Genomic DNA, 60,766 nt, shown 5'->3' with positions numbered 1-60,766 from the left:
AGAGCAAAGAAAAATGCTTTTCACATCATTTACTGGCCTGCCTGATGAAAGTAAAAAGACAGAAGAAAGCAAACAGCAGCTGACAGTCCTTTGTGCAACAGATTTGACATAGTGTTAAGCTTTCAAAAATACGGCTGTGACTGGAATAAAAAAGGCTCAATAGCTTGCAAAAGGGAAAACAAAAATTCCAGCGCTGAATTATTCCATCCCAGCACCGCGGCAAGTCCGAGAGTAAATGGCCACACAATGGAAACAATTAATTTAGCATTAGACTCCTGTGGGGTGGGGTGGCTCACGCTGACTGCTTTGCCCTGCCGTTGGAGGGGCGCAGAGGAGGAAACAGACTTCCAAGAGCAGGCACGGGTTGGGAGGAAAATATCATACTAAAGCATAGAAAATATTTTTCTTTTTTTTTTTTTTTTACTAGAAAAATCTCAGTTTCCCGAATTAAAAGCACTTTGTGTTCAGTTATGTGTGAATTTTTCATGCAAACTTCTTCATTAGGGTTGGATGGGGCTTTGGGCAGCCTGGTCTAGTGGAGGGTGTCCCTGCCCATGGCAGGGGGGGTTGGAATTAGATGGGCTTTGAGGTCCCTTCCAACCCAAACCAGTCTGTGATTCTCTGAAGGCAGCCTACAGGAAAACATCACAACAAGCAATTCCCTTCTCTTTCCACAAGCAATAACTACGCTCTGACTGCGCAACGAAGGTTGAAGTGCTCAGTGATGCACTCATCACCTTGGACAATGAATTCTGTGCAACTTCAGATACTTCATTAGCAATATCAGCACCGTGTATGCAACCCAAAAGCCATGCTTTCAGGAGTTGGTACTGTTTCTCAGCCCCTCAATGTAAGGAAGGGCAGGAGGACACCATCGCTAATGATGCTGTGTGTAACTAAAACAGCTTGCTGACACACTGACCACCAGCACTCAGATGACAATTGGTCATGCTTGTCAACTGTCAAGGGGACTATAGGCATCCCCTTCCAACATCCTGGATGAATTCCAATGACAGAAAGGTCTGACACTCCCACACACTATCATGACAACAGGTTATGAATGGGAAATCTCAGGCTCTTTGGACAAAGCCTGCACCAAGACTGGTGAGCTGTTCTAGGACAGAATTGCCTTTCTTGATGCCTGCCACCAGGTTCAGGTCTACTAGCTACTCCTTTTTAAGGCATCAGTAAGCAGACTCCCACAATCAGAGGACACTGAGTAAGCCCAGCAATCCCGTGTCATAGCGCCAGGCGGGAGTCACTACACTCTTGCTAAGGAGTTGGCACAGAGTGGGTTTCTCCCCACACCAGCACATGCTCCTTCCACAGCAGTAGCACCTGCAGCAGCCAGTGCAGCAAGTAATCACCAGGTATTCCAGTACACAGCCCGGCTACCACTGTGCATCTGCAGGATCATTCCACAGCCTGAAGCTCTGGAGAAGAGATGCAACAACCTGACGGTAAAACATATGGCCAAATGCTATCCCCATGCAGGAATCTCAAGCACAGTGTGACACACACACTTCAAAGCCAGGGAAACCATTCTGCTTATTGCCATTCCATTTATTTCAGAATCCCTTGCAGCGACACAGGAGAAGCCTAACCCTATAAAGTTTGCTCCAAAGGCATCCCACGCATGCGAGCAAGGAGCGAGGGCCTGTCACTGCAGCTTGGTCTGCAGCACACAACCCCCCCTGCAATGGCACTTGTGCTACAAGAATTCACAGAGGGGGGTTGTTTGGTTTGGTTTATCTATGTATCTAAGACTGAAGCCCAAGATATGTCTCTGGCATAAAACAGAACATAAAAACCTGCTGCTGGTGGAGCTAGATGGCTGAGAGGGCTTGTGGCAATTTATTTATTAGTTCTTACTTTTTTTCCACCTTCACTCAGAATACTAAACTAGCACACATATTAAAAATTCTTCCATGATATTTGGGCTCTCCTCAAGCTGGAATGAAGTTAGAAGACTTAACTGTGGTCTCATTCTAGGTGTGTTGAGATCTGGTTTGCTACACTTATTTGCTGCACCCCTTTAACACTCCCCCAGCACATTTTTGAGTTGCATCAACCACAACTTACGTTTTGATTGTCCTTCAGCTTCCAGTTCTTTCTTTTTATTGCCTCTTGACTAACTCCCTCTCCTTCTCCTTTTCGTGTTCTTTCCCTCTCACCCAGTTCCCTTCTCCCCTCCTCTGCTGTTTAATCTTCTCTCCTTGTTTTGCTGCTTTGGCTGTTTTGCAGTGCTGCTTCTGTTATCTCCTGCAGCTGTCCCCAGCACACATTTCTTCCATACTTCTGGTTCTGACTCTTCCTGCGGTTGCAGGGGTGTGTTAGGAAGCAGCGCAGCAGAGTCCCATTGCTTCGGACAAGATTGAAGTTCAGCTCTGAAGCACAGCACTTACAGCATGTTCATCGGGTACAAAAAGCTCTCTTGTTTCTTGGCAACTTAAGAATTCCCAATTTAAGGAAGTCTGCAAAGAACAAAGAAGCAGCAAGAGCAGTAACTACCCTGGAAAGAAGAGGAGACAGCGCAAATGGATTGGGTTAACCTGGTGCTGCTCAGACACAGCACCATTCCTCCTGCAGAAGGACTGCTGTCTCAGCTGGCTCATGCCTGTTCAACATGGGTTTGGTTGGTTGTCCCTTGAATTCGGGTGGGAGGACTGCTGTTACTTTAACCAAAGGGTGCAGCTGTGTGCCTATGCTGAAAGGAGTAGTGCACGTGGGCTGCTCACTTTACCTGTGAGGGAGATGGAGATCGAGAGCAAGACACTAGTTTGGAGGGGTTAGATTTCAGTCTAAGCTGTAACACAGGCCCTCAGCCTAAGTGTCAACTTAAGCACGTGAGTTCCTGGACTGTACTTGCATTTCACAAGAGTGGGGAGAAATAAAGAAAGAAGAAAATGTTTGCTCAGGGGAGGGGAGGACAGCACTCTCTTCCCCATCCCATTCCCTGACACTGTTGCCCCAGGGCCAGCCTCACTGCTTCTCCCTGGAGCTCACCCAGCAGCAGCCCCAACCTACAAGGAGGCTGCCAGCCACAGAGGTGCCCGGGTAGGGGCAGCCCCCCAAATCTCCCTTCCACAGCACCTCCCGCATATGGCCCTGATGGCACAACAGACATTAATTACATACAGCCAGTTCTTTCAATGCCAACCCGCCGTCGAAGCTCAGCACCAGCTTAGTTTAAGCTTAAAAAGTGAACAAAGGCTTCAAATAAAATGATTCTTCACAAGAGAGGCTGTGCGGTGTCACTCCCCCTCCTTCCCTCTACCCAAAAGGATTTAATCAATTCTGCAGTACAACTCCCTTGCCTTTCATTGAAGGGGGGGGATGTGGGGGGAAAGTGCGCCTTTTTATTGAAAAAATAACTTGGGAGATATTTAGGCAAATTATAGCACTATATTACAAAGTCATGTATAATTCTGGAAAAAAAAAAAGGTGGTTAGGAAGCTTCAAAGACTGTATTTTGTGGAGGAGTGGGAGAATCAGACAAGCAAGTTATAATGAAATAGTTCTCTTAAAATTAAGGAAACACTGCGGGGCAGGGTGGATGAGAAAACGGAAATAAGTAAATCGCTTTTAGTGTGTTAAGCTTTTCTTTCCTCTAAATGAGCTCATCATCTGTAACATTCTATACTTTCATTTTTATACAGTACATGAAAATATGTGTACTTAGTGAAAATTCCAAGCTTTACTTCTGATATCACCTGATAAGCATCCACATCTTGAGCAATGTGTCGTGCCAGTTTACCCGAGATTTACATTCAGAATGTGTAATTAAGCACATTCTCCTCAGTGATTTAATATACGTCAACAAATCCACTTAAAATAATTAGAGCTACACTGCAAAAAGACCAGAAACATGAAACGTGTTAGGTTGGAAGGGGCCTTTAAAGGCCATCTAGTCCAACCCCTCTGTAGTAAGCAGGGACACCTTCAATAGCTCAGGTTGCTCAGTGCTTCATCAAGCCTGACGTTGAATGTCTCCAGGGAAGGGGCCTCCACCACCTCTCTGGGTAACCTATTCCCATGTCTCACCACCCTCATAGTGAAGAACTTCTTCCTCGAGTATAATCTAAACCTACCTTGCTTGAGTCTAAAACCATTGCCCCTCGTCCTGTCACTACATGCCCTTACAAACTGTCCCTCCCCAGCTTTCCTGTAGGTGCCCTTCAGGTACTGTCAGGCTGCTATAAGGTCTCCCTGGAGCCTTCTCTTCTCCAGGCTGAACAAGTCCAACTCTCAGCCTGTCTTCATAGGAGAGGTGCTCCAGCCTTCTGATCATCTTCATGGCCCTCCTCTGGACACACTCCAGCAGGTCCATGTCCTCCTTGTGCAGAGGGCTCCAGAGCTGGACACAGTACTCCAGCTGGGGTCTCACACGAGCAGAGAACAGGGCAGAATCACCTCTTGATCTGCTGGCCACAGTTCTTGTGATGCAGCCCAGGATGCTGTTGGCCTTCTGGGCTGCAAGTGCACATTGTCAGCTCATGTCCAGCTTCTCATCCATCTGTAGCCCCAAGTCCTTTTCCTCAGGGCTGCTCTCTATCACGTCATCCCTCTGTCTGTATTCATAATGAGGATTGTCCCAAGTGCAGGACTTTGCACTTGTCCTCGTTGAACTTCATGAAGTTGATGAGGTTCAAGTTCAAATCTATAGCATTTTTATTTCCTTCCAACAAAGTGTTCATGTCCTATCAGAATTAAGGTATTTTAAAGAAATAACATATTTTTTACCTAGACCCTGGAAACAAACCTCTTGCATACCTATAAGTGCATAAAGGTAAGCATCTCTGAAAGCCCCTTGTACCATTTACACAGCTGGTGTCACTGCCAACTTGAGATCTGTGGCCTAACATAAAGCCACAGCACTGGTTTTGAAATCTGAATATTTTCTTCTAAACCCCAAAACATATTTTATTTTTTTTTTCCTTTTGCTTAATGTTGTATTCATTTATAGGAACATTACTGAGACTAAACCCTCCTAATCATTTGCAGGGAACGTCACGTAGTAAAAGCATATGCCTACCCACTGTCTTAAGATGTCTTTTGGTGAAGGAAGGGGAAGAGGAATGGCATTTTTTGCTCTAAATGAGACATCCCTGGCTTCAATAAGATGCTTGGTCATTCTACTACCCCCAACCAGCATTACTGAAAAGCATACCTGCAGAAACAAGCCCTGTGAGAGACTGGCTGACACACACACATCATTAAACTGAGAAAACCTCCCAAGCAAAATCTCTGGTCCAAGCACAGAGAAATCACCCAATTTCAGTGCACGAGTAACTGCTTTGTAAGGCAGGAAAAGGGGGCACCACAGCCTGCTGCCCTGGCATTTACCTCGGATGAAAACATGCAGAGGAGCATACAAGCTCCTCACATGTTAGTCCTACCCAGTTACTTGAAAGGATAAAAGCTTTATTAAAGCTAATAGATAGAAAGTCCCCTCCTGGGAAGGCCATTCACTGTAAATTGTGCCTGTGATGTCAGGACACCTGTCCCAACAGCACACACAGCAAGCACCCAACTGAAGGACCACCACATTCAACTGCACTTCTCTCAGGTTATTGAAGTATTTAACAGGGCCCTCGCTACGTGACTCGGAGGGTCGCAAATCCACACCTGGCAGACCACAGCCAGGTAAGTGCCGTCCAGGGAGCACCCACCAAGCAGTTTGTTTGGCTGCCAAGGTTTTTCCACCCCGAGTACCTTCCCTGAGCTCAGTGCCTCAACAGGCCGTGAGACTGATGCCCCATTTGGGTCCCTGACAGCAGCAGCAGAGGTCTGGCAGGATGAAATAGCTACGGATGTGGAGAAGGGATATGGCAGCACAGCACAAGTGCTGCTCCTAGCCACCTCCCAGCCTGGGAGGCTCAGAGACTGGGCTCCCTCATCATCATCCTCCGCCAGATCTGCTCTCAACTCTTCAGCTCACAGCCTTCAGTCACCTCCCCTACAACCATCTTTCCCTAGAAAGGCTGCACAGCTATAAACTCCCTTGCTGTCCTGCTGACAGTGAGCCTGAGGGGATGGGGGTTTCTACAGAGGGGTTTCTACAGAGGTGGCAAATCCCTATGAATTATATGTGCTGTGCCCACTTTTACCACCACCCTACTAGAAGTCTGAGACTGATGCATTTGCAAAAAAAAACCCACTTAACTGTCTGAAGACAAGATTTTCTCCACAACACACACACTTTTATGAATGCACATATATTCACAGACGTAATACAGGTAGAGAGCAAATATTACACACTGACAGAGAAAATATTTTAAGGCCTATAGAGAAAACAAGCTTTGGGGTTTTTGCCAGTGTGTTTATGAGAGCTAAAGAACAGATACACAAAAGAGATAGGAAAAGTTAAGATTATCTGCTCTTCTGCACCTTCTTCCTGCCTGCAGTATGTCTCATTGATGTTTCATACATTTATTTGACCACTAGAAAGTCAGTTGATGTGGATTAATGGAATTATACTCAAAACCCAAGCAAATCAACACACACTCTCAGTTACCAGTGTTGCGCAGCAAAGTGTATCTGAGCCTGTCAGCTTCTAAGGGCAGATATAAAGTAAAGAAGAATTCTAAACTGATGTCCATAGCTTAAAATATCAATGCCATGAATAAGTTCTCAGTAGCTTTTTGTAGGTATGCAGTTATATTTCACAACTCTGAAATGCCATGCTTTCTTGTTACCGTGTCAGAGCTGCATACACAGGTGCTGTGGTTTAACTCCAGCCAGCAACTCAGCTGCACACAGCTGCTCCTTCGCTCCCCTTTTCCCCCCACAGTGGGATGGGGCAGAGAATCAGAGGAGCACAAGTGAGAAAACTCGTGGGTTGAGAAAAAGGCAATATAATGGGTTAAGCAAAAGCCACACAGGCAAGCAAAGCAAAACAAGGAATTCTTTCCCCACTTCCCATGGGCAGGCAGGAGTTCAGCCATCCCCAGCAGAGCATGTAATGTACTTGGGAAGCCAAATGTCATCACTCCAAAGGCCCCTCCCCTTCCTTCTTCTTCCCCCAGCTTTATATGCTGAGCTTGACATCATATGGTACAGAATATCCCTTTGGCCAGTCTGGGATCAGCTGTCCTGGCTGTGTCCCCTCCCAACTCCTTGTACACCCCCAGCCTACTCGTGGGTAGGGTGGGGTGGGTTGAGAAGCAGAGAAGGCCTTGGCTCTGTGTGTGCTGCTCAGCAGTAACAAAAACATCCCTGTGCTATCAACCCTGTTTCCAGCACAGCTCCAAAACACAGCCTGGTACAAGCCACTACAAAAAGCACCTACCTCCACCCCAGCCAGAACCAGCACAACCAACACAGCACCAAAAAAAAAAAAAAATATATAAATTCTTATGTATTCAAATAACTATGTAGCCAAAACCTAACAAAATGCCCTCCAAGAATAAGGTCAGAGCCTACCTGTAACAATGTATATGTTCTAAACATCAGTAGCTTCCAAATCCCTTATATTTATTACTCTGTCTCAGTGAAATCTGAGAGTGTGTCCAAAGGGAAGCTCCGAAATGCTTATAGGAACCTCATTTCCAGGTGCATGGATGGATCCATCCAAAACACCAGCCATTCACGTTTGGGTTGTGTCAAACTCATGCAGCATCCTCAGGTAAACAAGCACTTAATCCGGTTCAAGAATAATTGTTTATGAAGTTGGAGCTTGCCATAGTAACTACAGCTACCTAAAAAACTCACAGTGTCACTGTTGCAAGAGAAAGGAAGAGCAATCATCATCATAGGTCTGACTTCTGATTCACTGCGGTATAATATGCTGCCAGACATTAAAGTTTACTTTACTTGTTGGTACAGCAAAGGAACCACATGAAGAACTTGCCCTGAGAACGTAAAGCATCAACTTGAAAAGAAACCGCCTTGATGTGCACAGAAACGAGCGTGGAAATTATGCTGGAATTAACTATCTCCTGCACAGCACCGCAAGCAGCTCTCACAGGTTTCAGGCCAAAGGATGAATAAAACTGAAATCAAGAAACAGAGCTTTGTGGTGATTTTTTGTTCCAACTTTTTGTTCCAACTTTGCAGTTGAAATCCAACTGCCCTGAGGCTTCCACCTGAGCCCGACCACCTCGGAAATCTTTGAGAGACAAATGAAAATATAAGAGTTGGAGGATTCAGAGAGGAGAGTTATGACAGAAATGTGAAACCTATCCTCAGGAACAAGCCACCTTCCAAGGCATCTGTCTTGCAGAATGAACAACCAGAGCACTGACCAAAACTTGAGTGTATCAGACAAGCTTCTAACATAAAATTGTAGCTGGACCAGAGATCTGTTAATTATTGATTAATTACACTTTAAAGCCTGTGCAATGGGTCAAAAGAATTTGTGGGTTCAAGCCCAGGGGCCAATTTCCACCAAGGCACACTGAAGAAACAAGAATCTTATTCATGAGCACTTTGGGTATTTCAGGTACATCACCAAAGGACCACCAGGTTTTGCAAGTCATACTCTTGGGAGGTTAGAACTGAAAAGCCTCGATTGTTTGTGAAACATTCCCTGTCTTATAACAGACATTTAGTATTTATTTTAAACTTCAGTAAACCACCTCCACTTAGGTTTAAATATTGTATATCAAGTAAGAAGTTTTAACTTCACACTACTAACACATTTCAGACACCACACCACTCTCCTCATCATGACACTTCACAGGCATTGACCAAACCTGCCTGTAAACAAAATACACAAAGTCTTACCCATCTTCAGCAGGGCACTGAGGTGTGTGCACGTGTGTATGTGTGTGAAGTGCCTCCTTTATTTTTCTAAGATTTTGAGAGGTTTATCCTCAGAATAAATAAATTAGGTGTGGCAATCTGAAACCCACAAACTACAATTGAGATCATCCATCAATCACATTGTCCTTTACCAAAAAAACCCACCCCACAAACAAACATAAAACCAAGTGTAAGCTGCCACAGAGAAAGACCAAGATTTTGACGTTAATGGGACTAAGCCTTCTTGCTGTACAGGCTGTTTCTGAATTCCTCCTCCTTCCTGGCAGCTACAGAGGCACTGGCTGCCTACACCGGCCAGACTTCACAGACCAGTTGTCTGGGAATGCTTAAAGAGCCTTTTACATTAAATCAGGAGGAGCTCCATACTTAAAAATCAGGAGGAGCTCCATATTTTAAAAGCCAGAAAGAGGTTTTAGAAGGTAAAAGCAGGACTTGAAGCCAAGAACCCAAACACTAAAGTAAGGACTAAATGCATTTTCAAGCACATAGCTCAGATACACTCAGTCTGGGCATAAACCAGTTTGTGTTAGTGCAATTAATATGAACATAATCCAGAGATGACAGACTGGTTATGGTATTATTAGAAGTTTCAATTTGAAAAACACGTTAACCAGGAAAACTGTACATTTTTCAGTAAGTTTACTGTAATAGTTATGGCAAATAAGTAACTGGAATGCAACAACAACTGTAGTTGCTCATTAGCCTAAGCTTTCCATTACCCACAGTTTAGAGTAAAGCGTGGTATGACCTTCTAATTAAGGAGAAATTCCTTCGGACAGCTTTCCTCCCTCTCTAATGCAGCTCTCCAGCCACCACTTCGGGCAGATTGGCTACATCCCACAAGGACAACTTCCTCCTAACAGCCTCCCTGGCACAAACAACCATTTACATGTCTGAATGCTACTCAAACCTGTCATCAAACAGCACAGGAATAAAAAGAAAACCGAGGCGATGAGAGCCTACTGAAGGGCAAAGACAATCAGCCGAGCTGCCGATGTGCTGCGGGAACACTCAGGCAGCTGCAGCACACGTCTGTCTTCATCTCTTCGCTCATCAGAGAGAGGTAAGGAGAGGGACAGGGCACCAGACCACCCATCTGGGCAGCTCCATGCTGCCGCTCTCGCTACAGGTGAGTTAATTTAACTGGATAAAACTCAGCTTCCTCCAGAGGAAGTCGCTCTGCGTCCTTGGAAAGGCGCTAGGATCGTCTCGTTCCTCTGAAGAGCAGGGTCGAAGTTGCACCGAGCTTTCCCGACTTTTCTTTCTTTCCTACCTAACCCGCCCCTGGGTAGTCCAGGAAGCCGGACTCGGGCCGCCCCCGACCTACGGGCCAGGCGGGAGCAGTTCACACCCCGAGCCCAGAAGCAGCCGTACCGCAGAACCGGCTTTAAGGCAACTGCCCCGCAGCTTCACCCACCGGCGGGGCGCGACGGGCCGTCGGCCGACCCTTCCCACCGCCCCGCCACAGCAGCGCGGCCGAGGCGGCGCCCGGCGCCCCCAGGGCCCGGCTCCGCCCGAGCAGCGGGAGCCGCCGCCGCGGCCCCGCGCCCCCGTGGCGGGGTAGGCCCAGCCCCACAGCCTGCTGCCCAGGGCAGCACCACAAGCAGAGCGGGGTGGATAAATCAATCAAAAGACAAGCGTACCGGGACGGCGGTGGCCAGCGAGAGGGGCGCGGAACGCTCCGGCGCCTCAGATAAAGCGCCTACAAACGGGGCGGGGGGGGGGGGGGTGGGGGGGAAGGGAGGAGGGTGAAGCCGCACCCGAAGCGGTGGAGTCGCCGCCGCGGCCGCAGGGACGGCCCACACCCCGCGGGCAGGCCGCTCCCGGCCCAGGGAAGCTCACCAGCTCGCCGCCGCCTCCTAGGAATGGCGCTGTCCGGCGGCGGGAGGGGCCCGTCCGTCCGCCCGCCCGGGGGCTCCGCTCAGCCCGAGCCGTCCGCCGCCCCGAGCCGCGTCGGACCGACGGCTCCGCTCCTGGGCCGCGCCTGGCGGGGAGTTTCCTGTCTGAGTCACTTCAACCGGGAGCTGCGCAGGGAAACACCCTTCCTGCCGCTCCAGCTCCTCCTCCTCCTCCCGCCTCATCCCAAACCTGCCGCCCCTTCCCTCCCCGCCGGGCTCCGGCTCCTCCTCCTGCTCCCGGGGAGCCGGGAGCCGTCCCGGGGCTGCCGTAGGCGGCAGAGCTGCGCGGCCGCCTGCTACGGCGACATCCGCCCCTTTGCTTTTAACGAAAGAAACCGTTCCCGTGCCATGTATACGCGCAGATAAATCCGTATGTGAAGACGTCCTGGCCAACGAAGCAGATAAAGTCCGATGCCGCAGCGCGAACCCCCAACGGCCCCGTTCGAGCGGCTCCCGGGAGCCGCCGAGCATCATCGTGAGACCCCCCGTATGGAAGCCCAGCGCCCCGGGGACTCTGAGGGCGGCGTTCCCAGGTCAACCTGGGTTTTTTTTCCCCCACTTTTCAGTTTTGGCAGGGTGGCGAGGGGAAGAGCCCAGGGAGAAGGATGGAGGACCTAAAGCAGCGAAGGGTATCCCACAGGGAAACGCTTTTCAAGCGTTCATGGCTCTTGGCATGCGAGGTGGCTCTTGGAACTAGGAACTGTTCCCAGGGGCCATCGCCACCCTCTCCCTTTCAGTTTTCTGTAAAACACAACAAGCACGTGTATGTATTTTCTCATTTTGAACTTTGCCTACCTATTCCATGTAACATTCTCCTGTTCCAAGTTCTGGTTTTCTTTCTTTCATCTAACGAACTTGACACCACACCATGGAGTGAAATCACCAGCTCTTTTTTGCTGAACTTCTCACCCACTAGTTCATGGCAGATAATCTACAACCCTGCTGCAGGTAGGGGTTACAGCCAGATGAGTCCGTGGAAGCTTCCAAACAATTTTTCCTCACAACCTACCTGCTTGTATTTGACTGCTTAAGTTGCATCCAACAGTTTCTTTACTCTTGACCCTCTCCAGGCATCAGCAAACTACACGGTATTGCTGCAGCAAGAAATTTTAGGTCTGTTTTCAATAGCTGTTAGAGGGACACTGCTATTAATTATTTTCGTACTGAGAACTAATTAGTCCTTTATTTTCATCCATTGGTTTGCTGGTTGTTGCTTTTTCCAAACAAGTTTCCACTGTATTAAGTTTTCTTAAATAATTTTCTTGTAATAGCATCTACAAGAAAGCCTTTGGAAGCTGGGGATAAGTTGCTAAACCCCCTAATTCTCATTATTTCAAGTACTCTCTAAATACAATTATTCCACCCATACCATCAATAACTCCCACAGCTTGTGAAGTTATTCATCATTGCAGAACGTTATTGTTACCATTTCATCGTATCACAGACACATCTTCACAGCCATACTTTTTTCCCAGTGTTGCACTATGGTCTTTTCTATGAAACAATTTCTTTCCTAGGATGTGGCTGTTTATTCTTCTATTTGTGTATCTTCCTAAGCAGAACGAGTGCATATACCAAATGAATGAATGAATTTCACCCATCACAGCTCCCCATCAGCCTAGCTCCTAAATCCAGCTCGGTCAGAACTGTAAAACACAACCGGAGCTGGATGCTTCAGTCTCTAAAATGACAGCCAGTATGTTCAATACAATCCACCCTGTGCCTTTTTTCCCAAACCCTGCTAGAGGTAACAAACACACCAAATAAAACAACAACTCACCTTTGTAACAGAGCATTGGCTTTGCTTGTCTTGGGTGAGTGCAAATTCAGAACAACCTCTTCTTAACGCAGCCACCTGGCCTACCTACATCAGCAGCGAGACCGCCGCTGTCGAGCTGCAGCGGAGCAGCAAGGGCAGGGAACTTGTTCCAAGCAAAGCCAAAAGCTCCCAGAGAGATGTGACCACCAGCAGCTTGCCCCACAATGAGCAGTGGGCAAGACCACTGCCACAATTCCAATACTTACTGCAAGGCACCTGGTGCCAGGAGCAGCTGCTTTGCATGAAACACTGCCATGCTGTCCTAGTGATAACAGCCTGTCCCAAGGATTGGCTGACGCTCCACATCTTGCTGAGCTCCTTCTCAAGGAACTGAGTGGGCAATGGAATGACATCCCCACTGCTGGAGCAATTTGCTCTTCATCAATGTTCTCAGGCTACTTCAGTTTAGAGCTACCCGTGAGGTCAGATAAAAACATATTGGCAATAATTGATGATGACATGCAGCCACTGAAGATCTGTGCTGCTTTTTGATTGATATTGGAATTGGAGGACAATCACATTTCACTGTCTGGATGTCTATGTTCTCATGTAGCATGAGGCATGCATGTCAAAACTAGTTTAAAAGTGTCCCCATCACACCACTCCAGCTGCCCGATTTAATACTATACTGCCCCCATGACTCTGCTCTTTCCCTTTGTTCAATTTGCATATTGCAGTGACAGTACTTGATTAACAGGGTTCAGGGGGTCTCCATGACCTGCTTCTCCCTCTACTGCATCCATTTTTCAGACAGCCACACTGAACGTGGACCTTCTGGGCTTAGCTAAAGATATGTGTATCTATATATTCCTGACCTAGCCGTTAACTGATGTCCTACCTGCCAGAAGAGAGGTGTGGTTTTTATGAGGTCAATGGCTACACTTAGGATGTCAAACAGCCCTTTCTTAGGTGGTACTTATTTAACCCATGCCTGTCAATAATCCTGAGTGAGATCTCTAACAAATCCATTGTGCTCTTGGTAACTGATGTACCCTACACCTAAACCAGATGAACACCACATAACACGGAAGCAACAAGCTTAATGCAAATGCCTGAAGACTAGACAAAGCAAGGCACCCACAAGTCTACTTCCTCAATCCCAGCTATTTTCATTTTATTTTGAATTTCTCTTTAGGATTTAAGGTATTTATCCAATGCCAATGACAGGTCTTCTGCAGGAGCTCACAGGAATGCACAGAATTGCATTCCAGAGCAGCGCAAGAGCTTCGACATGAATCTCTCAGTCCTGCCACGAGGTGTCTGCTATGTCTAAGCTGTACATCTACACCAAGTACACCTGTGCTGATGTGCTCTCTTTCCACTCAGGTATTTTAGCAGTTAAGCTTAATGGCATATCTAGTAGTGTTTTGCTTGCTTGTTTCACCTGCTGAGTCCACAGAGATCTTTCATACTGGGAAAGAAGGCAAGGGAACACAGGGAAACTGTCATAACCTGACACAGAAAACTATTTATAAAGCCGTGATGGGCAATGGCCACAATGACCCCAAAAATAGGACATCATGTAAAAAAAAGGAAGAAAACAGGCAATTGTCTGTAAATCAGTTAAAAGAATTTACTCCAGCCTCTGGAGCCACCTGTCCACACTCGAAAGAACTGGACAAAAGTTTGTCTCAGATGCAGCAACAGGTTCAAGGCATATCAAGGCTATGAAGAGATTATATGCTTTCCACACTACGTGTAGGAAACCCTTTGTTTCAGCTCCCAGGAGGAGGTGGGCACCAACATAAAGGGCACAGCACTTGGGAAAGTTTAAGCAGAAAAGACAGAGCAGAAAGCAGCAGCTCTTTCAGAGGTCTCAACGAGAAGCCAGCTCAGAAAGTGCAAACCTGCCCAGAGCAGGAAGTCTGGCCAGCTACATAAAGACATACCTGCTACCATAGCTACAGCCAGGAGCTCTCTGCTTCGAAAGGCCTTCTGCAACTGCCAAGAGATCTGGTCACCCACACCTACTCTAACTCCAGGAAAAGCCAGATTCCTACCCCTGAGAGCACACGAGCCGACAAGAGCACAGCTGCCAACAGCAAGCACACTGCACATTCCTCAGCACGCATTAGGATATGATGAGATGGTTCTGATTTCCCTCTTAGTGCTGAAAGCCACAACCTCAGATGGATCTCAGCACGTGGGGTTTCCCAGTTCTGCTTTCCAGCTCCCTGAAATGCCCCAACAAACGTTCTGTTGCTAACTCAGAGGGATTTAAAACTTCATCTATAAAATGGCCCTGACTTTGCTTTCCAAGAACACTGTGTGCTACGTTCCTCAGCACACCAGTCTGCCCACCAGCTCCCCGACAGCTGAACAAGCATCAAATCCCTTCTGAATTCATCATAAATTACATTAATTTTGCCCACAAGGGATGTCAGTGCAGAAACTAGGGACCTATGTTAGGTGAATTCTATCAGTGAGGAGAGGTTTTTCTCTCAGTGCTCAAAGTAGTATAGGAAGAAAGCTGGAAAAATTGCAAATCTCTACAGGTAATAAGATTACAAAGCAGGTCAGAGGTTTTGTTTTTCTTTTTTAAAATCAGCCTACAATTTAGAGATGCTATCTTTAATCCATGCAACCATGGAAAACATGCAATCAGCAGCTGGTTGCTAACTTTTTAGCTTGACACAAGCAAAGGTTCTCAAGGACCTAGTGGTTAATTCAGATTATTAAAACTAAACGAGAAAGCAAGCATTAGAAAATGTACTAAAATCTGAAATGTACTAAATCTGAGATTATAGAAACCCGCAGGAAAGGAGAAGGAAGAACTGAACAAGATAGTTAAGGCCTTCCACACAGCAACTGTATGAAAGCATGCCCAGAAGTTAAAACCAATAGATGTGGAAATGAAGTAAGGATGAGACTCTGACAACACCAAATAATGCAGTGTGCTCTTTTCCAAAAAAAATTCAGATACCAGGCATAGTACAGAATCACAGGCTGGTTTGGATTGGAAGGGAGCTCAAAGATGATCTAGTTCCAACCCCTCTGCCATGGGTAGGGACATCCTCCACTAGACCAGGCTGCCCAAAGCCCCATCCAACCTGGCCTTGAACACTGCCAGGGAGGGGGCAGCCACAACATCTCTGAGGAACCTGGGCCAGGGCCTCATCACCCTCAACACTGCAATCCTCCCTAATATCACCTGAATAAATCCTCAATTTTAAGCACCCAAACCTATGCTGCTTGTTCTGCCTGTATCAGTACTGCTTTTTAAAGCCATTCACACTCCCCTGTATATCATTTAAGGACTTATTCTCACGTCTCAAAAACCCAGGAAGGCCTTTTTGTGCCTTGGCATAAACTAGAAGGATATGGTTAAACTCAGGATCTAAACCAGTTTTTTCTCTTCCTACTTTCAAGTAGTCTAGGATCAGAATAATCTGGCTGTGACTATGAACCAGATCACATTTCTTCTTTCTCATTAAAAGCAATTTGCCATAATAAATAGTTATTTTTAAAAACCCATACAAGAATTCTTTCTTATTTTTTGCTTTTTATATCAAATATTTAGGGGAAAACACATGCCTTTTCTCATTGAAACACAAACTAGCCTTTTGGTGTTATGAAAGTAACAGCCATGAGCTTGGAAAGACACCAACCAATAAAAAAAATTCCCTTGAAACTTTAAAATCTGCCACCTAGGGGCCTTCAGAAGTATGGTTTTAAATTAGAAGATAGCCCCTCAAAAGCTTAGAAAGTTCTGTTTCTATGTGCTTTGCCAGATATTTTCCCCACTTTCCTTTTGCTAGGCTATGACAGAAGCCCTTTACATCTGTACACACATACAGTAAGTTAGGCCTCACCTTCCTAACCTCTCTGCCATTCCTTACTTGAAATTCCAGAGGCGTATGCATGTGCTAGGTCTCTTCAGCAAAGAGTGGCCAGAAGTTTGGGTTCAAATACATTCAGAGATAACTGATAAAACTGGGAATTTGGAAACAAGATCAAAAAGTGTCCAGAAGGAACAGACCCAGAACAAAATCCAAGTACAACACTGCTCTGTAAAGAAATCAAAACATATCACAAAGAAATTTGAGCGAATAAACAGCTAACACACCCCAAGCCCTCTTTTTTTTTTTCCAAACAGGCAAACAGTCATTTTAACTGCTTCCAGGGGACTGATGAAAAGGTCCTGGCAGCATTAAAAGAAAGGCCTTCTTTTCCTGTGGTTCTAAAGAAAGAGGAAGGGATGGCATATGACAGACTCACTCAAGGGAACTTGTCAGCTGATTACTACCAACACATTAAAAGCCAAGCACAGAGGATGCCTGTGACAAGAATCACCTGACATTGCCAGAGCCAGGTTTTCCACTGTGCTTCTGTCACGACAGAAGAGGAAAGAGATACTGGAAGCTGGCTGAAAAGTGGTCTGCAGGCACCACCCACATCCAAAGCACACAGAAGTCCCTCTGCAGAATACAAGGGGAATTCCTAAGCAGAATATGGGTGAGAAACAACCAGTTCTTTCACTTGCATGGGATCTTCCAAATGAAGTACAAATCTGTAAATGGAGTTACTTGAAGTTACTCTTTCACCAACATGAAGCACTGAAGGACTTTTTTCACAGTATCTAGCTAATATTTTCCCAGGTAAGTCAAAGGAAAGCAGTGATTTCACTAGAGGTAACCACCTTATAGAAACAAGAAAAAGATTTTTAAAAGCACAGAGTACAAGACATGTATACACTCAAAAAATGAATGCAGCAGGACATACAAGCACTGAACTTGATGGTACAAGATGCCTTTTAAAACTATTAGTACACTATCCAGTTTTTCTCTTAGTAAGCAACAAAATCAATAAAGAACATACAGTGTGTCTGCAAACAGTAAGTAACATGGAATCTCCAATGAGAACCAGTCTTGGTAAACTGGAAGTACAAATTAGGGAAGCTGCTTTGGCAGGGGGGTTGGACTTGATGTCTGGAAGTCCCTTCCAACCCCTACAATTCTGAGAAGTAACTTTTGCTAATAGGTGTCCACCTACCACACAAAACACCCACTTGGGAAAGCATGCCATGTGGTAGCAGAGAGTAACACAAACATGTTGTTCTCCAAAGCAAAACCTCTGCTCACCCAAACAAAACAGATCATGCTAGGGGCAGCAGAAAGTTTCCCAGTGCTTTACTCTCCTGAAAACACTTCATGGCTATAACTTGGAAGAACCTTTTGAGACATCCTATTCAAACAAGGACCTCAAGATTCATTTTCATATACAGTAATTACCAGCTCACAGCTCAAAAAAAGAGAGTTTAATAGTTAAGTCCCACAATCTTAGAGCTGGCAGCAATACGTTTAATTTACCTTGCAGAAAGGGCTCTCAAACTACGTTGCCAACTGATTTCAGGAGAAGCACACACACACCACTCCAAAATTCCAATTATTAAATCTTTTATTTATTCAAATAAATAAGAAGGTAAACAGCTGTCAGTGATTTTCTCTTTTTAAATGCAAGTGTACTGATGCCAGAACAGGGAGGGGGCACACAGGGAAAGTTACCTTGTCCACAACACGTTCCACATCTACTTCTCTAGAAACATACCCTTCTGTATTACAATCTACCACTTTACAAGAGACCAGCTATAAGATGCTTGCAAAAGGCTCAGGAGGAAGAGAGCAGTCAAATCATCTCACCACCTCTGAAACACCTCAGCAATCCAAAGGTTCAAAGTAATGTATTGCACACCATGACCTTGACCCCACTTAAACTGACAAGAGCTACCACTGAACTGAACATGAAAAAATATCTGCAATAATCCATTTTGCTAAATTCACCTTGTATTTTTTATATCAGTTTATTGTAACAGCCATAACTGTTCCCAAAGAGTTCTTAAGAACCATTAAGCAAGACAAATGTTTCTTAGCTTCCCCCCCCAAAGAAAAAAAGGTCAAAAATTAACTCAGTAGACCTTTAGAATAATAATTGAGTCACATCACTCCACTGTCCTGTGACCTAGTCACAGCTGCAAAATGAATGAAAAAAGTAAATCAACAATTATTCATAAAAATAAAAAAATCCTCTTTACAGCATGAAATACATTTTATGTATTTTTCAAATAAGATTGTTTACACAGATGAACTTTACACTGTACATGTTTTCTGATGTTGAAGCATATACATACAAGGAAAAATACTGCCACAACCAATACATTTAACATACCTGTACATTATTTACATTTTAAAATATTTTACACAGGTCTAAATCAGTGTCATTTAGCTATACACATTTCAAACTGGAGTGGAAAATGCTTACAGTTTTTTAACACTGACATGTCAACAATTGCTGCTTCTTTAGGAACTCATTGGATTCAGGTGTTAACTTTGTTCCATGCCCGCCATCAGTGACAAAGCTAAAGATTCCACTGCAAACCAAACCATAAAAAAGTAGTTAATATTTGCACTTTCAGCAGTCTGCAAATATTTATTGCAATATTCAATTCTGTAGTTTAAAAGAAAGATATCAAGCTTAGTTTGTTTGGGTTCTGTTTTTTTTTTTTTTCCAAATTGTAACACTTCAAAATTTAAACAGTAAGACATTTTAAGAATCTCTGACAGAGATCATCAGTTATCCATTATTATTTCAGGTGCTAAGAACCAGTGAGGAACTAGCTCCTTTGCTTGAAACACTAACTGCTGTAGACAAAAATACACACTGTGGAGGGTTGTATGCAGTAAGCTATTCTCACAGACAAGCTCTTGGAGACTGAGTAGCAGTGATGTCACGTGCTACCTCTTTTAGAAACCCAATAGAATGTGCATCCATTAGAACACCCCAGTATCCCCATTGGCCCCTCCAACTCAATTTAAGCTAGCATCAGGCTGCAAGCAGAAGCACAGACACATCGTCTGCTGCTGTTTCTGCTACCGAGGAAGCAATTTCCTACAGACAGGCAGAGGCAAGAGCTCGGTGTGCCTGCAGCTGGGGCACTCTAATACTGCAGTTTTATCTGTTCAAGATACATCACAGCTGCCATCCAACAACAAAGAGGTGCTTTCCTATGCCCTTAGTCAATGAACCAAGCTTCGCTCATTCAGAAAACTGCTTGTCCCTTGCTCAGCTGCATCAGCATCCCCTAGTCAAGAGAACAGGTAAACTGAAGACAGCTGTCAAAAAAAAATCACCAAAACCCATGGCACAAATACCCTAAACCCCCCCCCCAACCAAAAAAAAAACCCACCCACAAACCCTAAAAAACCCCCACGAAGTTAATACATTAAGGAGTAAGGCTTTGTGTCCCCCCTTGTGAATACCTCACAAAATTCAATTCTTTGAGATGTACTGAAAAACATTAGAACAGATTTAAATGTAAATACATTCCTAGTAAAGTTTGTGCCCCAGTAAGTGCAGGTACATGAAAAGCTTCAGGTACTTACAGTGAGGAAAAGAGCCTCGACACACAGCTTTGTTAAGAACAGTTACAAGAAACATGTGACAGTTTTTAAAATCAGATTCCATCTTCTCTATGGATTCCATCCTACAAAACAGTTCAATAGAGGAATGTTTAACAGACTAGGCACTACATTGTCTTCATAATAAACTCCACAGTAAGTGACAAAGTGACAATGTTTCAGTTATGCCAGTATGTATCACTTCTAGAAAATTAAGCCAATTTTGACAGGACCATCTGAGCACTATCACAATGGCATTAATAATTTCCTCATCATCTTGTAAATCTCTGCAGTAACTAGGAGGAACTGGTGTGGTTATTATTGCTATACAGCTTTGCATTTCAGGACAGCCATTCCCGGTCCCTATTGCTCCAGAGCCCCTTGGGGTAAACCTACACTGCCAAACACAACAGGGACACCCACACTGCTTTACTATCAGCCAACTCTTGAATTCACTTTGGACCATGCCAGCTAGTGCTTACCAGAGGAATAGTAGCTTGCAACTGCCACTCCTTTCCTTTCTCCCTTCTCCCAAGAAGTTACAAAGTCATGATGCTACATGAGCTATGGCTTTTTCCTGCCACATCCGCTAAGTTTCAGTCTTTATCAACAGTTTTCACAAGTTAGTTCTGACAATTGGAGCTGGAAGTGCACTCCAAAAATAGCAACTTCCTGAAGCCACAGGAGAGTGGGATCCAAGTTCTAGGATGCATCTGTGCCAAAGAGAATTAGCCCTGAAAAATACACCTGCCCATCCACAGCAGCTGGCCTCAGGGTGACAGACCAACCCCTGAGTGCTAGAGGCAGCCTTAGAGACCTGCCCACTGCCATTCATTCTTCAGCAGCAGGTTACACAAGCAAACGCATAAAGTACAAATGGGGTGGGGAAGAGCCCAGCAGAAATGGATCTGGGGGGCTGGCCAAGCCTGCAGGGTTTTAAGAGGCATTTGGACAATGCCCTTAATGACTGTAAAAATCATCTCGAAATCATAATCCAAGCTGTGAAAGTTACGACCATGTAGAATTTTAGGTATGTATACTTACTTCCAAGCCCCCAAACCAGCCTGCCAACGGTCTGCAAACATCAGGACTAAATTTAACACTTTCATTATAGCTTCTTTCACAAAGCTCACCTAAAACAACAAATACAGCAAAAAGAATTAACAGCCAGAAGTTAGTGGTTAAGCATAATCATGTTCATCAGTAAGCTGCAACAGAAAGGCATCCCATGCTGTTTAATCTGATCTGTGAAAACAACCTTAAGTACAATGTGATTCTTCCAAATTTAAGATGGGTTTCATATTTGCACTCTCATTCATGTTATGGCTGACTATTTCGATGAGGACTACACACAGACAGCATGTGGGATAAAAGGTTACAATGCTACCCATGTACTTCCATTTCCTGCCATACCAGTATGCATAATCCACATTACATTACCAAGCCTCAGTTTGTTCAAAACCTCCCATCTCTTAGAAATGAGTCATATGACATCCAATATAAAGAATTTAATTTTATCTTCTCTCCTTGGAGGAAGTGAGCTGAGACTTGCAAGAGAAACTGAATCTCAGTGTTTACTCCAGAAAGCTACAATTTCCTCAAGAGTACTGACTGCTTAGTATGTATGAACAGCAAAACAGCATAATAAGTACTCCTGCTAAACCTGACACAGCAAATATGCCAATTTTTTTTACCCACCTTTTCTCTCAGTAGGCAGCGGTCATGGATTGTAGACAGGTATCTGTAATGAATCTTTATCAACTGATCCAAATCTTTGGCTTCTTCTACCTGATGCTGAAACTCCAAGCCTGTACTGTGAAGAATCTTAAAAAGAAAATCAGTTATTAAACCCCATGTTGCACATCAGCGCTTATGACTCTCTATAATTACATTTTTTTAAGAGCCTAAAATTGCCTCATTCATTCGCTCTTCTCTCTCAAATTTTAGGCTCTCCTTCAAAATTACCATAAATATAGCACAAAAAATTCAAGCTCTTCTCATAACTGCATAATAAACAGGAATACTGCTGTTGCACAAGGGCAGACAGACTACACCCAGAGGAGCTGGAGTATATTAATTTTACTAGAGGCCAAAAATGCAATGGTAGAGCAGGTACGAATCCAGAAGCAGTGCCTTTATATTTGAGAATTAGTCACATATGTATTTTTGGATTTGTGTTCTACAGATTTTTGAGAAGGATACACTTAATTTTCAAAATATCTGTAGTAACACTTTTATCAGTATAACAGATCTTAGGAGAGTAACAGCTTACAGAGACATTTTTACATGACTGTCATCTAGCACTGGCAGAAACAGTAAAAATGAACTAATACCCAAAGATCAATCATATGCACTTAGAACTTCTAAGGCATTTTTAGAATTACTGATTTAAAGCTGTCAAGTTAAAACTGAAATAGGTTTAGATCAAATTTATTTTGCAAATATAATAAGATTTTGGGTTTGGTGGGTTTTAGGTTATAGATTAAAATTATTAGTGCATCTAAAGTTTAAGTTCATAATATACATGAAACTGCGACACACCCTAGTCATGATGTAGTTGTGCAGGCTGTTAACAAAATGCATAAGCTTCACTCTTAGGAGGAACATGCGATGTATTTGTTGTTTTATCCTTTTTGTTTGAGGTCCAGAGACAGGAAGCATTCCTTGTTCTAATAAAGTTCCTTCCTTAACCTGTGGGTTTTCTGCAGCACAGACTAGTTCTAAAAAGAAAAGGCAAGAGTATTATATTGAAAGGCTTATGAAGATAAACTGTAGCTTAAAATGTTACTTAAAATTGAAATTGGCTATTTCTTATTCTTCTGCACACAATACTGATGTAAGATTTTTCTTGCAATGCAGCTGTGTTATTAAAATATAGCAACAATATACTGAAGAGTTTGATGATGCAATATGGTAATAGGAATAGGAAATGCTAAAAATTATACGAAAGGGGGAAAAAATAGCCATAGTATCTCCAACAAAGGAGGAAAGACTTACTGAAAAACTGAAAGCCATACTCATGAAATCTAATCAACAGAAAACCACATACTTTTGGAAAGATGATTACTTAACTGATGTACAAAACAGAGATGAACCCATCAACTTTCTAATTTAGTTTTCTACGACATGAAGCGGTTCAGTCACTCTATATGGGACAGGCAAAGTTTAAACATTAACTTGTGAAGGAGATACTAAGAGATCTTTCTACAATCCCCAAATATTTAAACTTAAGAGTATGTATTCCAAACAATCTAGCTTACTGCTGCTATCTCCATTAGATTATTTTTTTCATCTTGTTTTCTTAACTTGTTCGCAACAGCAAGGTCTGCAGAATGAAGTACTAAGTTTCCAAAACAACTAACTAGCCCTAAAATCGGAGGTATGAAGGGGATGCATAACTAAACAGTGGTGTTCTTGAAGCTGAAAAGATGTGAAAACCATTTAATTTGCAAACCTAACAAGATTAATATTTAATAGAATCAAAATTGATTGGTTTATACTATTCACTGCAGAAAGCAGCAGACTGTTTATATCCTTAAACCACAGAACAAGTGTTTGGAGTATCTTTCATTGAAGAAGTTTCTTACCATCAAATCGTAAAACATCGAGGCTATACTTGGCCCACTTGATTTGCAGTAAGAGCAGAAAGACTTGATTGTAAATTTTTTGGCACTCTAAGCTTATAACTATATCCACGGGCCAAGGAACCTAAGAAGAGAGGAGGATAATCAAGACAGGAAACATTAAGCCATTTTCAAACAACATTTCAAATCCGTTCTAGAGCAAGAACTACAGCAAAATTAAGTCACTACCTTGTAACTCAGTGTCAAACCATCTAAGGTGTGGACAGGGAGTTTCTTCTTTGCTGTATCAACACTTTCGAAGGATATAGATAACCTGTGCAAAGAAACAACTGATTTAATCAGTGATAACCTGTTCTAAATTAGTGGTTAGTTTATTTTTTCGTTTCTCATTGCTAAACACCAACTGGCTGATTTAATCTGGGAGACTTGAGAAGAAGAGACAACAACAGCTCAAAACTTCATTAACATGGACTCTTGCAATGAGTACATAGTAATTAGCACGGCGCTACGCAAGTTAAGTACATCAGTGTAAGTGTCTGTAAAAGAAACTTAACTAAATTATATTCTGCAAGATTTTGCCTTTTACCTTGAACTGTCCTCTGGGTAGCGTTGCCCAACTGCTTCTTGGAGTTGAACATTTAAGAAAGCAACGTTCTGCCAAGTTTCCTTTTCTCTAATTTTGTCAAAAATAGATGTATAGAAGTCATACATGGTGTCTCCAGCTTCAAGTAAGAAAAAGTTTCTCATTGCCTGCAAATATTCTACAAGCCTAAACAGGGAATAAACATGTAAGAATTCGTCAGTCTAAACCTTACAAATGAAATCAAACACATCCATTACAAACAAAAACCTTAAAAACTCTTCACTACAAGAACTCAGTATTGAACACAAACCTAATGGAGTCCACACAAAATCCTCTGCTTAACCCCCAGACAGCCTTCACATACCTTCAAATGAAACAAAATACCCAAGCTATTTTCCCCCATAAACTTGAACAGCCCCGGTAACTTCAACAGAGCTATCTAGGGAGCTGCTTTGGCAGGGGGGTTGGACCCGATGATCTCTCGAGGCCTCTTCCAACCCCTACAATTCTGTGACCTTGCGGGCTAGACAATTCTCAGAAATAGCTTAGAGTTTGGAAATTCTGTCCCTCTCCCCAAAGGGAAAGGGATGCAGTTTTAAGAAGAGCTTGCCTCTTCTTCGACTTCAATACAGAGCCCCAGAAAATTATGATTTGGATTTCCCTTTCCTGATAAAGTAGGAAGAACAGTACTGCTACAACTCTCACTGTAAATACAGTAAGTATTTCAGACAGATGAAAAGCGTGGTGACTTATGGCCACCTGAAAGGGAAAAGGAATAAGCCATTTTACTCTAAGCAATATAAAAATATCACAGAATATTCTTCTGTCTACTAAACATTTTATGGTATAACTGAATCTTGGATCAAAATACGTATTCTTTCTAAAATTTGTCTTCCAGTATCAAATTACAATATTATTCAGAAGTACTGTTTGAAACAATTTCCCTTTTGAACATCCACTGAAGACAGATGACATCAAAGCTATCAATTTAAGCTAGAAATTTAAGCTTTCACCCAAGATTCTATCATGTCAGATCCCCCTTTTCTCCGAAATGATTTTATTATCAAATTTGAGTAGAAACACAAAATTCCTGCTTTTAGTGTATGATGTATCAACAGCAATTACAAGAAACATTAAGGAAAAACAACTCTACTTTCTTACCTATAATCCTTCTTCAAAGTTTGCATTAGATTGCCACAGCATTCCAAGTATTGCTTGTCAATGTGTGGATAAAGACAAGACCTCAATGTCAGTTCAAAAGTCTGGCAGGTCACTGATTCTGATGATCTATCCACACAGACATCTCCACCAGTAAACTTCTCATGAAAGTCACTCTGTTCCAGATACAATCTTCAAAACAAAACAAACTACTGAGGGAAGGAGGTTCATAACTCAGACAAAATGTAAACCAAAAGTGTCATACCTTCAAACACAATTTTGATTAAAGTATCTCCTGCTCTAAAATACATTGTGCAGGAGTGGTAAGAGCTGTTCCAGAACTATAGCTCCTATCAAGCCTTCATACTGTTTATATGCAAGATTGGCAAACTGTAACGACATAGTTGCTCAAGAAATACTTCTGAAAAACAACATCAAGTTTACACATTGTACAGCTTGATGGACAAACCCTTTACCACAGGAGCTTTTAAAATTATATGGTGCACATACAGCAGACACGTGAACTTCCCAGGAAAGAAAAATAAAATTAAAGAAACAAAGTAAGAATCTGAACAACAAAAATGCAGCAAAACACAAAAGCAAATAAAAAAAGAATACAACCCAACCCACCACACACACAGGGAATTTATTTGAGGCACCTTACATATGGGGTCCCTACATATTTTCTGTAATATTATATGTTTGGAAGAAAGTATCTGCAGTCTATACTTGTCAAGTTTAATTATTTTGTCACAGAAAGGATCAAATTATAATAATTTGAAAAAAGCTACTCTCCAGCTGAATCCATTGTAAGAGGAAGCCCAGCTCACAGCAGTAACATCTTGATAGACTGGATGAGTCAGACATCCACCAAATTTTGCCAAACAGAACAGTCACAACGAACAAGGAAAGCAGTAGAGTCTTATCTACTACTAATTATGATTTCCTTAAAACAAATTCCTCCTAGGACTGAAATGTTAGGGAAAATATGGATAGCAACTTCTTATTTTCAATCACAAACTAAGCAAGATCTTCGGAGTTCATCTTTTCTTGCTAATTTCCATGATATTTATCACCTCTAAATTACTTCCCTCATTATGAGGGATTTTTATGGGGTTAGCATGAATTTTGGAAGGCTTTTAAAGTCAAATTATTTAAGCACAATACACCTGAAACTGCATTCTTCAAATAGACTCAGTGCAAATCAAAGACTTTGTGTACAAATTCCAAGCAAATACATTTAAAAGTTTAGATCTCTACAACAGCATTTGCTATTCAAACACATTTGCTAAAAGCCTGTTCTGATGAAGACAGCTCCCATTTTCTATGCTAACCAATGTGAGTGGCAAATTCTTCATCCACTTCTCTTGTTTTTCTTTAATTAAGAACAAAGGTACTGTTTATTTAGCTTCTGTCACTGATTGTTGATGTTGCTCTTTATTTTGCACTTGCTTGTTTTCAGCAGCAGCAATAAAAAAATAAGTCTGATTTATCAAGTGCTGCCAGGCAGAACGTTGCTCTCAACCACACGACAGGAAGATCATTCATTTACCTGGCAAAATTAATAGCCAGCAGCGGGTCATGGACATCATCCAGTTCCAAGTGTCTTTCTGCTATAGACTGCATCTTTATCAGGCTCTGCTTTGTGGCCTGCTGTTCGGTAATAGTGTCTGGAACAGACTCTTCCCCGTGCCGCAGGCGAGACTGCACCGACTCCAAGAACAGCGTATACAAACTCTTCCGTTCAGCATCTACATCAGGCAACAGATCCCATGGTAAGGTTTTGTTCTAGAAGAAAGCACCACCTGAACTAACAGAACTCCTCCATAACATGACACTTGCTAACTTTTAACATACTAAATTTAGGCCACTAGTCAGGAAAAGACACCAATGCCTGTTTAAATCTAAGTGTTGCTAGAATTGTAGAGCTAGTCCAATGCTTAAGGTCAGATGTATGTTCAAATGGATTGCTAAATGGGTGTCTGAAACACGAAATCCTCCTGAGACTGCTAGAGAGCTCCTTCTTTCAGGTGCAAACAGTTAGTTCTTAGCACCTGAAACAACCCTTCAGCACCAGAATAGATTACATTCTCATATCAAAAGGGAAATAAACTCCCAAATAATTTAACTATCACTACTTCTAAACATCAAGAAACAGCAAAACAACAAGAAAAAAAAAACTATTTTGTTTCCTAAAAAAAGAAATCCACATAGGTTACTGTTGTACTGGTTTGCAATCATTCATGAATATCCAAAATTTAGACATTTATCCAAATATATTTCATCTATTAGTAAGTATAAACTTATTAGTCTATACTAATATTAGTTTATACTATATTCAATTTATTAGTAAGTTAAAAAAAAATTCACATGCACTCTCAGAATTGTTCAAGCTTTTTGCAATGGAAAACAACTGCCTATTAAAACAAAAGAGCTTAATTACTAGAACATACAAGCTGTTGTTGTTTGTCTCATATTAAAAAAAAAGTTTTGCAGCCACAAGAAAACCAGTTTAAGGAAAAAAAAAATAATGCCATAAAAAGCAAAGGGAAGACTCAATCTTTATTCACTTTGCTTTTTTCATTTATTTGCACTGGAAGAGTAATCATCTTCAATCAGACCTGAAATCACCAACCATTATACTGACGTTCAACAGGACGCGTTGTATCATTCTAAAACCATGGTAACACTAGTAACTGCTACAAAAACAAACCCCAGTACACCCATCCTGTCAGACACCCTAAGGCACACCAGTCCACAAACTGACGCCTCACCTCTTGATGCAGCCTGCTGCGGGGAGCCATCTTTGCACTGCAGATTCTTCAGCAGCTGCATGGATTTTCCAGCCATGATGATTTGCTTTAGCACAGGCTTCAGAAAGGAGACCATAGTGTGCTGCCTGCTTGAAGGGGCCTGATCACTGCCAGAACTGGCACTGGCATTATCACTCATCTTCTCTTCGTTCTCCGTCTTCTCTGACACACTGTACAAGGTGTAGGTAGCATACCAAAAATCTCTGTGGTTAACTGGAACATTTTTGTTTCTGTGAAGAAAAAAAAAAAGCTGTTATCTCCCTTTTCAAAAGATGAAGCTTCCTTACTAGAAGATGCCTATCATCTATGCTCTGCCTTTCTTTTAGAATCGTCAAGAAGCACTTTCAAATCTACATAAAATATGCTCAGCAGTATCATAAACGATCTAGACGCCTCGAAAAGGATGACAGCTTCTGCAGGATAAAGAAACAGCTCACAGGAGATAAAAAACAGTTGTTTGGGGAGTTTCTTTGGTTACACAGGGCAAATAGAGTACTTGTTATAAAATCTGTCCAGGAAGTTTATTCGCAGCACCATTCATTCTCGGTAACAAAATGATTAGCGACTGACCTGCAGATTTATTTACTACCCACAACGAAGCAAGTACTACTAAGAAAAATGAAAAATTCTAGAGTACACAAAACTCAATTCTTAGTTCATTTTTCTCTTTTATGGTGTTTACATCTGATACAGAGTTTGGTCTTTCAAGTCACGAGGAATGCAAACTTTATTAGGTAATTAAAATGAAGCTCAAATCTAAGTTGAAATCAACTGTGTTGGTAGCACTGAAAACACAACTACAGGACCACAGAACAAAACAATCAAGCAGGACACAATAAACGATATTAGAGATGTCAGCTAAAGATTTATTACAATAGTACTAAAGCTGTTCTCTTCATGCTCACCTTTACTCGCCTTAATAGGCAGACCTTCAATGAATTTGGACTGATGGGGGGAAACTGATCTGTGGTTGTGCGCCAAAACTCTAAGTTCTATATTCACCTTCCACTTCAAGCTCTCCAAAAAATAAAGTGCCCAGCAAAACGTAACATGCAAACAGAAATTAAAAGCTCAAGTAATGTTTAGGATAGACTCCTGTAATTCAAAACACTGTATTAACATGTACTACAGGTCAGAAGCACTGAGTATTTACTACTCTGCAACTGTTATAAATCAAATGCTGTTTAGAATTGAAAAGAACAAAGAAGCAAGCTTTGTCATTTTTGCAAATGGTTAACTGCTTTTTATAACAAGTGAACACACTCAGAGTCAGACTGTTCATTATTTATTATAGATGAGAAAATTAAAACAATTGGTATCTGATCTAGAACAGTATCTGGTAGGATTTTGTATTTAATGCAGTTATCCTAATGGGAAGTTTTACGTAAGTCATAAAAGTATAATTAAGAAATTCATTATGCTTCAGTAAAACAAATGTGAAAACCTTTTATTGTTATCCCTTTATTTCCTAGGTTCTATAAGCAGGTTTTATATTCATACTTGCATGGCATTATGCATGTCCAATATCAGCATCCCTACCTCTGAATGATAAATTCCTTTGCAGGATCAAACAAGTTACCATGGACTATCCACTCATCCACTGTCTGTAAATATGGCCTCACAGTTTCAACCCAGAGGGAGAACAGAAGGGATACCTACATTTGAAGAAATTTTAAAAATAAACACATTCAGCTGCTTCTCTGGTTTTTTTAGTAAATATTAGAAGCAAAGTAAAGAGTAAACAGTAGAGGCAAATCCCAACCTCTTAATTATGTAGTTATAAAGATGTACATAACCACACTTAGGGAGTTTTAAAGATGACATGTTCAACTAAAAATTACAGCTTTAGTAGTTTTAATGGAATTACTCATTGTGCATGCTTCCCCATGCGACTTATGCCACTGCAGGAAGACTCAAACAGTAGTTGTGGGTTTTTTCCCCCAATCTAATCTCTTAAGCAAAACAAAAAGACATCTATGTCCTGCTTTCAGACAACAATGCGTTATGGCTATCAAATTTGTCCACAACCCTCAGCAGCTGAAGGCTAGTGTACTCCATCACCACAAATAAATTGAAGTTACTAAATACTCTAGTGTGCTGTTCTAGTAAGTAAGGACTGACTTGCCCTACCGTTTGCTCGGATGCTTCTCCGACACTGTCATATTCCAGAATAGCCTTGTACAGGGTATTAAGGAGATGAGATGCTCGTACAACGTTCCTAGTGTCAGGTGGCACTTCTGCTACTCCTGTGCTGAAAACTTTGTGAAGTACTTTCAGCTGTGCCAGTCGGGGAGACAACTTATCTATTACTATTGAAAGTGTGACTGTTTTATCTGGGAAACAAACAAACAGACAAAAGTATAAATGTAACATGCAACAGAAAACTACATTTTCTCAATGTTATTAGAGAAATTTTAAAACGCAGGATGGCATCTTTTGGTTTCAAAAAAATCTATCTGCATGGTGTTTTGCATGTTTCCTTCTTATAAAAATTGCCCTGCATTTCCCGCTCTTGTAAAAGTTCCCTTGCACTGTACCTTTGTTGATGATGCATTTTTCAATTTCAGTAAGTTCTTCTTTAAAGCTAATGAAATACTTGTACAAGGCCCACATAAAAGCTTGATAGGTTCTGAACGGGGCTTCAGTAGTTTTCTTTGGAGTGGAGACTGTTCCAAGCATTCCATTTTCTGGGCTGTGTCCCATTACTTCATCAATAAACTTCTGTAGTCTAAACACAACTTGACCATATGCTGCTATCTGCTCCAATACAGATCTCAGGCAATTCTAGGAAAAACACAACCACACAAGAAAAAACAAACAACTTTTCTGAATCACGTAATAAAAACTGTGTATTTTATAAAGCTTAAAATTAAGTTACAAGATATTGCTATGAAATATCTCTATCACTTCACCATAGTCTCCCACACAGGAACTCCCCGTTCAGTTTTATTAAGTCAGATGTGTTGACAAAATCAAGAAGAGTTGTGAAAATGGGCAAATTCAGAAACAACTTACATGGGTTAAATGAGTCACAATAATATCATTCCGCACAGCCACTTTGCCATCATTCAGCTGAAATATAAAAAGCTTTTTCACTCCTGAAAGTAGCCTTGAAAAGAAACAAAGAGAGTAGTAATTTTTCCCCCTCACTGGGCTCATAATTAATGAAAGAATTAGCTCTCCCTTGCCTAAAAATTTCTTTTCTTCAAACAAAAGGAGACCACAGATCAACTACAATGCCAGAACAATAACACACCAGCACCAAGTAAACATCTCCTAAAGTTCCATTCCAACTGAGATAATTTCCAGCTATAGGATGACTCAAACCTTATTAAAAATCACTGGGGGCAAGACAGAAACAAGTTGGTGTTTTGTAACAGTTATGCTTGAAAAATCAGTGCATAAAAGCAGTAGTAAGCTACTTTCTTTTTTGTAAATCTGAATGGTTAACACACATAAGACACATCTTCGCTGACAGCAATGGAGCAAGCTAAATGTTCAGTAATAATTCTTTCTTCAGACACAATTCCTGGAGAGAAAAGCTACAATGTTAAGACACAAGCTGTTAGATGTTGCTCTTACCAAAGAGTTTCCCGTATAACCTGGGTTTCGGTGACAAGTGTTCTCTCTTCTGGCACGTATAAAGGATTACTGGTGTACAAGTGATGATCCCTTAGAAAGAGGAAATTTAAACAATTAAACGGCTGAAGTAACAGCTCAGTCACCCGAAAGTAAGAATGAAGCAATAGTATTATGGCTAGTTTTGGTCTAATTATATCTGAGCAGCTTCAGTGCTCACGGGGGCATTCTAATTATATAAACAAAAGCAAATTTTGCTAAGCAAAATACTATGGAAAGCATTCAAATATCACCAAGTCAGACACAGCCAGCCAAGCACTTAAGTAGCAAATACCTGAAGCACTGAATGTGGATTGTTTTGGATTGTGTTGTTCTGCTGGGGTTTTGTAATTTGTGGTCCTTGATTATTTTATTAATATTCCATGCTGTGAAAAGTTACTTTCTGATAAAAATACTAAGCTAGAAAGTAGGACATCAACTTCCCTCACCTGTCTAAGAAAATTCATGCTTTAGCCCAAAAGTTTATTTATGAAACGAGTCTGCCTTGCTTTTTTTTTTATTTATTTTAAATTGAACTACCTTCTCTTTTTTTTTTTTTTTCCAAAACCACAGTGGATCACAATGATGTACCGCTTTCCGTTACAAAGTTAGTCTTAAACAGAGATTTTGTCAGGAAGAGACTATACAAGAAGTTAAGCTTTAGGAAACTCCTCTCATTTCCAGGACCACTTAAAACACATCTATAGTAGTTCCTTGGAGACTTTCATAACTGTCAACCCAAACAATATTCAAAAATAAGATTTGCTTCGCTGAAAAAAGAAAAGCCTCTCTCTGATATGACAAACATAATAAAAACTAAATAAAAGGAAAATAAACTACTAAGAAAAAAACCCAGCTCATTATTTCATCTTATTAATTTATACCCTTTTAATTCTGTTGTTAATTAAATCAGTAATAAACATGCTACTTTTATGCTTAATAAAGTAATAAAGCAGTACATGCCAGTAAGGAATACATAGGTGACACTGTTTTCTTACCAGACTGCAGCTAGGTTGGAATGCAAGTGCAAACTATGGGAAAAGCGAGGAGCTCTTCCTGTCCAGTACTGAGGAACGACATGCTGCTCCAGCCAGCTGCGGGCATCAGGTTCACCAACTGTGGAAACACATAACAGTCTCTCAAGTAATTTTATTTATTCAGGAAATGCTTACAAAACAGAGGAACAAAGTTATTTTTAAGCCTATCCGCACAGCCACAGAATCCCAGACTTTTTCAAATAAGCTACAACTATTTACACTTCACTGCACTCATATATGTGATAACATTATGCACAAATTAATTTACATATAAATGCTTCATGTCCTAAAATTTGCAGAAAACCTAAAAAAGAAAAGTTGAAGATTTATGTAGTTTCTATTCCTTCTCAGAAAATGTCTCAGGCAACTCTCAAATGATATTCACAAAACCAAGCTGACTTAAAAAAAAGCTTACAAATATCCCCAACCTTCTTACTGTGTTCCTTTCCATTATCCATTCAGTACATTACCCAAAAATGGAGGGGGGCTGTGGTTTGTTTGGGCTTTTTTCCAACTGTGTTTTTACATAATCCCAATTAGACAGCTATTGCTTATACAACGTATGAATATTATGCAGTCTCCTTACGGAAGTTATACTGTATCCTACAACATCCTATGAAAAATACACAGATACACTTAACACTCCCTGAGGCTATACAGGAGTAAGCCACTAGTGTTTTAATTACATTAAACTATTTTTTTTCCCCAAAAATGCTTCATACCCTGAACTGAGTCAACATTTTCTGTTTTCAACCAATTTTTGTTTCAGCATTCTAATACTTAGTAACAAAAATCTACATTATATGCATACAACCACCTGCTACATTTACAGTCTTAGTTTTCATTTCTATATTGGAATATCTATGTATATATCTACCAAAGTAAAAATAATTCTTCTCCATTAGCAAGAACGGAAATCAGAAAAAGCCTTCCGTATTGCTGCTTTACTGTTAAAATTAGAACAAGCAGTAGTGAACAACAAACTTAAAACTGTAATTATAGGTCTAAAACATTATACCTCACTAAAGACTAATAAATAAAGTCTCATTAGCTTGCTAAATTTGAGCATGTGTGACTACTTCAGAAGAACTATAATTGATTCTTACCTTTCCAGGAAACATTAGGCACTGTTTTCTTATTTGGATCTTGGTCTTCTAAAGGTGTCCTATCTACTTGAATACCCGAGTCCTCCCTGCTCAAAGGCTGAGTATCTTCCTCCTCTTCGCTTTCTCCAGACCAATCCTATTAAGTGCAACAAAACCCAGGATACTTCAGTACAACAGAGTAGACAAATCCCTTTTCACTTCCTATTGAAGCCAAGTGTAAACCGTTCTCTTCTTTCTTCCACTATAAAGTAAATTCAGGACACTTAATACTAACATAACCCAGTCTCTGGTAGGCAGTTAATTCACATGTAACGTTAATAACTGGACAAATGAGAGAAGACTGGAGTAGGGAGGGTCAGCAGAAGGAAGCAGTTTAGTCAAAACATAGTGAAAGCCAAAAGCATTTGCATTACCCTTACGGTGAAATCTGTGTGAGAAATGTGTATTTCAAGGTAATAGGTAAGAAGCAAAATACTTCAAACCAGTCCATACAGTTTGTTTTGTTTCTATTTTACCTTAAGAAATTACTTACTGGTGTATCTACGCCGGGGCCAAAGTAAATTTCTTCTCCTTCTATCAAATACTTTCCCCAATCAAATTCTTCTTCCTTTTCTAAGGGAAGTATAAATATACAAAAATAGTAAGTATCACATGACTCTTTCTTCTCCTTTAAAAAAAAATTCCAAAGTTAAAATTACCTTGTTACTCTAAATCTAAACCAAAAGGCATTCCCTTCCACTTAAGGTTATACCACTGCTCTTTAACCAGGTTATACACTTTCAACATGACATGTAAATTTTGAAGTATCAACCATATACATTCCTTATTTATTCATTCTCATTATTGCTGCTTGTACATTCAAAATACACAGTGTAATGTGCCATCAGCACACTGATCTGCATTGTTACACCACCCTGGAAAGACATGCAAGAATGCAGCACATCACTTATTGCAACCAGCCCCGTTTCGCTCGGTGGAAACATTCTAAATGCATAATTTACAGATGCACAAGGATTCCAGACTGCAAACAACATAAAGCAAGAACTGCCTTACTCTCCCAAGAGAGACACCGCATATCCACGAAGTGATGTACAATACTTTAAAAATTAACAAGCACACTTACAATATATTATATCTTAAACATGAAGCTTACTCAACTGTAATTAGTGCTGTTTGAGATAACCTCTTCATATTCACATTCCTGGAATGGGCTGAAAGTGCATTCAAAACACCGCCGAGGGAATGTGCAGAGATCATTCAAAAAGGAATCTTAAGATGCAAGATTTTCTTTAGGTTAGTCTGAAATAGTCTTCTTTCAGTCTATGATACAACACTGTAAACAAACGGGGGATGGTATCCACTCAAACTTAAGCACAAGCCTCATTTTCAGGCACTGAGTGAAACAGTCCTACTTTAGAAAGCAGGCAGCTGGGATCTCCCACCGGAAACCTTCACAGGTATCTCCCTTTCCTTGACTACATAGGGAACATAGGAATTTACATCACCACAGCTGTTTCGACAGACCTCCCATCGAGGTGCAAGACAGAGACCGAGATAGAAACCCATTGTCTGTCTTTGAGCATGTCAGCACTGCTGATCTGGTGAAGAACGTTAGTAAGTGATAGTGGTACAAAAAGAGCTCGAGGTACTTTGGTGGCTGGAAAACTTAAATCGGGTGATGCAACATAAATGGGGGTAGGAAAGATTTGCAGGCTATTTTAAACATATAAATCATAAAAAGACAATAAATAAAGCACCTTGAAGCAAAGGATATAATAAAATGGAGAGGAAAAGTGTCCCTCTTAAGGGATTGCTTTAACTGATTATGTCTTTCGTTAGCAATAAAAATATCTTGCAAACTTACCCACTTCTTTGACTCTTGGTTTTTCCACATAGGTGGTGTTGGATGGAGAATCAGACAAACACAACAGAAGAGACAGTATGGAATAGTGTGTATCTGTCTTTAAAACACATTAAAAAAAGCAAGTCAGTACGTGGTCTAACAGATTTTGGTTGGGAACAAACCCAGCCTATCACCTGCAGGAATGCTCCCCATTAGTTCCCACTCCCCAGTCCTGGGTTACAAAATAATATCTGCAGCATGATCCTGAATGCTACCCACTCTCTTCTGCCTATAAATTAGCCAATTGATGATTCCAAAGTAGCCACAGCATCAACTGCCTCTTACTGAGCTGCAATAAGAAAATATGGAAAAGAGCTAAGAGGAACCCTTAAGTACTGTAAAAGAAGTCACCAGAGGACAAGGGATAACTGACAGTTATATTAATGTGGATGAGGACACACACATAACAGGCCTGTGGGAAACCAGTTTTCAGTTCTGTTATTTTTATGGCTGGTCACTTCAGAGGAAAAATGAAGTTAGCTAAAACACCTTGCTAAAACTGCAACATTTTAGTACCACGTTCACATTATCTCCCCTCATCTGAAGGGCTACACAAAGTATTAAGGATGTATCTTTAACTACAATATTGCACTAACACAGCTGTGAAAGAGGCCTTCAATCAGGTTAGATGAGACTGTGCCAACACTGGTATGCTGCAGAGGTTTGTGTTAAGTCTATTCCCTAATATCTGCTTACAGCACAACCATTTCCTACTAAAGAACAATTTTTCTTTGGCCCGACTAACTATCCAAAGCTCTTCAGCAGACCATTTCATATCTAGACACATGGAGATTCTGCCACCTATATCCTATATATTTTGACACATACAGACACTTGTAAAGACCTCTGGGAACGAGACTCACTTGTATTAAATAAAAAATAATCTCAAATTTCCTGTAAAGCAGCATCACACACAACTAGTATATACGAAATATAAGATGTCCCTACTCAACACTACCGACCCTACAAGAATCTGTCAGAGAATACTAGTAGGTCATTCACAGAATCACATGTGTGAGCTGGTGTTTCATTTGCCAGTCATAAAACTGTCGTAAACAAATACTCAATGTTCCCAGTTAGGTGCTAAAGACTAAATGCAATTTAATTTTCCCAATGTGAGATATTATCTATCTCCAGCTATACCCCAGTTGCATTTTGAAAAGAAATAAAAAGACTGTTTGTGCTTTTGTTTAGCTTTTTTTATTTAACACTCAAACCAAGCAGAAGTAAAGGCACTTTATCAAAAATCTACAACTTCTGCTGTATCTATCCCATCCATATCCTAAAGTGATTTGATACAAAATGTTTCAAAGATGAAATACACACATAGCCTCAGGAAGGAAGCTACAGGGCAGGAGCACTGTATTGGAAATACCAAAATCAGGATGTCCAGATGCATTACTTAAAACAAAAAAAAAAAAGGGGGGGGGCAAAGACTTTTGCTAACTGCTCAGTCAGCTGTTGATTTAGAACAGACAGGCACCTCGATAGATCTAGATTCTAGCTACAACATTTGTGCAGTGTTGACCATAAAACATCTGCTCCACAATGAGATGATGTCCTTTAAGTCATGAAGCTGTGTGGTGCAGAAACTCTGCTTCAAAAATAAATAGGAAAAGTAAAGAATACAACCCCGAAAATCCATGACCTAAATAGGAACTGGAAACCCCACTACCAAGTCATCTTCAATTTCAAACACAACATTAAAACTGACATCCCCATCAGCAGTATAGAAACAAGAGTAAAACTGTAACGTAGGTACCTTTTTTTCTTCAATACTTGGGAGTGGTGAGTTCAGAAATTTTTCTGTTAGTCTCTTCCAGCTTGCAGCTTTTCCAAGGTCAGAATGAACTATCAATTTTTCATGTATTCTGATAATAAAAATAGTATCAAAAATGCTTCAGAAAAGTTAACTAATCCATTATAAATCCATATGCATAAAACTTACCCTTCTATCGTCCTCTCTACTTTGTGACTGTTCACATCAAGAAAACGGTGAAATCTGCGTGAGAAATGTGTATTAGAATACATGTTAAAAGGAAGCTGATGGGAAGAAAATAAAGCTGATTTACACACATGAAGACAACATTACTAGTTTAATAATGCATGCATAATTCAGCAACAGCATTAAACATCAACAAATTTAATCTCAGTGTCTCTTAGCTCAAGAAGGATTAACTACAACTGACCCTAAATATGGAAAATGGAATGCGGGTTACATTTAACTAGCACTTTAAACTGAATGGAAAATTACTACTGTATCAGTAAACTGAGCAATTAAAGCACGCTGTCAGCTAAGTTAGAAGAAAGACCTGTAAACCCAAATGAGGCTCTTTTATTAATAGTAAAGGAGTGGTGAAGTTAATGTGTCAGAGGAATGAGATTCTATCCAGAGGGATCTGGACAGGATGGTGAAGTAGGCCCAGGTGAACCTCAGAAAGTTCAACAAATATCCACACAAGTTCAGAGATGATGTGCTGGAAAGCTGCCCTGAGGAAAAGGACTTGGGAGTACTCGTGGATGAGAAGCTGGACATGAGCCACCAATGTGCATCTGCAGCCCAGAAGGCCAAATGCATCCTGGGCTGCATCACAAGAAGTGTGGCCAGCAGACTGAGAGAGGTGATTCTACCCCTCTGCTCTGGTGAGACCTCACCTGGAGTACTGTGTCCAGCTTTGGAGCCCTCAACACAAGAAGGACATGGACCTGCTGGAGTGTGTCCAGAGGAGGGCCACAAAAATGATCAGAGGGCTGGAGCACCTCTCCTATGCATACAGGCTGAGAGAGTTGGGATTGTTCAGCTTGGAGAAGAGAAGGCTCCCGGGGGACCTCACAGCGGCCTTCCAGTACCCAAAAGGTGCCTATAGGAAAGCTGGGGAAGAACTGTTCACAAGGGCATGTAGCAATAGGATGAGAGTTAACAGTTTTAAACTCAAAAAGGGGAGATTTAGGTCGGATATTAGGAAAAAGTTCTTCACTATGAGGGTGATAGGTTACTGGAACAGGTTTCCCAGAGTAGCAGTGGAGGCCCCATCCCTGGAGATACTCAAGGTCAGGCTTGATGGGGCTCTGAGTGACCTGATCTAGTGAAGATGTCCCTGCTTACTGCAGGGGGTTGGAGTAGATGACCTTTAAAGGTCCCTTCCAACCTTACACATTCTATGGTTCTATGAACATGCCTAAAAGAAGAGAGCACCTAATCAAAATAAAATAGGTATACCACCAAAGGTAGCATGCACAGGGACAAAATAAGAACTTGTGGAAGGCAGAGATGAACTTTGCAGAAAAAATTACAATATGAATAAGGATCTTCTATTATACATAGAGGAATGGGATGTGTCTGTAGTGAGCACAAAGTCAAGGTACTCTATGTGTAGTCCTCTCAAAGCCACCCTGGTATTCTGCCTCAGCTTCCAGCAACAACTGTTCAGAACACAGGACTAAAACTCTCATGACCACAGACAGAAATGAAAACTACTGGATCTGAATCAGGAACAAAAGTTTAGCTGAATAGACTGAGTTTGTGAAAATATAAAATTACCTCAATGCCAAAGTAACAAACTAGAAAAATGAAACTGTAAAGCAAGTAGCAAAGATGTTTAATAATTATTGCTGGAGGATGAGTATTAAAGAGAAGAAAAAATATTTTAACTACAGAGCCATTAGTCTTAATTTCAGCTGCATGTCGGACATGATAAAATGTAACATTAACCAGGTAGCTGATATTTTTGGTTAAGAAAATACAGCTTATCCATTACAACACATTAGCTTACACAGAAAATCATTAGTTCAAATGGAAAATGGAGCTCACTATAAGAACTGGAAGATTTAGAAAAACAGATTGGAAAGACAACAAAAAAAATATCAGCCCTGAAAAGAAAAATAAAGCTGAAGGAAAAATATTAGTGAAATTTCTCTAGTCTGCTATTACTTAAAGCTTTAATTAATGACCCTAACACACACACACAAAAAAGAAATCAATTATTTTAGGCAAGTCGAGAACATCATTAATAGAAGAGGACCACAGTGCTCCAGGGAAAGAAACAGATGAATCTAACAACTACAGCACAGAAACATCATCAAATCTAACAATACAAACCACAAGTTTCACCAATTTGAAAATAGAGAGTTGCTGCTACAAGCTAAGGTCTCGCAGCTGGGAAATAAAACACTAGTCTCTCTCAGGGTGAAGTTCCATGTATATTTCTTAGAAAACAATTCTCGCATAAAAAAATCCCTCTTTTTAACCCTCCCTGTTAAAATAGTTTGTTATCAACTCTGCATCATCCCCTCTATTTTCCTGCCATGTTGTTTTAAAAAAAAAAAAACACAAAAACCAACCAATTAAAGCCCAACCCAATGGCTCCCCAGTTCAAAAGAACACACAGCACATGGGTCACCAAACCACGAGAGATGTGCCCCCATCTTCTATCTTGTGACATTTACCTGGTCAAGAAACCCCGATCCTATTACCAACCTGCAGACTCAGAACAGTGGCTGTTACAAGCAACTATTCTGATGCAGCTACAAAACCAATAAACAGAATCCTATGATGCACTACACAAAGTATTTCTGGTAAAGAACACGGGGAGACAGCAGTTACAAATACCACATTGCTACACTTCCAATGAATGCAACTAGACTCCTCAAAACTCAACAGAGTTGAACTTGTCAAACCTACAAGTCACACCAGCCTCTCCCACACCACAGACTCACCCTTGTTGCTAACCAATGGCTATCCAGCTATTAAAAAAATCTTACTTTAGCCTATTAATAGCTATGATTCTGAGTCTGACTTGATGCGATACAGTTATGCCAGTGCTCACCCCAAAAAATGGACTTAAAAAGCATAAAGAGCACTGATTTTAAATGGATCTGGTACTTGCTGCATGAAATTAAGCAAGTCCCTATGACTCCAAAGAGGCAGCAGTTAGTGTTAGTACGGGAAAGTGGAAATAGATCATGTAAAAATGGGCAGCAGACACTGAAACTGTAGCTGGTAACTGAAAAAGAGAAGTATATAACATTTATGAGTTACAAGATTGTAGGTTACATTGTAGTAGAATTACAGGGATATAGGTAATATACAAGTTCGTAAAGAGCATGCTTATGACAGGCTCAATTAGCATCAAACAGATTATCTTATGCAGATTCATAACCTATCATAGCAGCAGCACAATATTCTTGGACAGGTGCTTTATCTTAACTTGGTGGAGGTTTGTTCACTTGCTCTTTACATGTAATTATTGCTGCTTTAATCCCTCCAACAGACAAGACACTGGATGGTTAAATGAAGACGCTGAAAGGCATCTTTTTATAGGTTAGGAGAAAAGCCCTAAAAAGACAAGATTTAAAAGCGACAGAGCAATAAACCACCGCCTGCCTGACAGGGACTCCCGAAGGGCGCCCAGCGCTACCCCAGACACCGCAGCAACCACAAGGTACCCTCCCTGTTTGCAGGCGAGGGGCGGCAGCCAGGTGGCCCACACCACACTGCAGCCCCTCAGCACAGAGCAGGGGGCCCGGCCCAGGGACGGGTGCAGGCCCCGCCGGGGGCTCCTTCCCTCGGCAGGCGCGGGCCGAAGGGGCGGGCTCGGACGCCCCCAGCCCCCCAACCTCCCTGGACGCTGACAGGCACCGCGGAGCCGCCGCAGAGGTCCCGCCCCGGGCGGGGGGAGTGGCGGGAGCTGACCTGAAGTTGGACCAAGCGAAATTCAGCGCCGTCTGGAACGGGCCGCCGCCCAGCTCCTCCTCGGACAGGCCGGTCACGCTGCGCACTAGCGCACGGACGGCCCGGTCCTGCTCCTGCTCGAACCGGCTGCGGCGGCCGGGCGAGGCCAGCGGCGCGGCCATGGCCGCAGCGGCGAGCGGGGGGAGCGGGGAAGGACACGGCTCCTCCGGGAGGCGCCACAGAGCCTCCCCCGTCGTCCCCGCCGCGCGAACTGCCCGCGCGTCTCGCGAGATTTCTCCATGACTTCCCGCGAGAGCCCCCCGAGATTTTGGGGGGGGGGGGGGGGGAGATGTGTAGGTCGGGTTGTGCGTGCGCATGCGCGTCAACCGGGCGGTGTGAGGCGGCTGACTGTGGTGGGGGGGTGCTGGTCGTCCCCGCGCTCGGTGGCGGAGGAGGGGGCGGGTTTGAAGGGCTGGGTCGGGGGCCTTCGTGGCCCCGGGTGGTACCGGTCCTCTCGCCTCATCTCTGAATCATCTTCCTGTCACGGAAATGTCAGTTGTCTTCAGAAACGCCTCTGTAATAAGCACCCGGGAGGAGTAGTTGGCTCCCAGTAGCGATCCAAGGCACAGCTGGGGCTGGCTCCGAGTTGCAGGGTTAATAACCTCAGCAAACCCAAGCGCAATGCGCTGTGCACCGCAGCAGGGGGACAGGAATTCCGTCAGGGTAGGATGCTCTCCCTCTCAGGTTTGCCACAGGGCCCTGCGCCCCATGTCACACCAGCCACCTTGTGACCCTTTTCAGTTTACTGACATACTATTTAAGAGACTGTTTCAGTGTCTGGCTGAGACCACGCTTCGCCAACAGGCTGGGTTGCCACCAGACTCTCCTGAGGCGGCTGGGTGTCCTCCTCCCTGTCCTGACCTTGGCTTTTGCACAGCTGGATAAAACCACCATTAGTGGGTGTTTGGTACCCAAGACACAAGCGTTCGCATCCAGAGTGGAGTAAGAAACCAGTTTTGAACAGCTCCATGTCAAACATTGGCCTTTACGACTCAGAGCAGTTTAAAACGCTTCTGTACCTCTCTTAAGATTTTATAGGGCAGCAAGCACAAGAGCCTGACCATGATCTTCCTTCCAGAAAGAAGCTAACCACATCAGTGGGAAGTGTTATTACTGACTGATCCTTGTAACAGTCCCCACTTTGCTACAGTTACATCCTGTGTTGTTGGGCTTGGCCTTGCTTGATCTCATCAACAAATAGATTTATATTGGTACAACAAAAGGAGTAGCAAATGGATCAGGAGGAGTGATTGAAAGAAGGCCTCAGAAATGTCCTTTTAAAGTTAAAATATATTTAATATACTAATAAAATGTGAAGAACTATGTAAAAATACAGTCATATAATACTAACAATAATAAAATTACATTGAAATTCTTGTAAGTTACAATGTTTTAAAAAACACTAGTACATTTTTACCCACGTCCGCTAAACCTGACCTGTGTAAGTGATGGCCACAGTGAACGTGCAGGCATGATGCCAAGCATGACCATGAGCTCAGAGGGGCTGTGCTCCAGGGTCTTTCTGATAAAGCTTAACTTGCTTAACTTCCAAAGGAAAAGTCTGTATGACTTTACTGAGGTTCCTACATCTCCAATAACATTGTATGTGTTTCTTGCTTCAGATTAGCAGCAGTCTTTTTACCCTTTAGTTGACATAAACAATGTTTTAAGCCGTAATTTATTGTCCCAGTTGTTAACTAAAGGTCTACACAGACACTGCATGGTATGTACAGTAGTAATTAATAGTTGGAATACCATGAATGGCATTTAAACAAAATTATTAGTTATTAAGGTTTCAAGTGTTCTTTATACAAGGTAAATGGGGTTACCACTTAACTCCTATGTATTTAAGTATATTACTTCAGTCACTGTCAGAGGGAAAGTTCCAGGCTTTGCACAAGTTTGTCACCTGTGTCCTTTGTAGTGTGAGGAGCATGGCAGCCACCTATTTCTTCAGCACCCCATCAAAACAAAAATAAAAGGTGATTTTTACAGTGAGGAGGATTTCGGATCTTAACAGCTGCCATGACAAGCTGAGTACCATGAAGCATGGGCTGCAATGACAGCGCTGTCTGAAAGGTTTCCTGCTCCCAGCTGCCCTGTACAAGTCTGTTTCCCCTCGCACCATGCCCTCAGCTGTGCTGTTTGTGGAGCAAGATGATGAACTATATCAGGGGATTGATCCAGATTAAAAATAGTCTTGTTTCTGTTTTTCCAGGAGTTGTAACCTGGGTCAATTTATGGATCCACTCCCTTGGAGGCATCAAGAAGGGAGAGAAGAACCACATGCCTTAGAGCCCCTCCGTGACTGGCAACTCAAAAGTCTGTGGCTGTTTTTCAAAACAGGATACAAGGACTGGGACAAATGTATAACATCTGTTTTGCCTCAGTCATAAAAGGCTTTAGCACTACTAAATTATGTTTATTTCTTTCCTTCATCATAAGCCTCATTTCTAATTTTGTTTTTACAATTTACAGTAGCAAAGCTTAGTATTTGGTCTCAGCTGGGGGAGGGAGCATCAGTCAGGGAAAAGGCACAAAGACCCTCTACAAAAAGCAGATTTAAACTATCTTTTTAAATTAAGATTTCATGCTAACAGTTTACTTTCTGTTCCTTGATTTTCATGTGGCAACTGTCACTTCCCACCCAGCTGTCCTTCCAGGTCACAAGATGTGAACAAGATGCATCAGAACTAAGATCTCCCTTGCTCACAGAATTATGTCATATTTGGGACATGTGTCCCTCCCTGTAACATCACATAAACACCTCTGCCCGGTCACATACTGGAGAAGGAATTACAATGCGAGTCTTTTGCCGAACTGTGTGTCCTTCCGAGAAACTTCCCTGAGGAAGCCATCTCTCCCCTACTTCTCACCCTCAATTGGTGTGCCAATTTGTCACGCAGGATTCGAAGGCAGGAGAAGGAATGCATGAGGTGAAACATGTCAGGCTGCAGCGGATTGTTAGAAAAGGCAGCTCCACGGAGTTCATGCTCCAAGCATGAGACTAGTCAGGTCTCCCATCACTTTCATCAGTCACCTCTGTTACCAGCAACACCTTGGGTAAATTCCACAGGACCGATGGAGAGTATATTTACAATACCATGTTTAAAGAAGCACTTAAGATTTTAAGGGTTTTTTTAATTTTCTGTGTGCCTGTAGAAATAATTACTTAATAATGAGCTGGAGGGTGTTACAGAATGCTATTATTTATTATAAATGTGTTGTGGCTCTACTTCCCTTTGACATTCACTTTAGGATGTACGAGCGCTGTAAGTAAATAGTAAGACCTGCCTTTATCCTCATGCAAAAACCAATCCAGGCAACTGAATACCAGAGGAGGCTTCAAAAAGTTACACAAAAATACCTCTGAAGAGCAACAGGAAGATGATGTACCTGATTGTTATCCTTAACAGGAAGGAGGTCATCTGATGACTTTTACTACAATAGGTCTTGAAGTGCATCAGCTTCTCACTCTTGATTCCTCATCTGGTGGAGTTGCACAACCGAATATAATGTAGGCCAGATTTCAAAAATTTCTGAAGCTGAGTTTAAGCCTGCAGTTTATAATGGTTCGTGCTTCCTGTTAGTCGGATGTGTGTTCAAATAGATGTTTCAGGGCCTCAGTTAAGAGACTCGTTAGTTGCAGATCCAACAGATTTTTGTGTGAGACCGACAAAGATTTGATGTCGTCCTAAAGGAAAAAGAGGATAGAGGAGTGCAGTTAAAAGGTAAGGGAACCAACCTGGCTAACTGAAAAGAAGACAGTAGGACAATAGAGGTAATCTGAGGAATTTGCCCTTGTATTAAAGTCCTGCTTAAAAATCAGGATTTGATGTGCAGTTAAATTTCCACTCCAGGCTGTGACTTGTCTACTAAAGCAGAATGCATACTGCCAGTCTTCTAATTACACCATTATCATCAGCTTCAGCAAAGGTCTGACGCAGTAAAGAATTATTCTGACTGCGGAGTAGAATATTAGGTAAAATTCTGAATGTGTGTAAATCTCTTCTTACAAACCTTGGAGGACAAGCTTGGAGGGCCAGCAGTCACCCTTCAGACAGGCATATTGCTGAAACCTTACAGACTTGTAAAGTTTTCCATATGAATCAACACAAAAACCCCACAGACATACGAGTAAAGAGAGAGCTAGCAGATACTGGGCTTGCTGGAGACAATAAGGAACACAGCCAGCACATAGAGGAAAATGAAAACAAGAGCCAGTTAGGAGACTTCAAAAAAAATTTCTAAAAAACAAAGCCATAAAGAACAAGAGAGGTATGTGTGATGTCTACATAGTTTGGTAGAAATTAAATAACATAGCCTGTGAGGTTCAGCTTGGGTTTATGGGATCCCTCCCATCAGGTCAGTGATGGTAGCACTGTAATACCTTGTGCTGGTTGGTTTCATGGAAGGCTCAGTCACAGAACACAGAATTGTGTCTGCCAGGCGACTCCCTCACTGTCAACAGCAAACTGTCAGAATCCTGAGATACCTCTAGTGACACCAAACAGTTACACCTCGACAGACACGCTGTGCCTTAGTGCAACCGGGTCCATGGAAAACCTCTTTGCTGACATAATGACACTTGACTCTGAATTTTTCCTTGGATGTAATGCATTTTCCTTCAGCAATATAATTCCAAAAGGTGAGTGGGGTTGCCCAGGGCCCCAGGTTTTCTTATCTGTGTGTGAATTAGGCTGAGGAACTGTTCATTTCCTCACCTTCACCTTCATGAATGCTAGCAAGTGTTTCAGTTTGTGGAGCCTGTTACAGCCATTTGTATTCTGGTTCTGCCTTCTTCACTCTTCCCACCCATTAAAGCCATCAAACTTTCTTAGACAGTTTTACCATATGCTGCTTTTCTTTTTGCTAAAAAATGTAGATGCTTTCTTCCTTATTGTACCCTTTCCAACTAAAAATATTTTGCTCTTCTAGAACTGTCTCTATTTTTCTTCTCATTGCAAATGTACTGGCTTAAGTTTCCACCCATGACAGATCCTTCTGGGAGCGTGCTGTCATTCTGTGCCTGTGTGCAGAAAAGTAACAACTTGTGCATCTTGTGTGGCTGCTTGGTTTTGTCAGCCGTGCTGGTGTGCAATCACTTTATCTAGAGAGAAACAAGAATGTGATAACAGCTTCTTCTGTCGTACAGAAAAAAATACCTTCTATCTGGGCTTTACAAGCCCATCTGCATCTTCTCAGCTTTGAATGCAGATATCTCTTGTTTGGAAAGGGGATCTGGCTATATAAGCTTTCTTTATAAAACTTCAATCTATGAAATAATGGAGCATCTAACTTTCAAGATCTGTTGACTGAAGGCTTAAGGCATGTACTGGTAGATGAGAAGAGAGCAGTGGTTATTGTCTACCTAGACTTCAGTAAGGATTTCAAGACTCTCTCCCATAAGATCCTTATAGAAAAGTTTTTCAAGTATGGGGTGGGTAAGCAGGCAGGTGGGTAAGAAGTGAACTGAGAACTGTCTGAGTGGCTAGGCCCAGTGGGTGGTGATCAGTGGCTCAAAGTCCAGTTGGAGGCCAGGAACAAGCAGTGTGCCCTGGGGGGTCAATACTGGGACCAGTCCTGTTCAACATCTTCATTAATGATCTGGATGATGGGGAGGTGTACTTACTCCCAACAAGACTGCTCATGCCACAAAGCTGGGAGGAGTGGCTGTTATGCCAGAGGGTCATGTTGCCATCCAGAGGGACTTCGACAGGCTGGGGGAATGAACTGATGGAAACCTCATGAAATTCAACAAGGAGAAGTACAGAGTCCTGCACCTGCAGAGGAACAACTCAGGCACCAATGTATGCTGGGGGCTGCCCAGCTGGAAAGCAGCTTTGCAGAAAAGGCACTGGGGGTCCTGATGGACACTAAGTTGAACATGAGCCAGCAACGTACCCTTGCAGCGAAGAAAGCTAACAGTATCCTGGGCTGCATTAGGAGTAGTGTTGCCAGTGGGTCAAGGGAGATGATCTTTCCTCTCTGCTCAGCACTGTATGAGCAAGATGTGGACGTACTGGACAGAGTCCAAAGAAGGGCCACAAAGATGGTTAAGGGACTGGAACACCCTTCCTATGATGAAAGGCTGAGACAGCTGGCACTGTTTAGCCTCAAGAAGAGAAAACTCAGGGGAAATTCTTATTAGTGTGTGCGAGTACCTAATGGGGAGAGTGAAGACGATGGAGCCAGGTACCAAGGACCAGAGACAATGGGCACAAACTGAAACACAGGAGGCTCCCTATGAACATCAGGAAACACTTTTTCACTGTGAGGGTGGCCAAGCACTGGCACAGGCTGCCCAGGTCCTGGGGAACTGGCTCTAAATGGCCCTGCTTGAGCAGGGGGGTTGGACCAGATGACCTCCAGAGGTACCTTCCAACCTGAGCCATTCTGTGATTCTGTACCCATTGTAACCTCTGACCACCACTGGCTGTGGACCCCTTTCTATCTTCTGGCACTAATCCACATTCGCTAGGCTCTTTCAGTATATTGGGGGTTGGACCCAATGATCTCTTGAGGTCCCTTTCAACCCCTACAATTCTGTGATTCTGTGATCCCCACAGGTTTTACCTTTCACTGCAGTACGGTGTGCCAGGGCGTGCATCATGACAGAAAATCTTCACATGGGAAGAAAAAAACTCCAGAGAGACCCTCAAGTACTGCAAATTGCATAGCTCCATGATCCTAACAGTTCTCTTTAGCTGGCACACTGATACCAAGTCCCCGCCCACTGTTTCTCACATATGGTAGACTGACCAGTCAGAGATGAATGGACCCACCTGCTTTTATGAAGAATCTACTGTAAGTGAAGGCAAACAGTGAGAGGGCAATGATTTGACATGATGGTACCATTGAGTGCTCCCTGTCCTATTTGAAACAAGCGAGCAGCAGTGGTGCTGGTACCCAAACACACTTCAGGCACCTGGTCCCAATTCTCTTCTACCTTCTACCTCCTGCAGTCATCTGCAGCCACACAAAGGGGAATGAGATACTACCAGGTCCCATTGACCTGAATGGCCTCTGGCAGTTTGCAAGGGGTGCTGTTTGGAAAGCACCTCTTTATAGCTCTCCAGAAGAGCCTACACAGTTTTTGATTACTTCCAGGCATTATGCTTAGGTGAATCTGTTGCTAGCTCCTGGATGTACAGGTAATTGGCAAATCTGGCATCACTTCAGGTGCTATTCTGGAATGGGCAATGCCTCATCCATTATGCTGGAGAGGTTTCCCATCCTCAGCTGTGACAACATCAGTATTGGTCAGGGCATTTCTTATTCAGCCAAGTAATGGAGTTGCAGCATGTAGTTGGGGCTCCAGTGGTGGGGGTGGGGTTTGAATCTGATTTCTAAGTGTAGAATGGAAGTCACAGTGCAAAGGTGACATTCAAGAATAAATATAGTACAAGAAATTAATTTTGGCTTGTCCTTGAACTAAAAATTTGTAATGAACATACAGAAAATTACATAATTGCTATATAATAGGCTAAATTGTGGAAAAAACTTTGTTTATGAGATCACTGGTAATTTAAATATGGCTACAAGGTGGATTAAAACAAATTGAAATAACGGAAAGTGACCTTAATTATTTTTTTTTAGGTATGGCAAGAAATCTGCAGGTTTGTTTATCTGTATTGGAAGCGGAGATGAAGGCAGCCCTTCTTACCTAAACTACTGGAAATATCCCCCTGCCTAAAACAAAGAGAAATGACAGCTGCTCAGAAGTTTCTCAGGAACCAGCACAGGCTTTACTAAGAATGGTTTTGATCCAGTGGCATCTGGAAGGATGAGAGATAGTCCAGATGGTGAAAGAGGCACGCAGACCTCAGAGCAGTCTAAACAAACATAGCAGTGTGATCCTGAGAAGAGATATTTGTGGGGTGCTTGGTGAGAAGGAGCTTGGTGATGAAAACTCTGTCAATTTGGCTGATTCTCTGTATGTTCAAAAAAATCAGAACTTTGCATTCTTTTTTAGTGTAGAGAACTGTGCAGGAGATAAAGATCCTTCAGCATTTTTCCTTTTAAAATCAACTAATCTGGACCAAATCCCACCTTTATATACCACACAAACCTTCTGCATGAGTGGGGATGAAATTGATGCCTGCATGCAATTCAGTCCTACAGCTTGTGCAGGTAGCACATCGCTGTAGAGAAGGAAGTATCTGCATTTGATCGTGACTGCGGTTTTACAGATAAATTAGCCTTTATGTCTTACAATATAGCTGGCTTTCACATTTTGCTGAGCTGAGGAAATACATCCCTTTGGAGATGCTAAGCAAGCACAAATTATATAAACTCTGAAGGGTTTAGTAGCCCTTTTATCCAGGTGCTCTGGGAACTAGGAATCTTCATCCAGCTGGTCTGTGACTGAGAAACCACAAGTGTTTAAATTTGGGGAGGGTGGAGGGGGAATGTTTATCCAGTTACTTATATGATTTTTCTATGAGAGTTATGAGTCTAACCGGGATTCACCCACCATGATCTCTCCCAGAAAGAGAGAGAGGATCTGGGAATGGATAATAATGGGGTTTTAGTGGGTTATTACGAAGTGATAAACCCCAGGTAACTCTGTTGCTAGGGAGGCTGTAATATTTTTATCCTCACCCAACACCTCTACACTCGGAGGATTTCCCATTGCACAAACCAAGTCTTGCTGCTGAAGGAAATACTGGGAGCTGGGCTGGCCTCAACAAGAGGCCTAATCTGAAGAATGTGATGGCCTTTTGCCAAACCAGAAGAAAGTCAGATCCTGAAAAATCCTGTATACCACATTAGTAATGAAAATTGAATTGAAGAATGTGAGATTAATGAAGGAAACTGGTAAAATGTCTAGTGAAATGGAGACCTTTTAATATCCTTAAAATTACTATTAGCAGGTGGACCAGTTTGAGCAAATTATACATCAGAAAAAAAAATCACTGTTATTCAGTTCTGGAATTTCTGCGACAGGTATCTGGCAATGCTGTCTCAGTGCTGTTGGAAGCAGAGCAAGTGTTGACTTGGGGAGAACCCCTCAGTGAAAGAACCAATAGAGTTTATTTCTAGATCAGAAAAAAACCCCCAAAACATAGAAACCATACAGTATTGAAAAACTATTTCAAAACCAGCCAAGGTGAAGGTTCTTGTTATAACTTGCTACAGTATGTGTTCCTTGAGGTCTTCAGGGATGTTATCTAGAGCTTAAGTAGCAATTTTAATGCAAAATAACAGTGATACCTTGTGTAAAATCTTGGGCACCTTTGATTCTTTGGTTCTGAGTCTAATCAAAATGATGAATGATTAAGTTAAATTTTACTGTGTGAATATGCTGTTGGTTCACTGAGCTGTACTTGCATAAAATCCCACTAAACTCTTCCGGAGTGTGCTGCAAAAAGGTATTTCTGGGAAATCTAACATTTATAGGAAAACATATATTCCCTGTTGGCTGGAGAACATGTTCATGACACTAACACGTAAGTTGAAGCTCATTTAAATGAAGAGGGCCAATAGACACCTCCAGTAGTCCACCAGTAAAACACAGTGTGGTGGGTTGACTTTGGTTGACTGTGCCCACCAAGCTGCTCCATCGCTCCCCTCAGCAGGACAGGGAGGGGAGAAAATAAGATGGAAAAATCATGTGGGTCAAGATAAAGGCAGTGTAATAAAGCAGAAGCAGGGAGTGCACACTGAAGCAAGGAAAACCAGAAGATTTATTCTCTACTTCCCATCAGGAGGCAATGTCTGGCCACTTCCCAGGAAGCAGGGCTTCAGTACCAGCAGCAGTTGCTCTGGAAGACAAAGGTCATAAATAGTGAATGCCCCCCACTTCCTCACCCTTTGTCTCAGCTTTTATTGCTGAGCAGACGCCATAGGGAATGGAGTATCCCTTTGGTCAGCCGGGGCAGCTGTCCTGGCTGTGTCCCCTCCCAAGGCCTTGCCCACCTCCATCCTATGGGTGTGCTGGGGGGAATGTTGGAGAGACAGCCTGGGTGCTGACCGTCCTTGGGGACTGAAATACAAAGCCAACACAAACACTCTCTCATGGCTGAACCCAAGTGAATAACCTGAACCTGTTGGGTTCAAATAGATTTCTACACCTAGCTTATGCAGATGTTTCTAGACCACACTCCAGCTGCAACAAGGAGCATGTCACTATAAGGAGCTCAGTAATTCAGCAATGAAGTTGCTCTTCATAGAGCTGACACACTCGATGCAGCGATACCCTTCCTCTTACGGACTGCCTCCATATGGACTCCAGTGAGCTCTGCACCCACGCTGTCTTAGGTACTGGTAGGACTTACTAGCTTGGACACAAGCCATACTCGGCGACTGTGGCACCTGCCACTGGTAGCATTTCCAGGATTAGGCATGTGATGCACATCACCCTAACTGCTGTATCATTTCTGCACTGCTAGCCATGAAGAAGGTAACTGTAGCGAGTAGCTGGACTTCTTTGGATTATCTCAATTATTCTGAACGGCCTGTTCTGTTAAAAATACTACTCAGTGCAAAAGAAATTTGTTCTTCAATGAAATAAGTCCAAGTTCCTTGTTATGTGCACTCCAGAACACCTGAATGCAGAGAGAAGTATTACAGGAGGAACAGGAAGAAAACAGTTTTACTTATCTGCATAGTCAACAAGCCATGAATATCTGAGCAACAACAACCTTCATAAATTAAGAACATCCAAGAAATACATGCTTTCAGTGCAGACCTCCTACTTTTTGGTGAGGGGACATGGAGTCAGCGCTAGGTGACTAAAAAAAAAAGATTGACTTATTCCAAAGTAAATACTCCTAGGAAATCATCAGAGAAGGATCGTCTTACAACATCAAGAATTCTAACTAGGACAAGCCCACATCAGCATCAAGAACAGAAAGACGATTGACAGACACATTTAGGACACCATCAACATGACTTCCATAACAAGTGATGATATGGATGCCATCTGGAAACCTCAGAAAGGGAGTTGGATGTGGATGAGCTTCTGTCAAAGTTGATCTTTATTTTTTCCTGCTATTTTTTGTGCAAGTTCCTAACTGTGATTATTTTTATATAATAAAAATTCTCTTGCCCATACACAGTGTTAGCATACTAATGGGTGGAGGAGTTCTGAGAGTTAAGGGCTTTGCAGGGATGAACAGTTAGTTCTGCAAGGTTTCAGGGAAAGGATTTAATCTGGCTATCTTTGCCATCATTTGTTGTGATGGATCCTAGCAATTTTGAATTGCCTTTTTCACTGCCGTAGCCATCAGAAAAGCTGTAGAAGGGCTGTGGGTTCCGGAGTATTTTGCAGGTTGTTCTTCTCATCAGGTGTGTATTAGTAACATGTACTCCTAGAGGTCCCACAAGCCACAAAAGTTCTTAACTTGTCTGAAGGCAAGTCATTCCTGCCCTGTCTGGTTGCACACACATAAACTTCCTTCTGAGGCTGGAACACCTGCATATTTTCATTGGACTTAGTTCTGCTTTATAACACTCAAATGAGGCTCTAATCTTTTTAAGGAAGAGCACCTCACTTTTTATCACTTCCAAGTTCTTACAATCCCCTTGAACCTTGTCATCCTTCTGCCATCAAAACGGGATCCTGCAAGCTGTAACCACAGCAGTCCCCATGTTACCATAATAGCTCTTTGTCTGAAGCTAGGGATAAGCTCTAGTTCTTGTTAGCACTGAAACAGCCATAAAAAAGCAGCTGTTGAGGCCTGCAATGTAGGAAATTTATAAGCCTGGATTCTCATAAATTCATCTCTTAATTAACCTCGTTGTCAAAAGGGACGCGGTTGCACCAGGCAAATGAAATGTCTGTGGGTAAGTTGGTACTAAGAGAGGGCAGGCTGGGTGGCCTCCTCAAAGCGTGGTGACAGATCATGAGCTACCTGATGACATGGCTCACAGACTGGAAGGGTGGTCATCAATTAATCCCCCATTTAAAACTGCAGGGATAGGGGACGTCTCCAGAAGGGTGGTTTTATCCAGCTGAATCGCCAGTGTGCCAAGAAGTTTGTTGGCAGAGCAGCGCTGTAAACAGCAGGTTCCAGCAGGGGAGATGGTGCCAGGGCACAGAGCTTGTCAAGGGAATCGGCTCCTGGCTCCAACCAGCCACAGACATGTCCTGGCTATAGACATGTCTCGGCAGCTCCGAGCTGAACAAACATGGAGGTGACTTTGGGAATTGCTCCAAGTCCAGCCAGCCAATACAGTCTGTGCTTGGTCTGTTTCTGTTTGTTTTCTGAATCTACTTGATAGTTTCTTAATTTATTTTACTTTTCATCTGGTCATCTGGCAAATGTCACCTGGTTTGAAAAGCATTTTCGGCATGAGCTGGCAATAGCTCAGCTGGCCTCTTCAGGGGAGAGCAGTATCACTAACTTCCACTAAATTACACCTATGGTATTCAGGAACACATGCTTAAATTAGCATCTGCCCTGCTGCCTTCTGGAGAAAAAAAAAGTAGTTCAAGGAGAAGCTGTAGAAGAGGATGAAGAGTTGCCTTTTAAGCAAATCAAACTAGGAGACAAGCCAGCCTGACAGTGGCTAAATAAAACACAAAACATTAAAAAAAAAAACCAGTGTGCAAAGTGACAAACTGCAACAAAGAGCAAGAAATGCAAAATGAGCCAGCAACATGAGGTTGTTGACCAAGGAGGAGATGGCAATAAATTGAGGCAGCTTCTAAGAATCATAGGACTAAGATAAGGAAGGTCAACACTGAGAAATAAGATGATCTGGCGTCTGAGGGCAGATGTAACTTTTGTCAGGTTACTAAAAACTTACGTTCTTATGAAAAAAGGTCTACTTGGTCACCTTAGATTCTAACCAAATTCTCAAATTGTATTCTTGTGTCCAAAACCCAGTAAAGTTAATGGCAAGTTAAAAAGCAAGGAGAGGATGAAGAGTAGTTTGCTTTACTGGAAGTGGGTTTCCAGAGTAAACCAGTAGTAACCCAGCTCAGTGCTGCACAGGCTGAGATATCCATCACTCATATCACATTTGCTCTTCATGTAAGACAGGAGTCTGAGAGCCTGCCTGCAGGTGGGAAGACAATTTTGTAGCTTCCAGTATAAGGGTGTCAACCTGGTGGGACACTTACAGTAAACAATACTGGAAGTTTCCTGTCACGCATAGGAAATACAGAAAGACATTTAGGAAAGGGAGAGGGGACTCTTGAGAGAAGGCTACCAGAAAGCAATCACTTGGTTAAGTGCACAGCTATGTCGGGGATGGGGATCTCACTCAGTGTATTTAGCAAACTAAGTTATTTCCAGAATCACAGAATCATATCGGTTGGAAGGGACCTCCAGGTCCAACCCCCCTGCCAAAGCAGGGTCCCTAGAACAGGTCGGATAGGTCAGCATCCAGACAGGTCTTGAATATCTCCAGAGAAGGAGACTCCACCACCCCCCTGGGCAGCCTGTCCCAGGGCTCTGTCACCCTCACTGTGAAAAAGTTCTTCCCCATGTTGGTGCGGAACTTCCTGTGCCCCAACTTGCAGCCATTGCCCCTTGTCCTGTCCCCACAGACCACTGAAAAGGGGCTGGCCATTTCCCCCTGTGTCCCACACTTCAGATATTTATAAACATGATCAGATCCCCTCTCAGTCTTCTTTTCTCAAGGTTGAACAGCCCCAGTTCATTCAGCCTTTAAGTAGAAGCAGATTGCTTTTATTTGAAGGGTGCTGGAAAAGGAAGAAGTGCTGGGCCTGTTCTTGATCAGTCAGAAAACAGTGACCTACCTGGAAGATCCAAGTGAATTACTGAAGAGTCTGTCCTATTACAGACTACCCTAATTTTGTTAAGATAGTGATCTGTGTGGCATCAGTCATTGTCAAGGACAGACATGAAACTCTGGCACTTGGGAACTAAGGAAACAACTTAATTATTTTATGAGAATTTGCTAATTACTTAAGAATCATTTTTTATGCCTGTGTGACCAGATCAACAGATGTTGAATTGATGCCTGAGCTGCGGAGGAATATAAAGTGCCTTGGGCTGGAGGATATAAATGTGTAGCTGCCATAGGAAAAGGGAAGGATAGAGGCCTGCAAACCCAAATAGCATGTTTCTGAGGGGACCACGATGGACAAAGAAGAAACTAACTTAATGTCACCTTCTTTGCCTGAAAGTCTTATTCTGCCATTAATTGCTTACTCCTCATCAGAGGAGTAAGTGTAGTCGTCTCTGAGCTCTTTTATGAGTCAGAGATTGAAGTGGGCTGTTATGGGTGTGAAGAAGTACGGAGGTGTGAGGAAAAGAAAGTGCTCTTCTGTGACTGCTGTCAAATACAGCATCTAACTGCCCATAGATTGACCACATTACAGAGGGAATGCAATCCCCTCTGTTATCATCCCAGGAGTTGTTTTTCAGTATTTTCTAGGTCTGTGTTTTAACGCAGGACAGGCCCTCCAGAAGCACCTTGCCCTATGACATAACTCCCATCCAGAGAAAAACCTTAAAATGTTGCCATGATTCAGGCCCAGGCAGCAGCTGAGCACCCCACACCTCTCACTCACCCCTTCCCAGGGGGGATAGACAGACAGACAGAGCCCCACAGGCTGGGATAATATCCTTATCTGACGTATGAAAGGGGAGTAACCACAGCACCCAGGCCAGAACTCACATACGGGGATAACATGGGGCACTGCACCAACACGATGACCGACCCAACGCCCGACTGCACTCGGACTGTGATGTGTCCAAACCACTGCCAAATACCAGCAAGTAGCTTGGACAGAAGGACATACATGGCAGCTGTCTTGGACTAACAGTGGCTCAGAAAAAGGAGAGTTTATATGGGCTTTATGTGCCCTTTCCCTTTTCAGTACTTTCAGCCCCAAGGGTTTTATCAGAAAACCCAAGGAAAATATTTAGAAGTACAGTAACAATGATGAAAGAACTTGTTTCCCCAATTCTCCCACCCCACCAAACCCACCTACCCACCTACCATACTCAACAGCTGTGGCCCTCTCCAGGCTGGAAGGTGAGGTATGCATTCATCTCCACAATGCAGTTTTCCCTCTGGTGGTTAGCATTCCTTTCAAATTCATATCCCAAAAATGTACATTTACTATCCAAATAAATTTTGTAACCAAGCCAGGAGCATGGCTAAGAGGAAATTGGGGAGAGAATGAGAAGAAAAACAAACCATCAAAATGCTTAGTTACTATTGAAAATACTCTTTGTCTTACTCCAAAACAGGTCAAGAGATGAAGGTGGATGCATTAGCTTGGCACTGACAATTTCATAAGTAACTTCTTTATTGCTTTCCTGATAAATTCAGCTCATGAGGGATCTGCTGCTCCATTTTGCTACCTGGTTTTAAATCAGGAAATCATGGAAAATCTTACCCATCTCTTTCACTGTGCTAAATGAAGTAAGCCAGCTTAGTGGCAAGGGAGTAGATGATCTAACAGACCTATTTACTTGAATATTTTAGGTTAGTCTCATTTAGTTCCTCACAAAAGTATTTCTTGACGTTCCTAGACAAAGGAAATGTTTGCTTCAGCCAATGATCACTGCCCTGAAGGAGCACATGGGCTTTGCTGCTGGTCAGTGCTTCCACGTACCATATGTGAGATGAGTTGAGGAGCAGCAGAGCATGTCATAGCAGGACCACTGTGAACAAGGAGTAGCTCTCAGAAGCATGCAGTCCTGTGCACAGCATCAGCAAGGATGCAGCGCGGACACCGATGATGTTATAATACATTGTCCCGTATCTTGCAATGCCTCCCGAATATCTGACCCTCCCCTGAACAAGCACAGCATCTCCAGGCCTGGCCAGTGAATCTTCTGGTGTTTGGTGTGCTCAACTCTAAAATCGCACGCCTGAAATGATACCCACACAAAACCTGGAAAGCTCACAGCCTTCCAGAAACTTTAAAAGCAAAACATTTCAAATCAATAAAACCAACTTTTCAGCATACTTTTAAGGGTCTCCATTGTTTAACCAATCTTCCATCTTGTCCCACAGCATATTTCCATGTTTGATCATTTCTCTCCCTCTGGGATTTGGTGTGAAGCTGCCAGCAATTACATGTGTTACAGGTGCCAGATCACAATAACATATTCTCAGCATCCCAGCCCTTTCAGCCTCTGAAATTGGGGCCTGCCCCCTTCTCCCCAGGAGTCACAGTAGACTTCATCCGACCTGGCAGGGCCACCCCTTTTTGCCTTCTTGACTGAGCTCAGATTTACCACTCCATCCCCTCACCTCCAAACGTGACTCCCTCTTTTAATTTTATTCTCTGCTTTCTGTGCTGGCAGAAGTTGTTTTAAGCTTCTGACCCCATGACTTTTTTTTTTAAACAAAACAAACCAAAAAAAGGGGTGGTAAGTACTTTAAATAGAGTGCCCATCAGTCTGACCCTCAAATTGCAGTGAATTCTACAAAGGTTACTTTGCACGACTGTTGTGAAAGCAGCTGTAGTTGTGGGAGCCTGGAAAGGCCAGCCCCGTGACCCATTTTCATCACACAATCACTGGTTCATGGCAGAAATCTCATTATGGACATTCAGGGGGGGTTGAGGAATGACTGAGCAGCGGATAACAGCGTATCTTCAAATGAAATCCAGTTCAATAAACAGCCCAAAATTAAATCATTCACTGTCTGGTCTGCCTTGAGCTCTACTTAAGCCCTGTGCATGATTAACAGATTAGAATGTGGAAAAAAAGCAGCTTAATCTGCCTGCTGCAGAGATACTTTTATTTCCCTGCACATTGTTTCATCTCTAGGCACTACACCGGGCAAGCTCTGCTTGTAGGTGCCTCAGCAGATGGTGTGGCTAGAGAAGCACTGAATTTCCAAACCAGCCTGCAGCCTGGGTGTTTATGTTGTGTCATTGTAACCACACTAATGTTTTCAACTCTTGCAAAGAGACACATGTTTGTTCTCATTTTGTTTATTACAGTATTATTCCCAATCAAGACACAGACAAAGGCTGAGAGGCTCAGACATGGGAAATGACTGGTCTCGGGCCCTGAGGTAATTCAGGATAAAAGAAAAAGCATCGGCATCCACATAGCCTGAATCCTACCCTAATGCCTTATCTGTGCTATGTGCTCAGCACCTTTTGAATTAGCACTGTATAGTAGGGCATTCCACACCAGGAGCTTCAATTTATGCCCAAAGCTGGTGTCCCCCCACCTTTATTTTCTTAACCAGAGCTTGGTTTTATTTTTGCCAAGGCTGCGTGGCTGTACGGCTACACCACTGCACATAAGGTCAGAGTAACTCCAGTCAGTTAACACAAGGCTCAATCCAACAGACAGGGAGCTGAGTTTTTCTGGTGCAGCAGGAGCACCTTTCACTTTGAGCAGAAACAGGGAGGTGAGAGTGCTCCATATTTTGCAGCGTGAAGCCATTATATACTTGAAATATTACATATGCTGCATATAGCCTGACAAAGAACATCAGTCACACTCTGAGACCAAGTTCAGGTGCCTGGAATATCCCTGCGCAGCCTTTGGCACCTAAATAACATCATTTGAATTTCATAACTGCAACTCACATAAATGTAGGGGCATATCAGAATAGTGATGAGACACACTGGCGTGTTCATATATTTTTAAACACAAAAAAACAACACCCCCCCCTTGCTGTACCAGGTGATGTTTTGCTGCCTGCTCTGATAACCTCCTCCATTTATGCCAGCTACTTCCATCAGATGCTTTCTGCCACAGTGCCTGCACAAATGAGGAAGCTGCTGGCACAGGGGATTTTTCAAGTTGACCAGTGGGATTTTCATTTAGTAATTCTTTTTAATGACCAATGTAACACCCTTGAACCCCTATGTGGGCTTCCAAGCTACGTGGCTGAGTCAGGCTTTTGCCTCAATCAGGCTGTGCCAGCTGTAAAAGCAGCGTAGGAGATGGTACATCACCTGCGGCTGCTCAGGCACAGGCTCATGAGAAACCAAAAGCTGGCCTAGGAAGAGGTTTATATGTCAAGTAGTTTCCTTTTGGTAAACTATCATGTGAGTTTTCCTCTATCAAGATTTCAGATATGTCAGGTGATCCATGACCCAGTTTTAAAAAGGAAAGTCATCCCACCTACTGTGTTACCAAGAGCAAGGGTAGCTGGCTGGTTTTAAGTAATACTAAGGCAAAGCAGGAGTTCTTGAGTATGTTTTTGCAATGAACTGATGTTTGAGCAGCTGACTTTGTTGTGTTACAGAGGTTGTTTTGTAATAGTGACTTCTACTAAAACAATGGCAAATGTGTGCTTAAGACCATTCAGTGTGATGAGGCCGTGCTGAGAGTTTAAAAACCTGTTTGTATCTAACTGTCATCTTTCTGGAGAAAGACATTCAAACTAGAGAGTCTGTAATGTGGAAGATGGTGACCACTTTTTAAATTGCTTGCTTAAAAATAACTGTGGTTTTAGTGACTTGCTTCAAATTCAAGTGGACTTGAGCCTTCATGAGTCTCACACCTGACTGATGTGTAAATCTTGGAGGTTGGAATGTGTCATAAAATTCCTTAAAAAATTATCAACTGATGATGACTGAGATGTCTGCTGTTTGAGGAAAGATTGACTTTCCACATTCTTCAAAACAGATGGCCATAGGGAAAGAAAACACCGCAGTGTCAACAGCTAAGCCTCACAGATGCCCTCCAATTCCCCTTGAAGCAGTGAGAAAACGTCGCTTTATATGACAAGTTCCTTGCATGCAGTGCCAGACTCTGCCCTTGCAGAGTCCTGAGGGCTGGGCAAACAGAGTAGGAAAACCCCAGCTTTTCCCCACCTTTTATTTTCACTTGTTTATCATTATTACCAAAAGGGAAAGCCATCCCCATGTTCTTTTTTGAATTGTAACGGTTAGAAGAGACCCCTTGAGATCATCTAGTCCAATCTCCCTAGTCAAGCAGGATCACCTACATTGGGTTGCACAGGATCATGTCCAGGTGGGTTTTGAATCCCTCCAGAGAAGGAAACTCCACAGCCTCTCTGGGCATCCTGTCTGGTGGCATCTCTGCCACCCTCAGAGTGAAGAAGTTTTTCCTCATGCTCAGGTGGAACTTCCTGTGTTTTGGATTCCTGGGCAGACAATTGTTTGGGCCACCAGAAGTTCTAGAGTGCAGAAGCTCAGAGTACATGAGCAGCGCTCCAGCCAGAGTTGGAGGGAGGTCCCAGACTGTGCAGAGGGATTTCTAGAGCTGAAGTCTTTAGGACTGGGGAGAAAAAAATAAAAATAAATCAGTCAGTAAGGCTGATGATAGGAGAGTGTAAGTGAGAAAGACTTGCCCAAAGAAAAAGTCGTAACATGATCCTAAATATTTTCTTAAAGAGAACCTCTGAACTATTTTATGCACCTGAAGTGTCCTGGAGATTTGAGTCTGTCACGGGCTCTTTTTTAATTGAAAGTTGCTAATAATCCTA

General features: G+C 42.5%; 1 protein-coding gene across 1 annotated transcript; it reads right to left on the bottom strand.

The window, feature by feature from the left end:
• Positions 1-17,885: 17,885 nt before the first annotated feature.
• Positions 17,886-41,532, bottom strand: TUBGCP5 (tubulin gamma complex component 5; the record flags this gene model as incomplete). The annotated part of the gene is made up of 23 exons (XM_084271765.1): positions 17,886-18,850; positions 19,863-19,963; positions 20,922-21,010; positions 21,576-21,701; positions 22,419-22,597; positions 23,465-23,585; positions 23,690-23,774; positions 24,048-24,230; positions 25,206-25,394; positions 26,755-26,953; positions 27,977-28,245; positions 29,555-29,670; positions 30,146-30,348; positions 30,553-30,799; positions 31,031-31,124; positions 31,598-31,687; positions 32,632-32,749; positions 33,777-33,912; positions 34,309-34,388; positions 35,641-35,737; positions 37,442-37,550; positions 37,628-37,681; positions 41,372-41,532. The coding sequence occupies 23 exons, from the start codon at positions 41,530-41,532 to the stop codon at positions 18,804-18,806; spliced, it is 3,093 nt and encodes a 1,030-aa protein (XP_084127891.1). The 3' UTR covers positions 17,886-18,803.
• Positions 41,533-60,766: the final 19,234 nt, after the last annotated feature.

Source organism: Gallinula chloropus (assembly GCF_964237585.1).
Source record: "Gallinula chloropus genome assembly, chromosome: 1".
In the NCBI taxonomy this organism is placed as follows: Eukaryota; Metazoa; Chordata; class Aves; order Gruiformes; family Rallidae; genus Gallinula; species Gallinula chloropus.
The sequence above is the reverse complement of the archived record's forward strand: the minus strand, read 5'-3'. Positions and strand labels throughout refer to the sequence as shown.